A 72,089-nucleotide genomic window follows, 5' to 3' on the forward strand; every position below is an offset into this window, starting at 1 on the left:
AGAAAGCTTCTTTCTCTTTGTTATCGGAGGATATTTCCTTTGCCCCTATAGTCTTCAAAAGGATCAGAAATAACTGTTCTCAGATTCCACAGAAATAAGGCTAGCAAAGAGATCCACGAAATACAGATGTAACTCTGTGAGTGGAAGTGACACATGACAGAGCAGTGTCTCAGAAAGCTTCTTTCCAGATTTCAGCTGAGGATATTTCCTTTTTCACCATAGCCCTCTATGGGCGTCCAAATATCATTTTGCCAATTCTACAAGAACTGTCCTAGCGAAAGGCTTCTTGAGGGGAAAGCTGTACCTCTGTGAGATGATTTCACAGAACACAAAGAAGTTTCTCAGAAAGCTTCTTTCTCTTTGTTATCGGAGGATATTTCCTTTGGCCCTATAGTATTCAGGGGGATCCGAAATATCTGTTCTCAGATTCCACAGAAACAAGGCTAGCAAAGAGTTCCAGGAAATACGGATATATCTCTGTTAGTGGAAGTCACACATCACAGAGCAGTTTCTCAGAAAGCTTCTTTCCAGATTTCATCTGAGGATATTTCCTTTTTCACCGTAGCCCTCTATGGGCTTCCAAATATCACTTTGCCAATTCCACAAGAACTGTCTTCGCGAAAGGCTTCTTGAGGGGAAAGCTGTAACTCTGTGAGATGATTTCACAGAAAACAAAGAAGTTTCTCAGAAAGCTTCTTTCTCTTTGTTATCGGAGGATATTTCCTTTGGCCCTATAGTCTTCAAAGGGATCCGAAATATCTGTTCTCAGATTCCACAGAAAAAAGGCTAGCTAAGAGATCCAAGAAATACAGATGTAACTCTGTGAGATGAATTAACAGAACAATAAGCAGTTTCTCAGAAAGCTTATTTCCAGATTTCATCTGAGGATATTTCTTTGTCACCATATCCCTCGATGGGATTCCAAATATCACTTTACCAATTCCACAAGAACTGTCTTAGCGAAAGGCTTCTTGAGGGGAAAGCTCTAACTCTGTGAGATGATTTCACAGAACACAAAGACGTTTCTCAGAATGCTTCCTTCTCTTTGTAATCGGAGGATATTTCCTTGGGCCCTATAGCCATAAAAGGGTTCCGAAATATCTGTTGTCAGATTCGAAAAAAATAAGGCTAGCAAAGAGATCCACGAAATACAGATGTAACTATGTGAGTGGAAGTAACACATCACAGAGCAGTTTCTCAGAAAGCTTCTTTCCAGATTTCATCTGAGGATATTTCCTTTTTCACCATAGCCCTCTATGGGCTTCCAAATATCACTTTGCCAATTGCACAAGAACTGTCTTAGCGAAAGGCTTCTTGAAGGGAAAGCTGTAACTCTGTGAGATGATTTCACAGAACACAAAGAAGTTTCTCAGAAAGCTTCTTTCTCTTTGTTATCGGAGGATATATCCTTTGGCCCTATAGTCTTCAAAGGGATCCAAAATATCTGTTCTTAGATTCCACAGAAATAAGGCTAGCAAAGAGTTCCACGAAATAACGATATATCGCTGTGAGATGAATTAGCAGAACACTAAGCAATTTCTCAGAAAGCTTCTTTCCAGATTTCATCTCTGGATATTTCCTTTTCACCTTAGCCCTCTATGGGCTTCCAAATATCACTTTGCCAATTCCACAAGAACTGTCTTAGAGAAAGGCTTCTTGAGGTGAAAGCTGTACCTCTTTGAGATTATTTCAGAGAACACAAAGAAGTTTCTCAGAAAACTTCTATCTCTTTGTTATCGGAGGATATTTCCTTTGGCCCTATAGTCTTCAAAGGAATCCGAAATATCTGTTCTCAGATTCCACAGAAATAAGGCCAGCAAAGAGATCCACGAAATACAGATGTAACTCTGTGAGTGGAAGTCACACATCACAGAGCAGTTTCTCAGAAAGCTTCTTTCCAGATTTCATTGAGGATATTTCCTTTTTCACCACAGCCCTCTATGGGCTTCCAAATATCACTTTGACAATTCCACAAGAACTGTCTTAGCGAAAGGCTTCTTGAGGGGAAAGATGTAACTCTGTGAGATGATTTCACAGTACACAAAGAAATTTCTCAGAAAGCTTCTTTCTCTTTATTATCGGAGGATATTTCCTTTGGCCCTATAGTCTTCAAAGTGATCTGAAATATCTCTTCTCAGATTCCACAGAAATAAGGCTAGCAAAGAGATCCACGAAACACAGATATAACTCTGTGAGATGAATTAACAGAACACTAAGCAGTTTCTCAGAAAGCTTCTTTCCAGATTTCATCTGAGGATATTTCCTTTTTCACCAAAGCCCTCTTGGGGCTTTCAAATATCTCCTCGCCAATTGCACAAGTACTGTCTTAGCGAAAGGCTTCTTGAGGGGAAAGCTGTAACTCTGTGAGATGATTTCACAGAATTCAAAGAAGTTTCTCAGAAAGCTTCTTTCTCTTTGTTACCGTAGGATATTTCCTATGGCCCTATAGTCTCAATGGGATCGGAATATCTGTTCTCAGAATCCACAGATATAAGGCTAGCAAAGATTTCCACGAAATACGGATATATCTCTGAGAGATGAATTAACAGAACACTAAGCAGTTTCTCAGAAAACTTCTTTCCAGATTTCATCTCAGGATATTTCCTTTGTCACCATAGCCCTCGATGGGCTTCCAAATATCACTTTACCAATTCCACAAGAACTGTCTTAGCGAAAGGCTTCTTGAGGGGAAAGCTGTAACTCTGTGAGATGATTTCACAGAACACAAAGAAGTTTCTCAGAAAGCTTCTTTATCTTTGTTATCGGAGGATATTTTCTTTGGCCCTACAGTCTTCAATGGGATCCGAAATATCTGTTCTCAGATTCCACAGAAATAAGGCAAGCAAAGAGATCCACGAAACACAGATGTAACACTGTGAGTGGAAGTGACACATCACAGAGCAGTTTCTCAGAAAGCTTCTTTCCAGATTTCATCTGAGGTTATTTCCTTTTTCACCATAGCCGTCTATTGGATTCCAAATATCACTTTGCCAATTTAACAAGAACTGTCTTATCGAAAGGCTTCTTGAGGGGTCAGCTGTAACTCTGTGAGATGATTTCACAAAACGGAAAGATATTTCTCAGAAAGCTTCTTTCTCTTTGTTATCGGAGGGTATTTCCTTTGCCCCTATACTCTTCAAAAGGATCCGAAATAACTGTTCTCAGATTCCACAGAAATAAGGGTAGCAAAGAGATCCACGAAATACAGATGTAACTCTGTGAGTGGAAGTGACACATCACAGAGCAGTGTCTCAGAAAGCTTCTTTCCAGATTTCAGCTGAGGATATTTCCTTTTTCACCATAGCCCTCTATGGGCGTCCAAATATCATTTTGCCAATTCCACAAGAACTGTCTTAGCGAAAGGCTTCTTGAGGGGAAAGCTGTAACTCTGTGAGATGATTTCACAGAACAGAAAGAAGTTTCTCAGAAACCTTCTTTCTCTCTGTTATCGGAGGATATTTCCTTTGGCCCTATAGTATTCAGTGGGATCCGAAATACCTGTTCTCAGATTCCACAGAAATAAGGCTAGCAAAGAGTTCCAGGAAATACGGATATATCTCTGTTAGTGGAAGTCACACATCACAGAGCTGTTTCTCAGAAAGCTTCTTTCCAGATTTCATCTGAGGATATTTCCTTTTTCAGCATAGCCGTTTATGGGCTTCCAAATATCATTTTGCCAATTCCACAAGAACTGTCTTAGCGAAAGGCTTCTTAAGGGGACAGCTGTAACTTTGTGAGATAATTTCACAGAACACAAAGAAGTTTCTCGGAAAGCTTCTTTCTCTTTGTTATCGGAGGATATTTCCTTTTGGCCTATAGTCTTCAAAAGGATCCGAAATATCTGTTCTCAGATTCCACAGAAATAAGGCTAGCAAAGAGATCCACGAAACACAGATGTAACTCTGTGAGTGGAAGTGACACATCACAGAGGAGTTTCTCAGAAAGCTTCTTTCCAGATTTCATCTGAGGATATTTCCTTTTTCACCATAGCCCTCTATGGGCTTCCAAATATCACTTTGCCAATTCCACAAGAACTGTCTTAGTGAAAGGCTTCTTGAGGGGCCAGCTGTAACTCTGTGAGACGATTTCACAGTACACAAAGAAGTTTCTCAGAAAGCTTCTTTCTCTCTGTTTTCGGAGGATATTTCCTTTGGCCCTAGAGTCTTCAAAGGGATCCGAAATATCTCTTCTTAGATTCCACAGAAAGAAGGCTAGCAAAGAGATCCACGAAACACAGATATAAGTCTGTGAGAAGAATTAACAGAACACTAAGCAGTTTCTCAGAAAGCTTCTTTCCAGATTTCATCTGAGGATATTTCCTTTTTCACCATAGCCCTCTATGGGCTTCCAAATATCACTCTGCCAATTCCACAAGAACTGTCTTAGTGAAAGCCTTCTTGAGTGGAAAGCTGTAGCTCTGTGAGATGATTTCACAGAACACAAAGAAGTTTCTCAGAAAGCTTCTTTCTCTTTGTTATCGGAGGATATTTCCTTTGGCCCTATAGTCTTCATAGGGATCCGAAATATCTGTTCTCAGATTCCACAGAAATAAGGCTAGCTAAGAGATCCACGAAATACAGATGAAACTCTCTGAGATGAATTAACAGAACAATAAGCAGTTTCTCAGAAAGCTTCTTTCCAGATTTCATCTGAGTATATTTCCTTTGTCACCATAGCCCTCGATGGGCTTCCAAATATCACTTTACCAATTCCACAAGAACTGTCTTAGCGAAAGTGTTCTTGACGGGAAAGCTGTAACTCTGTGAGATGATTTCACAGAACACAAAGAAGTTTCTCAGAAAGCTTCCTTCTCTTTGTTATCGGAGGATATTTCCTTTGGCCCTATAGCCTTCAAAGGCTTCCGAAATATCTGTTGTCAGATTCCAAAGAAATAAGGCTAGCAAAGATATCCACGAAATACAGATGTAACTCTGTGAGTGGAAGTCCCACATCACAGAGCAGTGTCTCAGAAAGCTTCTTTCCAGAGTTCATTGAGGATATTTCCTTTTTCACCACAGCCCTCTATGGGCTTCCAAATATCACTTTACCAATAACACAAGAACTGTCTTAGCGGAAGGCTTCTTGAGGCGAAAGCTGTAACTCTGTGAGATGATTTCACAGAACACAAAGAAGTTTCTCAGAAAGTTTCTTTCTCTTTGTTATCGTAGGATATTTCCTTTGGCCCTATAGTCTTCAAAGGGATCCGAAATATCTGTTCTCAGAATCCACAGAAATAAGGCTAGCAAAGAGTTCCACGAAATACGGGTATATCTTTGTGAGATGAATTAACAGAACACTAAGCAGTTTCTCAGAAAGCTTCCTTCCAGATTTCATCTGAGGATATTTCCTTTGTCACCATAGCCCTCGATGGGCTTCCAAATATCACTTTACCAATTCCACAAGAACTGTCTTAGCGAAAGGCTTCTTGAGGGGAAAGCTGTAACTCTGTGAGATGATTTCACAGAACACAAAGAAGTTTCTCAGAAATCTTCTTTATCTTTGTTATCGGAGGATATTTTCTTTGGCCCTATAGTCTTAAATGGGATCCGAAATATCTGTTCTCAGATTTCACAGAAATAAGGCTAGCTAAGAGATCCACGAAATACAGATATAACTCTGTGAGATGAATTAACAGAACAATAAGCAGTTTCTCAGAAATCTTCTTTAAAGATTTCATCTGAGGATATTTCCTTTGTCACCATAGCCCTCGATGGGCTTCCAAATATCACTTTATAAATTCCACAAGAACTGTCTTAGCGAAAGGCTTCTTGAGGGGAGAGCTGTAACTCTGTGAGATGATTTCACAGAACACAAAAAAGTTTCTCAGAAAGCTGCCTTCTCCTTGTTATCGGAGGATATTTCCTTTGTCCCTATAGCCTTCAAAGGGTTCCGAAATATCTGTTGTCAGATTCCAAAGAAATAAGGCTAGCAAAGATATCCACGAAATAGAGATGTAACTCTGTGAGTGGAAGTAACACATCACAGAGCAGTTTCTCAGAAAGTTTCTTTCCAGATTTCATCTGAAGATATTTCCTTTTTCACCATAGCCCTCTATGGGCTTCCAAATATCACTTTGCCAATTCCACAAGAACTGTCTTAGCGAAAGGCTTCTTGAGGGGAAAGCTGTAACTCTGTGAGATGATTTCACAGTACACAAAGAAGTTTCTCAGAAAGCTTCTTTCTCTTTGTTATCGGAGGATATTTCCTTTGGCCCTAGAGTCTTCAAAGGGATCCGAAATATCTCTTCTCAGATTCCACAGAAATAAGGCTAGCAAAGAGATCCCCGAAACACAGATATAAGTCTGTGAGAAGAATTAACAGAACACTAAGCAGTTTCTCAGAAAGCTTCTTTCCAGATTTCATCTGAGTATATTTCCTTTGTCACCATAGCCCTCGATGGGCTTCCAAATATCACTTTATAAATTCCACAAGAACTGACTTAGCGAAAGGCTTCTTGAGGGGAGAGCTGTAACTCTGTGAGATGATTTCACAGAACACAAAAAAGTTTCTCAGAAAGCTGCCTTCTCTTTGTTATCGGAGGATATTTCCTTTGGCCCTATAGCCTTCAAAGGGTTCCGAAATATCTGTTGTCAGATTCCAAAGAAATAAGGCTAGCAAAGATATCCACGAAATACAGATGTAACTCTGTGAGTGGAAGTAACACATCACAGAGCAGTTTCTCAGAAAGCTTCTTTCCAGATTTCATCTGAAGATATTTCCTTTTTCACCATAGCCCTCTATGGGCTTCCTAATATCACTTTGCCAATTCCACAAGAACTGTCTTAGCGAAAGGCTTCTTTAGGGGAAAGCTGTAACTCTGTGAGATGATTTCACAGAACACAAAGAAGTTTTTCAGAAACCTTCTTTCTCTTTGTTATCGGAGGATATTTCCTTTGGCCCTATAGTCTTCTAAGGGATCCGAAATATCTGTTCTCAGATTCCACAGAAATAAGGCTAGCAAAGAGATCCACGAAATACGGATATATCTCTGTGAGTGGAAGTCACACATCACAGAGCAGTTTCCCAGAAAGCTTCTTTCCAGATTTCATCTGAGGATATTTCCTTTTTCACCATAGCCCTCTATGGGCTTCCATATATCACTTTGCCAATTCCACAAGAACTGTCTTAGCGAAAGGCTTCTTAGGGGGACAGCTGTAACTCTGTGAGATGATTTCACAGAACAAAAGATGTTTCTCGGAAAGCTTCTTTCTCTTTGTTATCGGAGGATATTTCCTCTGGCCCTATAGTCTTCAAAAGGATCCGAAATATCTGTTCTCAGATTCCACAGAAATAAGGCTAGCAAAGAGATCCACGAAATACAGATGTAACTCTCTCAGTGGAAGTGACACATCACTGAGCAGTTTCTCAGAAAGCTTCTTTCCAGATTTCATCTGAGGATATTTCCTTTTTCACCATAGCCCTCTTTTGGCTTCCAAATATCACTTTGCCAATTGCACAATAACTGTCTTAGTGAAAGGCTTCTTGAGGGGAAAGCTATAACTCTGTGAGATGATTTCGCAGTACACAAAGATGTTTCTAAGAAAGCTTCTTTCTCTTTGTTATCGTAGGATATTTCTTTGGCCCTATAGTCTTCAAAGGGATCCGAAATATCTCTTCTCAGTTTCCACAGAAATAAGGCTAGCAAAGAGATCCACGAAACACAGATATAACTCTGTGAGATGAATTAACAAAACACTAAGCAGTTTCTCAAAAAACTTCTTTCCAGATTTCATCTGAGGATATTTCCTTTTTCACCATAGCCCTCTATTGGCTTCCAAATATCAGTTTGCCAATTCCACAAGAACTGTTTTAGCGAAAGGCTTCTTGAGGGGAAAGCTGTAACTCCGTGAGATTATTTCACAGAACACAAAGACGTTTCTCAGAAATCTTCCTTCTCCTTGTTATCTTGTTAAAGAGATCCACGAAACACAGATATAACTCTGTGAGATGAATTAACAGAACACTAAGAAGTTTCTCTGAAAGCTTCTTTCCAGATTTCATCTGCGGATATTTCCTTTTTCAGCATAGCCGTCTATGGGCTTCCAAATATCACATTGCTAATTCCACAAGAACTGTCTTAGCGAAAGGCTTCTTGAGGGGAAAGCTGTAACTCTGTGAGATGATTTCACAGAACACAAAGAAGTTTCTCAGAAAGCTTCTTTCTCTTTTTTATCGGAGGATATTTCCTTTGGCCCTATAGTCTTCAATGGGATCCGAAATATCTGTTCTCAGATTCCACAGAAATAAGGCTAGCAAAGAGATCCACGAAATACAGATCTATCTCTGTGAATGGAAGTCCCACATCACAGAGCAGTTTCTCAGAAAGCTTCTCTCCAGATTTCATTGATGATATTTCCTTTTTCACCTGACCCTCTATGGGCTTCCAAATATCACTTTGCCAATTCCACAAGAACTGTCTTAGCGAAAGGCTTCTTGAGTGGAAAGCTGTAAGTCTGTGAGATGATTTCACAGTACACAAAGCAGTTTCTCAGAAAGGTTCTTTCTCTTTGTTATCGGAGGATATTTCCTTTGGCTCTATAGTCTTCTAAGGGATCCGAAATATCACTTCTGAGATTCCACAGAAATAAGGCTAGCAAAGAGATCCACGAAACACAGATATAACTCTGTGAGGTGAATTAACAGAACAATAAGCAGTTTCTCAGAAAGCTTCTTTCCAGATTTCATCTCAGGATATTTCCTTTTTCACCGTAGCCCTCTATGGGTTTCCAAATATCACTTTGCCAATTCCACAAGAACTGTCGTAGCGATAGGCTTCTTGAGGGGAGAGCTGAAACTCTGTGAGATGATTTCACAGAACACAAAGAAGTTTCTCGGAAAGCTTCTTTCTCTTTGTTATCGGAGGATATTTCCTTTGGCCCTATAGTCTTCAAAAGGATCCGAAATATCTGTTCTCAGATTCCACGGAAATAAGGCTAGCAAAGAGATCCACGAAACACAGTTGTAACTCTGTGAGTGGAAGTGACACATCACAGAGCAGTTTCTCAGAAAGCTTCTTTCCAGATTTCGTCTGAGGATATTTCCTTTTTCACCGTAGCCCTCTATGGGCTTCCAAATATCACTTTGCCAATTCCACAAGAACTGTCTTAGCGAAAGGCTTCTTGAGGGGAAAGCTGTAACTCTGTGAGATGATTTCACAGAACACAAAGAAGTTTCTCAGAAAGATTCTTTCTCTTTGTTATCGGAGGATATTTCCTTTGGCCCTATAGTCTTCAAACGGATCCGAAATATCTGTTCTCAGATTCCACAGAAATAAGGCTAGCAAAGATATCCACGAAATACAGATCTATCTCTGTGAGTGGAAGTCCCACATCACAGAGCAGTTTCTCAGAAAGCTTCTCTCCAGATTTCATTGAGGATATTTCCTTTTTCACCAGACCCTCTATGGGCTTCCATATATCACTTTGCCAATTCCGCAAGAACTGTCTTAGCGAAAGGTTTCTTGAGGGGAAAGCTGTAACTCTGTGAAATGATTTCACAGTACACAAAGAAGTTTCTCAGAAAGGTTCTTTCTCTTTGTTATCGGAGGATATTTCCTTTGGCCCTATAGTCTTCAAAGGGATCCGAAATATCACTTCTCAGATTCCACAGAAATAAGGCTAGCAAAGAGATCCACGAAACGCAGATATAACTTTTTGAGATGAATTAACAGAACAATAATCAGTTTCTCAGAAAGCTTCTTTCCAGATTTCATCTGAGGATATTTCCTTTGTCACCATAGCCCTCGAAGGGCTTCCAAATATCACTTTACCAATTCCACAAGAACTGTCTTAGCGAAAGGCTTTTTGAGGGGAAAGCTGTAACTCTGTGAGATGATTTCACAGAACACAAAGAAGTTCCTCAGAAAGCTTCCTTCTCTTTGTTATCGGCGGATGTTTCCTTTGACCATATAATCTTCAAAGGGATCCGAAATATCTGTTCTCAGATTCCACAGAAAAAAGGTTAGCAAAGAGATCCACGAAACACAGATAAAACTCTGTGAGATGAATTAACAGAACACGAAGCAGTTTCTCAGAAAGCTTCTTTCTAGATTTCATCTGAGGATATTTCCTTTTTCACCGTAGCCCTCTATGGGTTTCCAAATATCACTTTGCCAATTCCACAAGGACTGTCTTAGCGAAAGGCTTCTTGAGGGGAAGGCTGTAACTCTGTGAGATGATTTCACAGAACACAAAGAATTTTCTCAGAAAGCTTCTTTCTCTTTGTTGTCGGAGGATATTTCCTTTGGCCCTATAGTCTTCAAAGGGATCCGAAATATCTGTTCTCAGATTCCACAGAAATAAGGCTAGCAAGAGATGCACGAAATACAGATACAACTCTGTTTGTGGAAGTCACACATCACAGAGCAGTTTCTCCGAAAGTTTCTTTCCAGATTTCATCTGAGGATATTTCCTTTTACAGCATAGCCGTTTATGGGCTTCCAAATATCATTTTGCCAATTCCACAAGAACTGTCTTAGCGAAAGGCTTCTTAAGGGGACAGCTGTAACTTTGTGAGATGATTTCACAGAACACAAAGAAGTTTCTCAGAAAGCTTCTTTCTCTTTGTTATCGGAGGATATTTCCTTTTGGCCTATAGTCTTCAAAAGGATCCGAAATATCTGTTCTCAGATTCCACAGAAATAAGGCTAGCAAAGAGATCCACGAAACACAGATGTAACTCTGTGAGTGGAAGTCACACATCACAGAGGAGTTTCTCAGAAAGCTTCTTTCCAGATTTCATCTGAGGATATTTCCTTTTTCACCATAGCCCTCTATGGGCTTCCAAATATCACTTTGCCAATTCCACAAGAACTGTCTTAGTGAAAGGCTTCTTGAGGGGCCAGCTGTAACTCTGTGAGATGATTTCACAGTACACAAAGAAGTTTCTCAGAAAGCTTCTTTCTCTCTGTTATCGGAGGATATTTCCTTTGGCCCTAGAGTCTTCAAAGGGATCCGAAATATCTCTTCTCAGATTCCACAGAAATAAGGCTAGCAAAGAGATCCACGAAACACAGATATAAGTCTGTGAGAAGAATTAACAGAACACTAAGCAGTTTCTCAGAAATCTTCTTTCCAGATTTCATCTGAGGATATTTCCTTTTTCACCATAGCCCTCTATGGGCTTCCAAATATCACTCTGCCAATTCCACAAGAACTGTCTTAGTGAAAGACTTCTTGAGTGGAAAGCTGTAGCTCTGTGAGATGATTTCACAGAACACAAAGAAGTTTCTCAGAAAGCTTCTTTCTCTTTGTTATCGGAGGATATTTCCTTTGGCCCTATAGTCTTCAAAGGGATCCGAAATATCTGTTCTCAGATTCCACAGAAATAAGGCTAGCTAAGAGATCCACGAAATACAGATGAAACTCTGTGAGATGAATTAACAGCACAATAAGCAGTTTCTCAGAAAGCTTCTTTCCAGATTTCATCTGAGTATATTTCCTTTGTCACCATAGCCCTCGATGGGCTTCCAAATATCACTTTACCAATTCCACAAGAACTGTCTTAGCGAAAGTGTTCTTGACGGGAAAGCTGTAACTCTGTGAGATTATTTCACAGAACACAAAGAAGTTTCTCAGAAAGCTTCCTTCTCTTTGTTATCGGAGGATATTTCCTTTGGCCCTATAGCCTTCAAAGGCTTCCGAAATATCTGTTGTCAAATTCCAAAGAAATAAGGCTAGCAAAGATATCCACGAAATACAGATGTAACTCTGTGAGTGGAAGTCCCACATCGCAGAGCAGTGTCTCAGAAAGCTTCTTTCCAGAGTTCATTGAGGATATTTCCTTTTTCACCACAGCCCTCTATGGGCTTCCAAATATCACTTTACCAATAACACAAGAACTGTCTTAGCGAAAGGCTTCTTGAGGCGAAAGCTGTAACTCTGTGAGATGATTTCACAGAACACAAAGAAGTTTCTCAGAAAGTTTCTTTCTCTTTGTTATCGTAGGATATTTCCTTTGGCCCTATAGTCTTCAATGGGATCCGAAATATCTGTTCTCAGATTCCACAGAAATTAGGCTAGCTAAGAGATCCACGAAATACAGATGTAACTCTGTGAGATGAATTAACAGAACAATAAGCAGTATCTCAGAAAGCTTCTTTCCAGATTTCAACTGAGGATATTTCCTTTTTCACCATAGCCCTCTATGGGCTTCCAAATATCACTCTGCCAATTCCACAAGAACTGTCTTAGTGAAAGCCTTCTTGAGTGGAAAGCTGTAACTCTGTTAGATGATTTCACAGAACACAAAGAAGTTTCTCAGAAAGCTTCTTTCTCTTTGTTATCGGAGGATATTTCCTTTGGCCCTATAGTCTTCATAGGGATCCGAAATATCTGTTCTCAGATTCCACAGAAATAAGGCTAGCTAAGAGATCCACGAAATACAGATGAAACTCTGTGAGATGAATTAACAGAACAATAAGCAGTTTCTCAGAAATCTTCTTTCCATATTTCATCTGAGTATATTTCCTTTGTCACCATAGCCCTCGATGGGCTTCCAAATATCACTTTATAAATTCCACAAGAACTGTCTTAGCGAAAGGCTTCTTGAGGGGAGAGCTGTAACTCTGTGAGATGATTTCACAGAACACAAAAAAGTTTCTCAGAAAGCTGCCTTCTCCTTGTTATCGGAGGATATTTCCTTTGGCCCTATAGCCTTCAAAGGGTTCCGAAATATCTGTTGTCAGATTCCAAAGAAATAAGGCTAGCAAAGATATCCACGAAATACAGATATAACTCTGTAAGTGGAAGTAACACATCACAGAGCAGTTTCTCAGAAAGCTTCTTTCCAGATTTCATCTGAAGATATTTCCTTTTTCACCATAGCCCTCTATGGGCTTCCAAATATCACTTTGCCAATTCCACAAGAACTGTCTTAGCGAAAGGCTTCTTGAGGGGAAAGCTGTAACTCTGTGAGATGATTTCACAGAACACAAAGAAGTTTTTCAGAAACCTTCTTTCTCTTTGTTATCGGAGGATATTTCCTTTGGCCCTATAGTCTTCTAAGGGATCCGAAATATCTGTTCTCAGATTCCACAGAAATAAGGCTAGCAAAGAGATCCACGAAATACGGATATATCTCTGTGAGTGGAAGTCACACATCACAGAGCAGTTTCTCAGAAAGCTTCTTTCCAGATTTCATCTGAGGATATTTCCTTTTTCACCATAGCCCTCTATGGGCTTCCATATATCACTTTGCCAATTCCACAAGAACTGTCTTAGCGAAAGGCTTCTTAGGGGGACAGCTGTAACTCTGTGAGATGATTTCACAGAACAAAAGATGTTTCTCGGAAAGCTTCTTTCTCTTTGTTATCGGAGGATATTTCCTCTGGCCATATAGTCTTCAAAAGGATCCGAAATATCTGTTCTCAGATTCCACAGAAATAAGGCTAGCAAAGAGATCCACGAATTACAGATGTAACTCTGTCAGTGGAAGTGACACATCACTGAGCAGTTTCTCAGAAATCTTCTTTCCAGATTTCATCTGAGGATATTTCCTTTTTCACCATAGCCCTCTTTTGGCTTCCAAATATCACTTTGCCAATTGCACAATAACTGTCTTAGCGAAAGGCTTCTTGAGGGGAAAGCTATAACTCTGTGAGATGATTTCGCAGTACACAAAGATGTTTCTAAGAAAGCTTCTTTCTCTTTGTTATCGTAGGATATTTCTTTGGCCCTATAGTCTTCAAAGGGATCTGAAATATCTCTTCTCAGTTTCCACAGAAATAAGGCTAGCAAAGAGATCCACGAAACACAGATATAACTCTGTGAGATGAATTAACAAAACACTAAGCAGTTTCTCAGAAAACTTCTTTCCAGATTTCATCTGAGGATATTTCCTTTTTCACCATAGCCCTCTATTGGCTTCCAAATATCAGTTTGCCAATTCCACAAGAACTGTTTTAGCGAAAGGCTTCTTGAGGGGAAAGCTGTAACTCCGTGAGATGATTTCACAGAACACAAAGAAGTTTCTCAGAAATCTTCCTTCTCCTTGTTATCTTGTTAAAGAGATCCACGAAACACAGATATAACTCTGTGAGATGAATTAACAGAACACTAAGAAGTTTCTCTGAAAGCTTCTTTCCAGATTTCATCTGCGGATATTTTCTTTTTCAGCATAGCCGTCTATGGGCTTCCAAATATCACATTGCTAATTCCACAAGAACTGTCTTAGCGAAAGGCTTCTTGAGGGGAAAGCTGTAACTCTGTGAGATGATTTCACAGAACACAAAGAAGTTTCTCAGGAAGCTTCTTTCTCTTTTTTATCAGAGGATATTTCCTTTGGCCCTATAGTCTTCAATGGGATCCGAAATATCTGTTCTCAGATTCCACAGAAATAAGGCTAGCAAAGAGATCCACGAAATACAGATCTATCTCTGTGAATGGAAGTCCCACATCACAGAGCAGTTTCTCAGAAAGCTTCTCTCCAGATTTCATTGATGATATTTCCTTTTTCACCTGACCCTCTATGGGCTTCCAAATATCACTTTGCCAATTCCACAAGAACTGTCTTAGCGAAAGGCTTCTTGAGTGGAAAGCTGTAAGTCTGTGAGATGATTTCACAGTACACAAAGAAGTTTCTCAGAAAGGTTCTTTCTCTTTGTTATCGGAGGATATTTCCTTTGGCTCTATAGTCTTCTAAGGGATCCGAAATATCACTTCTTAGATTCCACAGAAATAAGGCTTGCAAAGAGATCCACGAAACACAGATATAACTCTGTGAGGTGAATTAACAGAACAATAAGCAGTTTCTCAGAAAGCTTCTTTCCAGATTTCATCTCAGGATATTTCCTTTTTCACCGTAGCCCTCTATGGGTTTCCAAATATCACTTTGCCCATTCCACAAGAACTGTCGTAGCGAAAGGCTTCTTGAGGGGAGAGCTGATACTCTGTGAGATGATTTCACAGAACACAAAGAAGTTTCTCGGAAAGCTTCTTTCTCTTTGTTATCGGAGGATATTTCCTTTGGCCCTATAGTCTTCAATGGGATCCGAAATATCTGTTCTCAGATTCCACAGAAATAAGGCTAGCAAAGAGATCCACGAAATACAGATCTATCTCTGTGAATGGAAGTCCCACATCACAGAGCAGTTTCTCAGAAAGCTTCTCTCCAGATTTCATTGATGATATTTCCTTTTTCACCTGACCCTCTATGGGCTTCCAAATATCACTTTGCCAATTCCACAAGAACTGTCTTAGCGAAAGGCTTCTTGAGTGGAAAGCTGTAAGTCTGTGAGATGATTTCACAGTACACAAAGAAGTTTCTCAGAAAGGTTCTTTCTCTTTGTTATCGGAGGATATTTCCTTTGGCTCTATAGTCTTCTAAGGGATCCGAAATATCACTTCTTAGATTCCACAGAAATAAGGCTTGCAAAGAGATCCACGAAACACAGATATAACTCTGTGAGGTGAATTAACAGAACAATAAGCAGTTTCTCAGAAAGCTTCTTTCCAGATTTCATCTCAGGATATTTCCTTTTTCACCGTAGCCCTCTATGGGTTTCCAAATATCACTTTGCCCATTCCACAAGAACTGTCGTAGCGAAAGGCTTCTTGAGGGGAGAGCTGAAACTCTGTGAGATGATTTCACAGAACACAAAGAAGTTTCTCGGAAAGCTTCTTTCTCTTTGTTATCGGAGGATATTTCCTTTGGCCCTATAGTCTTCAATGGGATCCGAAATATCTGTTCTCAGATTCCACAGAAATAAGGCTAGCAAAGAGATCCAGGAAATACAGATCTATTTCTGTGAGTGGAAGTCCCACATCACGGAGCAGTTTCTCAGAAAGCTTCTCTCCAGATTTCATTGAGGATATTTCCTTTTTGACCAGACCGTCTATGGGCTTCCAAATATCACTTTGCCAATTCCACAAGAACGGTCTTAGCGAAAGGCTTCTTGAGGGGAAAGCTGTAACTCTGTGAGATGATTTCACAGTACACAAAGTAGTTTCTCAGAAAGGTTCTTTCTCTTTGTTATCGGAGGATATTTCCCTTGGCCCTATAGTCTTCTAAGGGATCCGAAATATCACTTCTCACATTCCACAGAAATAAGGCTGGCAAAGAGATCCATGAAACGCAGTTATAACTTTGTGAGAAGAATTAACAGAAGAATAAGCAGTTTCTCAGAAAGCTTCTTTCCAGATTTCATCTGAGGATATTTCCTTTTTCACCATAGCCCTCGATGGGCTTCCAAATATCACTTTACCAATTCCACAAGAACTGTCTTAGCGAAAGGCTTCTTGAGGGGAATCCGGTAACTCTGTGAGATGATTTCACATAACACAAAGAAGTTCCTCAGAAAGCATCCTTCTCTTTGTTATCGGAGGATGTTTCCTTTGACCCTATAGCCTTCAAAGGGATCCGAAATATCTGTTCTCAGATTCCACAGAAAAAAGGTTGGCAAAGAGATCCACGAAACACAGATAAAACTCTGTGAGATGAATTAACAGAACACTAAGCAGTTTCTCAGAAAGCTTCTTTCTAGATTTCATCTGAGGATATTCCCTTTTACACCATAGCCCTCTATGGGCTTCCAAATATCACTTTGCCAATTCCACAAGGACGGTCTCAGCGAAAGGCTTCTTGAGGGGAAGGCTGAAACTCTGTGAGATGATTTCACAGAACACAAAGAAGTTTCTCAGAAAGCTTCTTTCTCTTTGTTATCGGAGGATATTTCCTTTGGCCCTATATTCTTCAAAGGGATCCGAAATATCTGTTCTCAGATGCCACAGAAATAAGGCTAGCAAGAGATCCACGAAATACAGATATATCTCTGTGAGTGTAAGTCACACATCACAAAGCAGTTTCTCCGAAAGTTTCTTTCCAGATTTCATCTGAGGATATTTCCTTTTTCACCATAGCCCTCTATGGGTTTCCAAATATCATTTTGCCAATTCCACAAGGACTGTCTTAGCGAAAGGCTTCTTGAGGGGAAGGCTGTAACTCTGTGAGATGATTTCACAGAACACAAAGAAGTTTCTCAGAAAGCTTCTTTCTCTTTGTTGTCGGAGGATATTTCCTTTGGCCCTATAGTCTTCAAAGGGATCCGAAATATCTGTTCTCAGATTCCATAGAAAGAAGGCGAACAAAGATATCCACGAAACACAGATGTAACTCTGTGAGTGGAAGTAAACATAACAGAGCAGTTTCTCAGAAAGCTTCTTTCCAGATTTCATCTGAGGATATTTCCTTTTTCACCATAGCCCTCTATGGGCTTCCAAATATCTCTTTGCCAATTCCACAAAAACTGTCTTAACGAAAGGCTTCCTGAGGGGAAAGCTGTAGCTCTGTGAGATGATTTCATAGAACACAAAGAAATTTCGCAGAAAGCTTCTTTCTCTTTGTTACAGGAGGATATTTCCTTTGGCCCTATAGTCTTCAAAGGGATCCGTAATATCTGTTCTCATATTACACAGAAATAAGGCTGGCAAAGAGATCCAGGAAATACAGATATATCTCTGTGAGTGGAAGTCCCACATCACAGAGCAGTTTCTCAGAAAGCTTCTTTCCAGATTTCATTGAGGATATTTTCTTTTTCACCACAGCCCTGCATGGGCTTCCAAATATCACTTTGCCAATTCCCCAAGAACTGTCTTAGCGAAAGGTTTCTTGAGGGGAAAGCTGTAACTCTGTGAGATGATTTCACAGAACACAAAGAAGTTTCTCAGAAAGCTTCTTTCTCTTTGTTATCGGAGGATATTTCCTTTGGCCCTATAGTCTTCAATGGGATCCGAAATATCTGTTCGCAGATTCCACAGAAATAAGGCTAGCAAAGAGATCCAGGAAATACAGATCTATCTCTGTGAGTGGAAGTCCCACATCACGGAGCAGTTTCTCAGAAAGCTTCTCTCCAGATTTCATTGAGGATATTTCCTTTTTCACCAGACCATCTATGGGCTTCCAAATATCACTTTGCCAATTCCACAAGAACGGTCTTAGCGAAAGGCTTCTTGAGGGGAAAGCTGTAACTCTGTGAGATGATTTCACAGTACACAAAGTAGTTTCTCAGAAAGGTTCTTTCTCTTTGTTATCTGAGGATATTTCCCTTGGCCCTATAGTCTTCTAAGGGATCCGAAATATCACTTCTCAGATTCCACAGAAATAAGGCTGGCAAAGAGATCCACGAAACGCAGATATAACTTTGTGAGAAGAATTAACAGAAGAATAAGCAGTTTCTCAGAAAGCTTCTTTCCATATTTCATCTGAGGATATTTCCTTTGTCACCATAGCCCTCGATGGGCTTCCAAATATCACTTTACCAATTCCACAAGAACTGTCTTAGCGAAAGGCTTCTTGAGGGGAATCCGGTAACTCTGTGAGATGATTTCACAGAACACAAAGAAGTTCCTCAGAAAGCATCCTTCTCTTTGTTATCGGAGGATGTTTCCTTTGACCCTATAGTCTTCAAAGGGATCCGAAATATCTGTTCTCAGATTCCACAGAAAAAAGGTTAGCAAAGAGATCCACGAAACTCAGATAAAACTCTGTGAGATGAATTAACAGAACACTAAGCAGTTTCTCAGAAAGCTTCTTTCTAGATTTCATCTGAGGATATTTCCTTTTTCACCATAGCCCTCTATGGGCTTCCAAATATCACTTTGCCAATTCCACAAGAACTGTCTTAGCGAAAGGCTTCTTGAGTGGAAAGCTGTAACTCTGTGAGATGATTTCACAGAACACAAAGAAGTTTCTCAGAAAGCTTCTTTCTCTTTGTTATCGGAGGATATTTCCTTTGGCCCTATAGTCTTCAATGGGTTCCGAAATATCTGTTCTCAGATTCCACAGAAATAAGGCTAGCAAAGAGATCCACGCAATAAGGATATATCTCTGTGAGTGGAAGTCACATATCACAGAGCAGTTTCTCAGAAAGCTTCTTTCCAGATTTCATCTGAGGATATTTCCTTTTTCACCATAGCCGTCTATGGGCTTCCAAATATCACTTTGCCAATTCCACAAGAACTGTCTTGGAGAAAGGCTTCTTGAGGGGACAGCTGTAACTCTGTGAGATGATTTCACAGAACACAAAGAAGTTTCTCAGAACGCTTCTTTCCCTTTTTTATCGGAGGATATTTCCTTTGGCCCTATATTCTTCAAAAGGATCCGAATTATCTGTTCTTAGATTCCACAGAAATAAGGCTAGCAAAGAGATCCACGAAATACAGATATATCTCTCTGAGTGGAAGTCCCACATCACAGAGTAGTTTCTCAGAAAGCTTCTTTCCACTTTTCATTGAGGATAATTCCTTTTTCACCACAGCCCTCTATGGGCTTCCAAATATCACTTTGCCAATTCCACAAGAACTGTCTTAGCGAAAGGCTTCTTGTGGGGAAAGCTGTAACTCTGTGAGATGATTTCACAGAAAACAAAGAAGTTTCTCAGAAAGCTTCTTTCTCTTTGGTATCAGAGGATATTTCCTTTGGCCCTATAGTCTTCAAAGGGATCAGAAATATCTCTTCTCAGATTCCACAGAAATTAGGGTAGCAAAGACATCCACGAAACACAGATATAACTCTGTGAGATGAATTAACAGAACGCTAAGCAGTTTCTCAGAAAGCTTCTTTCCAGATTTCATCTGAGGATATTTCCTTTGTCTCCATAGCCCTCGATGGGCTTCCAAGTATCACTTTGCCAATTACACAAGAACTGTCTTAGCGAAAGGCTTCTTGAGGGGAAAGCTGTAACTCTGTGAGATGATTTCACAGAACACAAAGAAGTTTTTCATAAAGCTTCTTTCTCTTTGTTATCGGAGGATATTTCCTTTTGGCCCTATAGTCTTCAATGGGATCCGAAATATCTGTCCTCAGATTCCACAGAAATAAGGCTAGCAAAGAGTTCCACGAAATACGGATATATCCCAGTGAGATGAATTAACAGAATACTAACCAGTTTCTCAGAAAGCTTCTTTCCAGATTTCATCTGAGGATATTTCCTTTTTCACCATAACCCTCTAAGGGCTTCGAAATATCACTTTTCCAATTCCACAAGAACTGTTTTAGCGAAAGGCTTCTTTAAGGCAAAGCTGTAACTCTGTGAAATGATTTCACAGAACACAAAGAAGTTTCTCAGAACGCTTCTTTCTCTTTTTTATCGGAAGATATTTCCTTTGGCCCTATATTCTACAAAGGGATACGAATTATCTGTTTTCAGATTCCACAGAAATAAGGCTAGCAAAGAGATCCACGAAATACAGATATATCTCTCTGAGTGGAAGTCCCACATCACAGAGCAGTTTCTCAGAAAACTTCTTTCCACATTTCATTGAGGATAATTCCTTTTTCACCACAGCCCTCTATGGGCTTCCAAATATCTCTTTGCCAATTCCACAAGAACTGGTTTAGCGAAAAGCTTCTTGTGGGGTAAGCTGTAGCTCTGTGAGATGATTTCATAGAACACAAAGAAATTTCTCAGAAAACTTCTTTCTCTTTGTCATCGGAGGATATTTCCTTTGGCCCTATACTCTTCAAAGGGATCCGGAATATCTGTTCTCATATTCCACCGAAATAATGCTAGCAAAGAGATCCACGAAATACAGATATATCTCAGTGAGTGGAAGTCCCACATCACAGAGCAGTCTCTCAGAAAGCTTCTTTCCAGATTTCATCTGAGGATATTTCCTTTTTCACCATAGCCCTCTATGGGCTTCCAAATATCACTTTACCAATAACACAAGAACTGTCTTAGCGAAAGGCTTCTTGAGGCGAAAGCTGTAACTCTGTGAGATGATTTCACAGAACACAAAGAAGTTTCTCAGAAAGTTTCTTTCTCTTTGTTATCGTAGGATATTTCCTTTGGCCCTATAGTCTTCAATGGGATCCGAAATATCTGTTCTCAGATTCCACAGAAATTAGGCTAGCTAAGAGATCCACGAAATACAGATGTAACTCTGTGAGATGAATTAACAGAACAATAAGCAGTATCTCAGAAAGCTTCTTTCCAGATTTCAACTGAGGATATTTCCTTTTTCACCATAGCCCTCTATGGGCTTCCAAATATCACTCTGCCAATTCCACAAGAACTGTCTTAGTGAAAGCCTTCTTGAGTGGAAAGCTGTAACTCTGTTAGATGATTTCACAGAACACAAAGAAGTTTCTCAGAAAGCTTCTTTCTCTTTGTTATCGGAGGATATTTCCTTTGGCCCTATAGTCTTCTAAGGGATCCGAAATATCTGTTCTCAGATTCCACAGAAATAAGGCTAGCAAAGAGATCCACGAAATACGGATATATCTCTGTGAGTGGAAGTCACACATCACAGAGCAGTTTCTCAGAAAGCTTCTTTCCAGATTTCATCTGAGGATATTTCCTTTTTCACCATAGCCCTCTATGGGCTTCCATATATCACTTTGCCAATTCCACAAGAACTGTCTTAGCGAAAGGCTTCTTAGGGGGACAGCTGTAACTCTGTGAGATGATTTCACAGAACAAAAGATGTTTCTCGGAAAGCTTCTTTCTCTTTGTTATCGGAGAATATTTCCTCTGGCCATATAGTCTTCAAAAGGATCCGAAATATCTGTTCTCAGATTCCACAGAAATAAGGCTAGCAAAGAGATCCACGAATTACAGATGTAACTCTGTCAGTGGAAGTGACACATCACTGAGCAGTTTCTCAGAAATCTTCTTTCCAGATTTCATCTGAGGATATTTCCTTTTTCACCATAGCCCTCTTTTGGCTTCCAAATATCACTTTGCCAATTCCAGAAGAACTGTCTTAGCGAAAGGCTTCTTGAGGGGAAAGCTGTAACTCTGTGAGACGATTTCACAGAACACAAAGAAGTTTCACAGAAAGCATCTTTCTCCTTGTTATCGGAGGATATTTCCTTTGGCCCTATAGTCTTCAAAGGGATCCGAAATATCTGTTCTCAGATTCCACAGAAATAAGGCTAGTAAAGAGATCCACGAAATACATATGTAACTCTGTGAGATGAATTAACAGAACACTAAGGAGTTTCTCAGAAAGCTTCTTTCCAGATTTCATCTGAGGATATTTCCTTTTTCACCATAGACCTCTATGGGCTTCCAAATATCACTTTGCCAATTCCAAAAGAACTGTCTTAGGGAAAGGCTTCTTCAGGGGAAAGCTGTAACTCTCTGAGAAGATTTCACAGAACACAAAGTAATTTCTCAGAAAGCTTCTTTCTCTTTGTTATCGGAGGATATTTCCTTTGCCCCTACTGTCTTCAACGGGATCTGAAATATCTGTTCTCAGATTCCACAGAAATAAGGCCAGCAAGGAGATCCACGAAATACAGATGTAACTCTATGAGTGGAAGTCACTCATCACAGCGAAGTTTCTCCGAAAGCTTCTTTCCAGATTTCATCTGAGGATATTTCCTTTTTCACCATAGCCCTCTATGGGCTTCCAAATATCACTTTGCCAATTCCACTAGAACTCTCTCAGCGAAAGGCTTCTTGAGGGGAAAGCTGTAACTCTGTGAGATGATTTCACAGAACACAAAGAAGTTTCTCAGAAAGCTTCCCTCTCTTTGTTATCGGAGGATATTTCCTTTGGACCTATAATCTTCAAAGGGATCCGAAATATCTGTTCTCAGATTCCACAGAAATAAAGCTAGCAAAGATATCCACGAAATACAGATGTAACTCTGTGAGATGAATTAACAGAACACTAAGCAGTTTCTCAGAAATCTTCTTTCCAGATTTCATCTGAGGATATTTCCTTTTCCACCGTATCCCTCGATGGGCTTCCAAATATCACTTTGCCAATTCCACAAGAACTGTCTTAGCGAAAGGCTTCCGGAGGGGAAAGCTGTAACTCTGTGAGATTGTTTCAGAGAACACAGAGAAGTTTCTCAGAAAGCTTCTTTCTCTTTGTTATCGGAGGATATTTCCTTTGGCCCTAGAGTCTTCAAATGGATCCGAAATACCTGTTCTCAGATTCCAAAGAAATAAGGCTAGCAAAGAGATCCACGAAACACAGATGTAACTCTGTGAGTGGAAGTCACACATCAGAGCAGTTTCTCAGAAAGCTTCTTTCCAGATTTCATCTGAGGATATTTCCTTTTTCACCCTAGCCCTCTATGGGCTTCCAAGTATCACTTTGCCAATTCCACAAGAACTGTCTTAGCGAAAGTCTTCTTGAGGGGAAAGCTGTAACTTTGTGAGATGATTTCACAGAATCCAAAGAAGTTTTTCAGAAAGCTTCTTTCTCTTTCTTATCGGAGGATATTTCCTTTGGCCCTGTAGTCGTCAAAGGGATCTGAAATATCTGTTCTCAAATTCCGCATAAATAAGGCTAGCAAAGAGACCAACGAAATATAGCTGTAACTCTGTGAGTGGAAGTCACACATCACAGAGCAGTGTCTCAGAAAGCTTCTTTCCAGATTTCATCTGGGGATATTTCCTTTTTCACCAAAGCCCTCTATGGGCTTCCAAATATCACTTTGCCAATTCCAGAAGAACTGTCTTAGCGAAAGGCTTCTTGAGGGGAAAGCTGTAACTCTGTGAGACGATTTCACAGAACACAAAGAAGTTTCACAGAAAGCATCTTTCTCCTTGTTATCAGAGGATATTTCCTTTGGCCCTATAGTCTTCAAAGGGATCCGAATTATCTGTTGTCAGATTCCACAGAAATAAGGCTAGTAAAGAGATCCACGAAATACATATGTAACTCTGTGAGATGAATTAACAGAACACTAAGCAGTTTCTCAGAAAGCTTCTTTCCAGATTTCATCTGAGGATATTTCCTTTTTCACCATAGACCTCTATGGGCTTCCAAATATCACTTTGCCAATTCCAAAAGAACTCTCTTAGCGAAAGGCTTCTTCAGGGGAAAGCTGTAACTCTCTGAGATGATTTCACAGAACACAAAGTAGTTTCTCAGAAAGCTTCTTTCTCTTTGTTATCGGAGGATATTTCCTTTGGCCCTATTGTCTTCAAAGGGATCTGAAATATCTGTTCTCAGATTCCACAGAAATAAGGCCAGCAAAGAGATCCACAAAATACAGATGTAACTCTGTGAGTGGAAGTCACACATCACAGAGCAGTTTCTCAGAAAGCTTCTTTACAGATTTCATCTGAGGATATTTTCTTTTTCACCATAGCCCTCTATGGGCTTCCAAATATCACTTTGCCAATTCCACAAGAACTGTCTTAGCGAAAGGCTTCTTGACGGGAATACTGTAACTCTGTGAGATGATTTCACAGAACACAAAAAAGTTTCTCAGAAATCTTCTTTCTCTTTGTTATCGGAGGACATTTCTTTTGGCCCCATAGCCTTCAAAGGGATCCGAAATATCTGTTCTCAGAATCCACAGAAATAAGGATAGCAAAGAGATCCAAGAAAAACAGATATAACTCTGTGAGATGAATTATCAGAACACTAAGCAGTTACTCAGAAAGCTTCTTTCCAGATTTCATCTGAGGATATTTCCTTTATCACCATAGCCCTCGATGGCCTTCCAAATATCACTTTGCCAATTCCACAAGAACTGTCTCAGTGAAAGGCTTCTTGAGTGGAAAACTGTAACTCTGAGATGATTTCACAGAACACAAAGAAGTTTCTCAGAAAGCTTCTTTCTCTTTTTTATCGGAGGATATTTCCTTTGGCGCTATAGACTTAAAAGGGATCCGAAATATCTGTTCTCAGATTCCACAGAAATAAAGCTAGCAAAGAGATCCAAGAAATAGAGATGTAACTCTGTGAGATGAGTTAACAGAACACAAAGCAGTTTCTCAGAAAGCTTCTTTCCAGATTTCATCTGAGGATATTTCCTTTTTCTCCATAGCATTCTATGGGCTTCCAAATGTCACTTTGCCAATTCCACAAGAACTGTCTTAATGAAAGGCTTCTTGAGGGGAAAGCTGTAACTCTGTGAGATTTTTTCAGAGAACACAAAGAAGTTTCTCAGAAAGATTCTTTCTCTTTGTTATCGGAGAATATTTCCTTTGGCCCTGTATTCGTCAAAGGGATCTGAAATATCTGTTCTCAAATTCCACATAAATAAGGCTAGCAAAGAGACCAACGAAATACAGATGTAACTCTGAGAGTGGAAGTCACACATCACAGAGCAGTGTCTCAGAAAGCTTCTTTCCAGATTTCATCTGAGGATATTTCCTTTTTCACCAAAGCCCTCTATGGGCTTCCAAATATCACTTTGCCAATTCCAGAAGAACTGTCTTAGCGAAAGGCTTCTTGAGGGGAAAGCTGTAACTCTGTGAGACGATTTCACAGAACACAAAGAAGTTTCACAGAAAGCATCTTTCTCCTTGTTATCGGAGGATATTTCCTTTGGACCTTTAGTCTTCAAAGGGATCCGAAATATCTGTTCTCAGATTCCACAGAAATAAGGCCAGCAAAGAGATCCACGAAATACAGATGTAACTCTGTGAGATGAGTTAACAGAACACAAAGCAGTTTCTCAGAAAGCTTCTTTCCAGATTTCATCTGAGGATATTTCCTTTTTCACCATAGACCTCTATGGGCTTCCAAATATCACTTTGCCAATTCCACAAGAACTGTCTTAGTGAAAGGCTTTTTGAGGGGAAAGCTGTAACTCTGTGAGATTGTTTCAGAGAACACAAAGAATTTTCTCAGAAAGCTTCTTTCTCTTTGTTATCGGAGGATATTTCCTTTGGCCCTAGAGTCTTCAAATGGATGCGAAATACCTGTTCTCAGATTCCACAGAAATAAGGCTAGCAAAGAGATCCACGAAACACAGATGTAACTCTGTGAGTGGAAGTCCCACATCACAGAGCAGTTTCTCAGAAAGCTTGTTTCCAGATTTTATCTGAGGATATTTCCTTTTTCACCCTAGCCCTCTATGGGCTTCCAAGTATCACTTTGCCAATTCCACAAGAACTGTCTTAGCGAAAGTCTTCTTGAGGGGAAAGCTGTAACTTTGTGAGATGATTTCACAGAACCCAAAGAAGTTTTTCAGAAAGCTTCTTTCTCTTTCTTATCGGAGGATATTTCCTTTGGCCCTATAGTCGTCAAAGGGTTCGGAACTATCTGTTCTCAGATTCCACATAAATAAGGCTAGCAAAGAGACCAACGAAGTATAGATGTAACTCTGTGAGTGGAAGTCACACATCACAGAGCAGTGTCTGAGAAAGCTTCTTTCCAGATTTCACCTGAGGATATTTCCTTTTTCACCAGGGCCCTCTACGGGCTTCCAAATATCACTTTGCCAATTCCACAAGAACTGTCTTAGCGAAAGGCTTCTTGAGGGGAAAGCTGTAACTCTGTGAGACGATTTCACAGAACACAAAGAAGTTTCACAGAAAGCATCTTTCTCCGTGTTATCGGAGGATATTTCCTTTGGCCCTATAGTCTTCAAAGGTTTCCGAATTATCTGTTCTCAGATTCCACAGAAATAAGGCTAGTAAAGAGATCCACGAAATACATATGTAACTCTGTGAGATGAATTAACAGAACACTAAGCAGTTTCTCAGAAAGCTTCTTTCCAGATTTCATCTGAGGATATTTCCTTTTTCACCATAGACCTCTATGGGCTTCCAAATATCACTTTGCCAATTCCACAAGAACTGTCTTAGCGAAAGGCTTCTTCAGGGGAAAGCTGTAACTCTCTGAGATGATTTCACAGAACACAAAGTAGTTTCTCAGAAAGCTTCTTTCTCTTTGTTATCGGAGGATATTTCCTTTGGCCCTATTGTATTCAAAGGGATCTGAAATATCTGTTCTCAGATTCCACAGAAATAAGGCCAGCAAAGAGATCCACGAAATACAGATGTAACTCTGTGAGTGTAAGTCACACATCACAGAGCAGTTTCTCCGAAAGCTTCTTTCCAGATTTCATCTGAGGATATTTCCTTTTTCACCATAGCCCTGTATGGGCTTCCAAATATCACTTTGCCAATTCCACAAGAAGTGTCTTAGCGAAAGGCTTCTTCAGGGGAAAGCTGTAACTCTCTGAGATGATTTCACAGAACACAAAGTAGTTTCTCAGAAAGCTTCTTTCTCTTTGTTATCGGAGGATATTTCCTTTGGCCCTATTGTATTCAAAGGGATCTGAAATATCTGTTCTCAGATTCCACAGAAATAAGGCCAGCAAAGAGATCCACGAAATACAGATGTAACTCTGTGAGTGTAAGTCACACATCACAGAGCAGTTTCTCCGAAAGCTTCTTTCCAGATTTCATCTGAGGATATTTCCTTTTTCACCATAGCTCTGTATGGGCTTCCAAATATCACTTTGCCAATTCCACAAGAACTGTATTAGCGATAGGCTTCTTGAGGGGAAAGCTGTAGCTCTGTGAGATGATTTCAAGGAACACAAAGAAGTTTCTCAGAAACCTTTTTTCTCTTTGTTATCGGAGAATATTTCCTTTGGCCCTATAGTCTTCAAGGGATCAGAAATTTCTATTCTCAGACTCCACAGAAATAAGGCCAGCAAAGAGATCCACGAAATCAGATGTAACTCTGTGAGTGTAAGTCAAAAATCACAGAGCAGTTTCTCAGAAAGCTTCTTTCCAGATTTCATCTGAGGATATTTCCTTTTTCACCGTAGCCCTCGATGGGCTTCCAAATATCACTTTGCCAATTCCACAAGAACTGTCTTAGCGATAGGATTCTTGAGGGGAAAGCTGTAACTCGGTGAGATGATTTCAGAGAACACAAAGAAGCTTTTCAGAAAGCTTCTTTCTCTTTGTTATCGGAGGATATTTCCTTTGGCACTATAGTCTTCAAAGATATCTGAAATACCTCTTCTCGGATTCCACAGAAAAAAGGTTAGGAAAGAGATCAACGAAATACAGATGTAACTCTGTGAGTGGAAGTCACACATGACAGAGCAGTTTCTCAGAAAGCTTCTTTCCAGATTTCATCTGAGGATATTTCCTTTTTCACCATAGCCCTCTAAGGGCTTCCAAATATCACTTTGTCAATTCCACAAGAACTGTCTTAGCGAAAGGCTTATTGAGGGGAAAGCTGTCACTCTGAGAGATGATTTCACAGAACACAAAGTAGTTTCTCAGAAAGCTTCTTTCTCTTTGTTATCGGAGGATATTTCCTTTGGCCCTATTGTATTCAAAGGGATCTGAAATATCTGTTCTCAGATTCCACAGAAATAAGGCCAGTAAAGAGATCCACGAAATACAGATGTAACTCTGTGAGTGTAAGTCACACATCACAGAGCAGTTTCTCAGAAAGCTTCTTTCCAGATTTCATCTGAGGATATTTCCTTTTTCACCATAGCCCTGTATGGGCTTCCAAATATCAGTTTGCCAATTGCACAAAAACTGTCTTAGCGAAAGGCTTCTTGAGGGGAAAGCTGTAACTCTGTGAGATGATTTCACAGAACACAAAGAAGTTTCTCAGAAACCTTCTTTCTCTTTGTTATCGGAGGTTATTTCCTTTGGCCCTATAGTCTTCAAGGGATCCGAAATATCTGTTCTCAGATTCCAGAGAAATAAGGCTAGCAAAGAGATCCACGAAATGCAGATGTAACTCTGTGAGATAAATTAACAGAACACTAAGCAGTTTCTCAGAAAGCTTCTTTCCAGATTTCATCTGAGGATATTTCCTTTTTCACCATAGCCCTCTATGGGCTTCCAAATATCACTTTGCCAATTGCACAAGAACTGTCTTTCGAAAAGCTTCTTGGGGGGAAAGCTGTAACTCTGTTGGATAATTTCACAGAACAAAAGAAATTTCTCAGAAAGCTTCTTTCTCTTTGTTATCGGAAGACATTTCCTTTGGTCCTACAGTCTTCATAGGGATCCGAAATATCTGTTCTCAGATTCCACAAATATAAACCTAGCAAAGAGATCCACGAAATACAGATGTAACTCTGTGAGATGAATTAACAGAACACTAAGCATTTTCTCAGAAAACTTCTTTCCAAATTTCATCTGAGGATATTTCCTTTTTCACCATAGCCCTCGATGGGCTTCCAAGTATCACTTTGCCAATTCCACAAGAACTGTCTTAGCGAAACGCTTCTTGAGGGGAAAGCTTTAACTCTGTGAGATTGTTTCAGAGAACACTGAGCAGTTTCTCAGAAAGCTTCTTTCTCTTTGTTATCGGAGGATACTTCCTTGGGCCCTATAGTCTTCAAATGGATCCGATATACCTGTTCTCAGATTCCACAGAAATAAGGCTAGCAAACAGATCCACGAAATACAGATGTAACTCTGTGAGTGGAAGTCACACATCACAGAGCAGTTTCTCAGAAAGCTTCTTTCCAGATTTCATCTGAGGATATTTCCTTTTTCACCGTAGCCCTCTAGGGGCTTCCAAATATCACTTTGACATTTCCATAGGAACTCTCTTAGCGAAAGGCTTCTTGAGTGGAAAGCTGCAACTCTGTGAGATGATTTCACAGAACACAAAGACGTTTCTCAGAAAGCTGCTTTCTCTTTGTATTCGGAGGATATTTCCTTTGTCCCTATAGTCTTCAAAGGGATCCGAAATATCTCTTCTCAGATTGCACAGAAATAAGGCTAGCAAAGAGATCCACGAAATACAGATGTAACTCTGTGAGATGAATTAACAGAATACTAAGCAGTTTCTCAGAAAGCTTCTTTCCAGATTTCATCTGAGGATACTTCCTTTTTCACCATAGCCCTCTAAGGGCTTCCAAATATCACTTTGCCAATTCCACGAGAACTGTCGTAGCGAAAGGCTTCTTGAGTGGAAAGCTGTAACTCTGTGAGATGATTTCACAGAACAAAAAGAAGTTTTTCAGAAAGCTTCTTTCTCTTTGTTATCGGAGGATATTTCCTTTGGCCCTATCGTCTTCAATGGGATCCGAAATATCTGATCTCAGATTCCACAGAAATAAGGCCAGCAAAGAGATCCACGGAATACAGATGTAACTCTGTGAGTGGAAGTCACACATCACAGAGCGGTTTCTCAGAAATCTTTCCAGATTTCATCTGAGGATATTTCCATTTTCACCATAGCCCTCTATGGGCTTCCAAATATCACTTTGCCAATTCCACAAGAAATGTCTTAGCGAAAGGCTTTCATGAGGGGAAAGCTGTAACTCTGTGACATGATTTCACAAAACACAAAGAAGTTTCTCAGAAACCTTCTTTCTCTTTGTTATCGGAGAATATTTCCTTTGGCCCTGTAGTCTTCAAGGGATCCGAAATATCTGTTCTCAGATTCCACAGAAAAAAGGCTAGCAAATAGATCCACGAAATACAGATGTAACTCTGTGAGATGAATTAACAGAACACTAAGCAGTTTCTCAGAAAGCTTCTCTCCAGATTTCATCTGAGGATATTTCCTTTTTCACCATAGCCCTCTATGGGCTTCCAAATATCACTTTGCCAATTCCCCAAGAACTGTCTTAGTGAAACGCTTCTTTAGGGGAAACCGTAACTCTGTAAGATGATTTCACAGAACAGAAAGAAGTTTCTTAGAAAGCTTCTTTCTCTTTGTTATCGGAGGATATTTCTTTTGGCCCTATAGTCTTCAAAGGGATCCGAAATATCTGTTCTCAGATTCCACAGAAATAAGGCTAGCAAAGAGATCCACGAAATACAGATGTAACTCTGTGAGTGGAAGTCACACATGACAGAGCAGTTTCTCAGAAAGCTTCTTTCCTGATTTCATCTGAGGATATTTCCTTTTTCACCATAGTCCTCTAAGGGCTTCCAAATATCACTTTGCCAATTCCACAAGAACTGTCTTAGCGAAAGGCTTCTTGAGGGGAAAGCTGTAACTTTGTGAGATGTTTTCACAGAACACAAAGAAGTTTCTCAGAAAGCTTCTTTCTCTTTGTTATCGGAGGATATTTCCTTTGGCCCTATTTTCTTCAATGGGATCCGAAATATCTGTTCTCAGATTCCACAGAAATAAGGTTAGCAAAGACATCCATGACATACAGATATATCTCTGTGAGTGGAAGTCACACATCACAGAGCAGTTTCTCAGAAAGCTTCTTTCCAGATTTCATCTGAGGATATTTCCTTTTTCACCATAGTCATCTATGGGCTTCCAAATATCACTTTGTGAATTCCACAAGAACTGTCTTAGCGAAAGGCTTCTTTTAAGGGAAAGCTGTAACTCTTTGAGATGATTTCACAAGACACAAAGAAGTTTCTCAGAGAGTTTCTTTCTCTTTGTTATCGGAAGATATTTCCTTTGGCCCTATAGTCTTCAAATGGATCCGACATACCTGTTCTCAGATTCCACAGAAATAAGGCTAGCAAAGAGATCCACTAAATACAGATGTAACTCTGTGATTGGAAGTCACACATCAGAGAGCAGATTCTCAGAGAGCTTCTTTCCAGATTTCATCTGAGGATATTTCCTTTTTCATTATAGACATTTATGGGCTTCCAAATATCACTTTGTCAATTCCACAAGAACTGTCTTAGCGAAAGGCTTCTTTTAAGGGAAAGCTGTAACTCTTTGAGATGATTTCACAGAACACAAAGAAGTTTCTCAGAAAGCTTCTTTCTCTTTGTTATCGAAGGATATTTCCTTTGGCCCCATAGTCTTCAAAGGGATCCGAAATATCTGTTCTCAGATTATACAGAAATAAGGCTAGCAAAGAGATTTACGAAAGAAAGATGTAACATTGTGAGACGAATTAACAGAACACTAAGCAGTTTCTCAGAAAGCTTCCTTCCAGATTTCAACTGAGGATATTTCCTTTTTCATCATAGCCCTCTAAGGGCTTCCAAATATCAGTTTGCCAATTGCCCAAGAACTGTCTTAGTGAAAGGCTTCTTGAGGGGAAAGCTGTAACTCTGTGAGATGATTTCACAGAACACCAAGACGTTTCTCAGAAAACTTCTTTCTCTTTGTTATCGAAGGATATTTCCTTTGGCTCTATAGTCTTCAAAGGGATCCGAAATATCAGTTCACAGACTCCACAGAAATAAAGCTAGCAAAGAGATCCAGGAAATACAGGTGTAACTCTGTGAGATGAATTAACAGAACACTAAGCAGTTTCTCAGAAAGCTTCTTTCCAGATTTCATCTGAGGATATTTCCTTTTTCACCGTAGCCCTCGATGGGCTTCCAAATATCACTTTGCCAATTCCACAAGAACTGTGTTAGCGATAGGATTCTTGAGGGGAAAGCTGTAACTCGGTGAGATGATTTCAGAGAACACAAAGAAGCTTTTCAGAAAGCTTCTTTCTCTTTGTTATCGGAGGATATTACCTTTGGCACTATAGTCTTCAAAGGGATCCGAAATACCTCTTCTCGGATTCCACAGAAATAAGGTTAGCAAAGAGATCAACGAAATACAGATGTAACTCTGTGAGTGGAAGTCACACATGACAGAGCAGTTTCTCAGAAAGCTTCTTTCCAGATTTCATCTGAGGATATTTCCTTTTTCACCATAGCCCTCTAAGGGCTTCCAAATATCACTTTGTCAATTCCACAAGAACTGTCTTAGCGAAAGGCTTATTGAGGGGAAAGCTGTAACTCTGAGAGATGATTTCACAGAACACAAAGTAGTTTCTCAGAAAGCTTCTTTCTCTTTGTTATCGGAGGATATTTCCTTTGGCCCTATTGTATTCAAGGGGATCTGAAATATCTGTTCTCAGATTCCACAGAAATAAGGCCAGCAAAGAGATCCACGAAATACAGATGTAACTCTGTGAGTGTAAGTCACACATCACAGAGCAGTTTCTCAGAAAGCTTCTTTCCAGATTTCATCTGAGGATATTTCCTTTTTCACCCTAGCCCTCTATGGGCTTCCAAGTATCACTTTGCCAATTCCACAAGAACTGTCTTAGCGAAAGTCTTCTTGAGGGGAAAGCTGTAACTTTGTGAGATGATTTCACAGAACCAAAAGAAGTTTTTCAGAAAGCTTCTTTCTCTTTCTTATCGGAGGATATTTCCTTTGGCCCTATAGTCGTCAAAGGGATCGGAACTATCTGTTCTCAGATTCCACATAAATAAGGCTAGCAAAGAGACCAACGAGGTATAGATGTAACTCTGTGAGTGGAAGTCACACATCACAGAGCAGTGTCTGAGAAAGCTTCTTTCCAGATTTCACCTGAGGATATTTCCTTTTTCACCAGGGCCCTCTATGGGCTTCCAAATATCACTTTGCCAATTCCACAAGAACTGTCTTAGCGAAAGGCTTCTTGAGGGGAAAGCTGTAACTCTGTGAGACGATTTCACAGAACACAAAGAAGTTTCACAGAAAGCATCTTTCTCCGTGTTATCGGAGGATATTTCCTTTGGCCCTATAGTCTTCAAAGGTTTCCGAATTATCTGTTCTCAGATTCCACAGAAATAAGGCTAGTAAAGAGATCCACGAAATACATATGTAACTCTGTGAGATTAATTAACAGAACACTAAGCAGTTTCTCAGAAAGCTTCTTTCCAGATTTCATCTGAGGATATTTCCTTTTTCACCATAGACCTCTATGGGCTTCCAAATATCACTTTGCCAATTCCACAAGAACTGTCTTAGCGAAAGGCTTCTTCAGGGGAAAGCTGTAACTCTCTGAGATGATTTCACAGAACACAAAGTAGTTTCTCAGAAAGCTTCTTTCTCTTTGTTATCGGAGGATATTTCCTTTGGCCCTATTGTATTCAAAGGGATCTGAAATATCTGTTCTCAGATTCCACAGAAATAAGGCCAGCAAAGAGATCCACGAAATACAGATGTAACTCTGTGAGTGTAAGTCACACATCACAGAGCAGTTTCTCCGAAAGCTTCTTTCCAGATTTCATCTGAGGATATTTCCTTTTTCACCATAGCCCTGTATGGGCTTCCAAATATCACTTTGCCAATTCCACAAGAACTGTATTAGCGATAGGCTTCTTGAGGGGAAAGCTGTAGCTCTGTGAGATGATTTCAAGGAACACAAAGAAGTTTCTCAGAAACCTTCTTTCTCTTTGTTATCGGAGAATATTTCCTTTGGCCCTATAGTCTTCAAGGGATCAGAAATTTCTATTCTCAGACTCCACAGAAATAAGGCCAGCAAAGAGATCCACGAAATCAGATGTAACTCTGTGAGTGTAAGTCAAAAATCACAGAGCAGTTTCTCAGAAAGCTTCTTTCCAGATTTCATCTGAGGATATTTTCTTGTTCACCATAGCCCTCTATGGGCTTCCAAATATCACTTTGCCAATTGCACAAGAACTGTCTTAGCGATAGGCTTCTTGAGGGTAAAGCTGTAACTCTGTGAGATGATTTCAGAGAACACAAAGAAGTTTTTCAGAAAGCTTCTTTCTCTTTGTTATCGGAGGATATTACCTTTGGCACTATAGTCTTCAAAGGGATCCGAAATACCCCTTTTCGGATTCCACAGAAATAAGGTTAGCAAAGAGATCAACGAAACACAGATGTAACTCTGTGAGTGGAAGTCACACATGACAGAGCAGTTTCTCAGAAAGCTTCTTTCCAGATTTCATCTGAGGATATTTCCTTTTTCACCATAGTCCTCTAAGGGCTTCCAAATATCACTTTGCCAATTCCACAAGAACTGTCTTAGCGAAAGGCTTCTTGAGGGGAAAGCTGTAACTTTGTGAGATGTTTTCACAGAACACAAAGAAGTTTCTCAGAAAGCTTCTTTCTCTTTGTTATCGGAGGATATTTCCTTTGACCCTATTTTCTTCAATGGGATCCGAAATATCTGTTCTCAGATTCCACAGAAATAAGGCTAGCAAAGACATCCATGACATACAGATATATCTCTGTGAGTGGAAGTCACACATCACAGAGCAGTTTCTCAGAAAGCTTCTTTCCAGATTTCATCTGAGGATATTTCCTTTTTCACCATAGACATCTATGGGCTTCCAAATATCACTTTGTGAATTCCACAAGAACTGTCTTAGCGAAAGGCTTCTTTTAAGGGAAAGCTGTAACTCTTTGAGATGATTTCACAAGACACAAAGAAGTTTCTCAGAGAGTTTCTTTCTCTTTGTTATCGGAAGATATTTCCTTTGGCCCTATAGTCTTCAAATGGATCCGACATACCTGTTCTCAGATTCCACAGAAATAAGGCTAGCAAAGAGATCCACTAAATACAGATGTAACTCTGTGATTGGAAGTCACATATCAGAGAGCAGATTCTCAGAGAGCTTCTTTCCAGATTTCATCTGAGGATATTTCCTTTTTCATTATAGACATTTATGGGCTTCCAAATATCACTTTGTCAATTCCACAAGAACTGTCTTAGCGAAAGGCTTCTTTTAAGGGAAAGCTGTAACTCTTTGAGATGATTTCACAGAACACAAAGAAGTTTCTCAGAAAGCTTCTTTCTCTTTGTTATCGAAGGATATTTCCTTTGGCCCCATAGTCTTCAAAGGGATCCGAAATATCTGTTCTCAGATTATACAGAAATAAGGCTAGCAAAGAGATTTACGAAAGAAAGATGTAACATTGTGAGACGAATTAACAGAACACTAAGCAGTTTCTCAGAAAGCTTCCTTCCAGATTTCAACTGAGGATATTTCCTTTTTCATCATAGCCCTCTAAGGTCTTCCAAATATCAGCTTGCCAATTGCACAAGAACTGTCTTAGTGAAAGGCTTCTTGAGGGGAAAGCTGTAACTCTGTGAGATGATTTCACAGAACACCAAGACGTTTCTCAGAAAACTTCTTTCTCTTTGTTATCGAAGGATATTTCCTTTGGCTCTATAGTCTTCAAAGGGATCCGAAATATCAGTTCACAGACTCCACAGAAATAAAGCTAGCAAAGAGATCCAGGAAATACAGGTGTAACTCTGTGAGATGAATTAACAGAACACTAAGCAGTTTCTCAGAAAGCTTCTTTCCAGATTTCATCTGAGGATATTTCCTTTTTCACCGTAGCCCTCGATGGGCTTCCAAATATCACTTTGCCAATTCCACAAGAACTGTGTTAGCGACAGGATTCTTGAGGGGAAAGCTGTAACTCGGTGAGATGATTTCAGAGAACACAAAGAAGCTTTTCAGAAAGCTTCTTTCTCTTTGTTATCGGAGGATATTTCCTTTGGCACTATAGTCTTCAAAGGGATCCGAAATACCTCTTCTCGGATTCCACAGAAATAAGGTTAGCAAAGAGATCAACGAAATACAGATGTAACTCTGTGAGTGGAAGTCACACATGACAGAGCAGTTTCTCAGAAAGCTTCTTTCCAGATTTCATCTGAGGATATTTCCTTTTTCACCATAGCCCTCTAAGGGCTTCCAAATATCACTTTGTCAATTCCACAAGAACTGTCTTAGCGAAAGGCTTATTGAGGGGAAAGCTGTAACTCTGAGAGATGATTTCACAGAACACAAAGTAGTTTCTCAGAAAGCTTCTTTCTCTTTGTTATCGGAGGATATTTCCTTTTGCCCTATTGTATTCAAGGGGATCTGAAATATCTGTTCTCAGATTCCACAGAAATAAGGCCAGCAAAGAGATCCACGAAATACAGATGTAACTCTGTGAGTGTAAGTCACACATCACAGAGCAGTTTCTCAGAAAGCTTCTTTCCAGATTTCATCTGAGGATATTTCCTTTTTCACCATAGCCCTGTATGGGCTTCCAAATATCAGTTTGCCAATTGCACAAGAACTCTCTTAGCGAAAGGCTTCTTGAGGGGAAAGCTGTAACTCTGTGAGATGATTTCACAGAACACAAAGAAGTTTCTCAGAAAGCGTCTTTCTCTTTGTTATCGGAGGATATTTCCTTTGGCCCTATAGTCTTCAAAGGGATCCGAAATATCTGTTCTCAGATTCCACAGAAATAAAGCTAGCAAAGAGATACAGGAAATACAGATGAAACTCTGTGAGATGAATTAAGAGAACACTAAGCAGTTTCTCAGAAAGCTTCTTTCCAGATTTCATCTGAGGATATTTCCTTTTTCACCATACCTCTCGATGGGCTTCCAAATATGACTTTGCCAATTGCACAAGAATTGTCTTAGCGAAAGGCTTCTTGAGGGTAAAGCTGTAACTCTGTGAGATGATTTCACAGAACACAAAGAAGTTTCTCAGAAACCTTCTTTCTCTTTGTTATCGGAGGTTATTTCCTTTGGACCTATAGTCTTCAAAGGGATCTGAAATATCTGTTCTCAGATTCCACAGAAATAAGGCCAGCAAAGAGATCCACGAAATACAGATGTAACTCTGTGATTGGAAGTCACACATCACAGAGCAGTTTCTCAGAAAGCGTCTTTTCATATTTCATCTGAGAATATTTCCTTTTTCACCATAGCCATCGATGGGCTTCCAAATATCACTTTGCGAATTCCACAAGAACTGTCTTAGCGAAAGGCTTCTTGAAGGGAAAGTTGTAACTCTGCGAGATGATTTCAGAGAACACAAAGAAGTTTCTCAGAATGCTTATTTCTCTTTGTTATCGGAGGATATTTCCTTTGGCCCTATAGTCTTCAATGGGATCCGAAATATCTGTTCACAGATTCCACAGAAATAAGGCTAGCAAAGAGATCCACGAAATACAGATATATCTCTGTGAGTGGAAGTCACACATCACAGAGCAGTTTCTCAGAAAGCTTCTTTCCAGATTTCATCTGAGGATATTTCCTTTTTCACCATAGCCCTCTATGGGATTCCAAATATCACTTTGCCAATTCCACAAGAACTGTCTTAGTTAAAGGCTTCTTGAGGGGAAAGCTGTAACTCTTTGAGATGATTTCACAGAACACAAAGAAGTTTCTAAGACAGCTTCTTTCTCTTTGTTATCGGAGGATATTTCCTTTGGCCCTATAGTCTTCAAAGGGATCTGAAATATCTGTTCTCAGAATCCACAGAAATAAGGCCACCAAAGAGATCCACGAAATACAGATGTAACTCTTTGAGTGCAAGTCACACATCACCGAGCAGTTTCTCAGAAAGCTTCTTTCCAGATTTCATCTGAGGATATTTCCTTTTTCACAATAGACCTCTGGGGGCTTCCAAATATCACTTTGCCAATTCCACAAGAACTGTCTTAGCGAAAGGCTTCTTGAGGGGAAAGCTGTAACTCTTTGAGATGATTTCACAGAACACAAAGAAGTTTCTCAGAAACCTTCTTTCTCTTTGTTATCGGAGGTTATTTCCTTTGGCCCTATAGTCTTCAAGGGATCCGAAATATCTGTTCTCAGATTCCAGAGAAATAAGGCTAGCAAAGAGATCCACGAAAAGCAGATGTAACTCTGTGAGATAAATGAACAGAACACTAAGCAGTTTCTCAGAAAGCTTCTTTCCAGATTTCATCTGAGGATATTTCCTTTTTCACCATAGCCCTCTATGGGCTTCCAAATATCACTTTGCCAATTGCACAAGAACTGTCTTTCGAAAAGCTTCTTGGGGGGAAAGCTGTAACTCTGTTGGATAATTTCACAGAACAAAAGAAATTTCTCAGAAAGCTTCTTTCTCTTTGTTATCAGAAGATATTTCCTTTGGTCCTACAGTCTTCATAGGGATCCAAAATATCTGTTCTCAGATTCCACAAATATAAAGCTAGCAAAGAGATCCACGAAATACAGATGTAACTCTGTGAGATGAATTAACAGAACACTAAGCATTTTCTCAGAAAGCTTCTTTCCAAATTTCATCTGAGGATATTTCCTTTTTCGCCATAGCCCTCGATGGGCTTCCAAGTATCACTTTGCCAATTCCACAAGAACTGTCTTAGCGAAACGCTTCTTGAGGGGAAAGCTTTAACTCTGTGAGATTGTTTCAGAGAACACTGAGCAGTTTCTCAGAAAGCTTCTTTCTCTTTGTTATCGGAGGATATTTCCTTTGGCCCTATCGTCTTCAAAGGGATCCGAAATATCTGTTCTCAGATTCCACAGAAATAAGGCTAGCAAAGATATCCACGAAATACAGATGTAAATAAATGAGATAAATTAACAGAACACTAAACAGTTTCTCAGAAAGCCTCTTTACAGATTTCATCTGAGGATATTTCCTTTTTCACCATAGAACTCTATGGGCTTCCAAATATCACTTTGCCAATTCCACAAGAACTGTCTTAGCGAAAGGCTTCTTGAGGGGAATACTGTAACTCTGTGAGATGATTTCACAGAACACAAAGAAGTTTCTTAGAAAGCTTCTTTCTCTTTGTTATCGGAAGTTATTTCCTTTGGACCTATACTCTTCAAAGGGATCCGAAATATCTGTTCTCAGATTCCACAGAAATAAGGCTAGCAAAGAGATCCACGAAATGCAGATATGTATCGGTGAGTGGAACTCACATATCACAGAGCAGATTCTCAGAAACCTTCTTTCCAGATTTCATCTGAGGATATTTCCTTTTTCACCATAGCCCTCTATGGGCTTCCAAATATCACTTTACCAATGCCACAAGAACTGTCTTAGCGAAAGGCTTCTTGAGGGGAAATCTGTAACTCTATGAGATGATTTCACAGAACACAAAGAAGTTTCTCAGAAAGCTTCTTACTCTTTGTTATCGGAGGATATTTCCTTTGGCCCTATAGTCTTCAAAGGGATCCGAAATATCTGTTCTCAGATTCCACAGAAATAAGGCTAGCAAAGAGATCCACGAAATACAGATGTAACTCTGTGAGATGAATTAACAGGACACTAAGCAATTTCTCAGAAAGCTTCTTTCCAGATTTCATCTGAGGATATTTCCTTTTTCACCATAGCCCTCGATGGGCTTCCAAATATCACTTTGCCAATTCCACAAGAAATGTCTTAGCGAAAGTTTTCTTGAGGGGGAAGCTGTAACTCTGTGAGATGATTTCAGAGAACACAAAGAAGATTCTCAGAAAGATTCTTTCTCTTTTTATCTGAGGATATTTCCTTTTTCATCTTAGACCTCAATGGGCTTCCAAATATCACTTTGTCAATTCCACAAGAACTGTCTTAGTGAAAGGCTTCTTTTAAGGGAACGCTGTAAATCTTTGAGAAGATTTCACAGAACACAGTGAAGTTTCTCAGAAAGCTTCTTTCTCTTTGTTATCGGAGGAAATTTCCTTTCGCCCTATAGTCTTCAATGGGATCCGAAATATCTGTTCTCTTTTCCACAGAAATAAGGCTAGCAAAGAGATCCACGAAATACAGATATATCTCTGTGAGTGGAAGTCACACACCACAGAGCAGTTTCTCAGAAAGCTTCTTTCCAGATTTCATCTGAGGATATATCCTTTTTCACCATAGCCCTCTAAGGGCTTCCAAATATCATTTTGCCAATTCCACAAGAACTGTTTTACCGAAAAGCTTCTTGAGTGAAAAGCTGTAACTCTGTGAGATGCTTTCACAGAACACAAATAAGTTTCTCAGAAAAATTCTTTCTCTTTGTTATCGGAGAATATATCCTTTTGCCCTATAGTCTTCAAGGGATCCGAAATATCTGTTCTCAGATTCCACAGAAATAAGGCCAGCAAAGAGATCCACGAAATACAGATGTAAATAAGTGAGATAAATTAACAGAACACTAACAGTTTCTCAGAAAGCCTCTTTCCAGATTTCATCTGAGGATATGTCCTTTTTCACCATAGAACTCTAGGGGCTTCCAAATTTCACCTTGCCAATTCCACAAGAACTGTCTTAGCGAAAGGCTTCTTGAGGAGAATACTGTAACTCTGTGAGACGATTTCAAAGAACACAAAGAAGTTTCTCAGAAAGCTTCTTTGTCTTTGCTATCGGAGGATATTTCCTTTGGCCTTATAGTCTTCAAAGGGATCCGAAATATCTGTTCTCAGATTCCACAGAAAAAAGGTTAGCAAAGAGATACACGAAACACAGATATAACCCAGTGAGATGAATTAACAGAACACTAAGCAGTTTCTCAGAAAGCGTCTTTCCAGATTTCATCTGAGGATATTTCCTTTGTCACCATAGCCCTCTATGGGCTTCCGAATATCACTTTGCCAATTCCACAAGAACTGTCTTAGCGAAAGGCTTCTTGAGGGGAAAGCTGCAACTCTGTGAGATGATTTCACAGAACACAAAGAAGTTTTTCAGAAAGCTTCTTTCTCTTTGTTATCGGAGGATATTTCCTTTGGCCCAATAGTCTTCAAAGGGATCCGAAATATCTGTTCTCAGATTCCACAGAAATAAGGCTAGCCAAGAGATCCACGAAATTCAGATGTAACTCTTTGAGATGAATTAACAGAACACTAAGCAGTTTCTCAGAAAGCTTCTTTCCAGATTTCATCTGAGGATATTTCCTTTTTCACCAAAGCCATCTATGGGCTTCCAAATATCACTTTGCCAATTCCACAAGAACTGTCTTAGCGAAAGGCTTCTTGAAGGGAAATCTGTAACTCTGTGACATGATTTCACAGAACATAAAGAAGTTTCTCAGAAACCTTCTTTCTCTTTGTTATCGGAGAATATTTCCTTTGGCCCTGTAGTCTTCAAGGGATCCGAAATATCTGTTCTCAGATTCCACAGAAATAAGGCTAGCAAAGAGATCCACGAACTACAGATGTAACTCTGTGAGATGAATTAACGGAACACTTAGCAGTTTCTCAGAAAGCTTCTTTCCAGATTTCATGTGAGGATATTTCCCTTTTCACCATAGCCCTCTATGTTCTACCAAATATCAATTTGCCAACTCTACAAGAACAGACTTAGCGAATGGCTTCTTCAGGGGAAAGCTGTAAGTCTGTGAGATGATTTCACAGAACACAAAGAAGTTTCTCAGAAAGCTTCTTTCTCTTTTTTATCAGAGGATATTTCCTTTGGCCCTATAGTCTTCAAAGGGATCCAAAATATCTGTTCTCAGATTCCAAGAGAAGTAAGTCTAGCAGAGAGATCCATGAAATGCAGATGTAACTCTGTGAGTGGAAGTCACACATCACATATCAATTTCTCAGAAAGCTTCTTTCCAGATTTCATCTTAGGATATTTCCTTTTTCACCATAGCCCTCTATGGCTTCCGAATATCACTTTCCAATTCCACAAGAACTGTCTTAGCGAAAGTCTTCTTTAGGGGAAATATGTAACTCTGTGACATGATTTCACAGAACACAAAGAAGTTTCTCAGAAAGCTTCTTTCTCTTTGTTATTGGAGGATATTTCCTTTGGCCCAATAGTCTTCAAGGGGATCTCAAATATCTGTTCCCAGATTCCACAGAAATAAGGCTAGTAAAGAGATCCACGCAATACAGATGTAACTCTGTAAGTGGAAGTCACACATCACAGAGCATTTTCTCAGAAAGCTTCTTTCCAGATTTCATCTGAGGATATTTCCTTTTTCACCATAGCCCTCTAAGGGCTTCCAAATATCACCTTGACAATTCCACAAGAACTGTCTTAGCAAAAGGCTTCTTGAGGGGAAAGCTGTAACTGGGCGAGATGATTTCACAGAACACAAACAGTTTCTCAGAAAGCTTCTTTCTTTTTGTTATCGGAGGATATTTCCTTTGGCCCTATAGTCTTCAAAGGGATCCGAAATATCTGTTATCAGATTCCAATGAAATAAGGCTAGCAAAGAGATCCGCGAAAAACAGATGTAACTCTGTTAGTGGAAGTCACACATCACAGAGTAGATTTTCAGAAAGCTTCTTTCCAGATTTCATCTGAGGATATTTCCTTTTTCACCTTAGCTCTCTATGGGCTTCCAAATATCACTTTGCCAATTCCACAGGAACTCTCTTAGCGAAAGGCTTCTTGAGGCGAAAGCTGTAACTCTGTGAGATGAATTCACAGAACACAAAGAAGTTTCTCAGAAAGCTTCTTTCTCTTTGTTATCGGAGGATATTTCATTTGGCCCTATAGTCTTCAATGAGATCCGAATTATCTGTTCTCAGATTCCAAAGAAATAAGGCTATCAAAGAGATCCGTGAAATACAGATGTAACTCTGTGAGTGGAAATCACACATCACAGAGTAGATTCTAAGAAAGCTTCTTTCCAGATTTCATCTGAGGATAATTCCTTTTTCACCGTAGCCCTCTATGGGCTTCCAAATATCACTTTGCAAATTTTACAAGAAGTGTCTTCGCGAAAGGCTTCTTGAGGGGAAAGCTGTAACTCCGTGGGATGATTTCACAGAACACAAAGAAGTTTCTCAGAAATCTTCTTTCTCTTTGTTATCGGAGGATATTTCCTTTGGCCCTATAGTCTTCAAAGGGATCCGAAATATCTGTTCTCAGATTCCACAGAAATAAGGCTAGCAAAGAGATCCACAAAATACAGATGTAACGCTGTGAGATGATTTAACAGAATACTAAGCAGTTTCTCAGAAACCTTCTTTCCAGATTTCATCTGAGGATATTTCCTTTTTCACCGTATCCCTCTATGGGCTGCCAAATATCACTTTGGAAATTCCACAAGAACTGTCCTAGCGAAAGGCTTCTTGAGCGGGAAGCTGTAATTCCGTGAGATGATTTCACAGAACACAGAGAAGTTTCTCAGAAAGCTTCTTTCTCTTTGTTATCGGAGGATATTTCCTTTGGACCTATAGTCTTCAAAGGGATCCGATATATCTGTTCTCGGATTCCACAGAAATAAAGCTAACAAAGAGATCCAAGAAATACAGATTAAACTCCGTGAGATGACTTAAGAAAACAGTAAGCAGTTTCTCAGAAAGCTTCTTTGCAGATTTCATCTGAGGATATTTCCTTTTTCACCATAGCCCTCTAAGGGCTTCCAAAAATCACTTTGCCAATTCACAAGAACTGTCTTAGCGAAAGGCTTCTTGAGGAGAAAGCCGTAACTCTGTGAGATGATTTCACAGAACACAAAGAAGTTTCTCAGAAAGATTCTTTCTCTTTGTTATCGGAGGATATTTCCTTTTGCCCTATACTCTTCAAAGGGATCCGAAATACCTGTTCTCAGATTCCAAAGAAATAAGGCCAGCAAAGAGATCCACGAAATACAGATGTACCACTGTGAGTGGAAATCACACATCCCAGAGCAGTTTCTCAGAAAGCTTCTTTCCAGATTTCATCTGAGCATATTTCCTTTTTCACCGCAGCCCTCTATTGGCTTCCAAATATCACTTTGCCAATTCCACAAGAACTGTCTTAGCGAAAGGCTTCTTGAGGGGAAAGCTGTAACTCTGTGAGGTGATTTCACAGAACGCAAAGAAGTTTCTCAGACAGCTTCTTTCTCTTTGTTATCGGAGGATATTTCCTTTTGCCCTATAATCTTCAAAGGGATCCGAGATATCTGTTCTCAGATTCCTCAGAAATAAGGCTAGCAAAGAGATCCACAAAATACAGATGTAACTCTGTGAGATTAATTAACAGAACACTAAGCAGTTTCTCAGAAAGCTTCTTTCCAGATTTCATCTGAGGATATTTCCATTTTCACCATAGCCCTCTATGGGCTTCCAAATATCACTTTGCCAATTTCACAAGAACTGTCTTAGCGAAAGGCTTCTTGAGCGGAAAGCTGTATCTCTGTGAGATGATTTCACAGAACACAAAGAAGTTTCTCAGAAAGCTTCTTTCTCTTTGTTATCGAAGGATATTTCCTTTGACCCTATAGTCTTCAAAGGGATCCGAAATATCTGTTCTCAGATTCCACAGAAATAAGGCTAGCAAAGAGATTCTCGAAATACAGATATATCTCTGTGAGGGGAAGTCACACATCATAGAGCAGTTTCTCAGAAAGCTTCTTTCCAGTTTCATCTGAGGATATTACCTTTTTCACTATAGCCCTCTATGGCTTCCGAATATCACTTTGCCAATTCCACAAGAATTGTCTTAGTGAAAGGCTTCTTGAGGGGAAATCTGTAACTCTGTGAGATGCTTTCACAGAACACAAAGAAGTTTCTCAGAAAGCTTCTTTCTCTTTGTTATCGGAGGATATTTCCTTTGGCCCTATACTCTTCAAAGGGCTCTGAAATATCTGTTCTCAGATACCAACAGAAATAAGGCTAGCAAGGAGATCCACGAAATACAGATCTAACTCTGTGAGTGGAAGTCACACATCACAGAGCAGTTTCTCAGAAAGCTTCTTTCCAGATTTCATCTGAGGATATTTCCTTTTTCACCATAGCCCTCTAAGGGCTTCCAAATATCACTTTGCCAATTCCACAAGAACTGTCTTAGCGAAAGGCGTCTTGAGGGGAAAGCTGTAACTCTATGAAATGATTTCACAAAACACAAAGAAGAATCTCAGAAAGCTTCTTTCTCTTTGTTATCGGAGGATATTTCCTTTGGCCCCATAGTCTTCAAAAGGATCCGAAATAATTGTTATCAGATTCCGCAGACATAAGGCTAGCAAAGAGATACACGAATCCCAGATGTAACTCTGTGAGATGAATTAACAGAACACTAAGCATTTTCTCAGAGAGCTTCTTTCCAGATTTCATCTGAGGATATTTCCTTTTTCACCATAGCCCTCTAAGGGCTTCCAAATATCACTTTGCCAATTCCACAAAAACTGTCTTAGCGAAAGGTTACTTGAAGGGAATGCTGTAACTCGGTGAGATGATTTCACAGAACTCAAAGAAGTTTCTCCGAAAGCTTCTTTCTCTTTGTTATCGGAGGATATTTCCTTTGACCCTATAGTCTTCAATGGGATCCGAAATATCTGTTCTCAGATTCCACAGAAATAAGGCTAGCAAAGAGATTCTCGAAATACAGATATATCTCTGTGAGGGGAAGTCACACATCACAGAGCAGTTTCTCAGAAGGCTTCTTTCCAGTTTCATCTGACGATATTTCCTTTTTCACCATAGCCCTGAAAGGCTTCCGAATATCACTTTGCCAATTCCACAAGTACTGTCTTAGTGAAAGGCTTTTTGAGGGGAAAGCTGTAACTCTGTGAGATGATTTCACAGAAAACAAAGAAGTTTCTCAGAAAGCTTCTTTCTCTTTGTTATCGGAGGATATATCCTTTGGCCCTATAGTCTTCAAAGGGATCTGAAATATCTGTTCTCAGATTCCAACAGAAATAAGGCTAGCAAAGAGATCCACGAAATACAGATGTAAATCTGTGAGTGGAAGTCACACATCACAGAGCAGTTTTTCAGAAAACTTCTTTCCAGATTTCATCTGAGGATATTTCCTTTCTCACCATAGCCCTCTATGGGCTTCCAAATATCACTTTGCCAATTCCACAAGAACTGTCCTAGCGAAAGTCTTCTTGAGGGGAAAGCTGTAACTCTTTGAGATGATTTCACAGAACACAAAGAAGTTTCTCAGAAAGCTTCTTTCACTTTGTCATCGGAGGATATTTCCTTTGGCCCTATAGACTTCAAAGGTATCCGAAATATCTTTTCTCAGATTCCACAGGAATAAAACTAGCAAAGAGATTCACGAAATACAGATGTAACTCTGTGAGTGGAAATCACACATCACAGAGCAGTTTCTCAGAAAGCTTCTTTCCAGATTTCATCTGAGTATATTTCCTTTTTCACCATAGCCCTCTATGGGCTTCCAAATATAACTTTGCCAATTCCACAAGAACTGACTTAGCGTAAGGCTTCCTGAGGGGAAAGTTGTAACTCTGTGAGATGATTTCACAGAACAGAAAGAAGTTTCTCAGAAAGCTTCTTTCTCTTTGTTATCAGAGAATACTTCCTTTGCCCTACTGTCTTCAAAGGATCCGAAATGTCTGTTCTCAGATTCCACAGAAATAAGGCTAGCAAACAGATCCACGAAATACAGATGTAACACTGTGAGTTGAATTAACAGAACACTAAGCAGTTTCTCAGAAAGCTTCTTTCCAGATTTCATCTGAGGATATTTCCTTTTTCACCATAGCCCTCTCTGGGGTTCCAAAAATCACTTTGCCAATTCAAAAGAACTGTCTTAGCGAAAGGCTTCTTGAGGGGAAAGCTGTAACTCTGTGAGATGATTTCACAGAACACAAAGAAGTTTCTCAGACAGCTTCTTACTCTTTGTTATCGGAGGATATTTCCTTTGGCCCTATAGTCTTCAAAGGGATCCGAAATATCTGTTCTCGATTCCACAGAAATAAGGCTAGCAAAGAGATTCTCGAAATACAGATATATCTCTGTGAGTGGAAGTCACACATCACAGAGAAGTTTCTCAGAAAGCTTCTTTCCAGATTTCATCTGAGGATATTTCCTTTCTTACCATAGCCCTCTATGGCTTCCGAATATCACTTTGCCAATTCCACAAGAACTGTCTTAGGGAAAGGCTTCATGAGGGGAAGGCTGTAACTCTGTGAGATGATTTCACAGAACACAAAGAAGTTTCTCAGAAAGCTTCTTTCTCTTTGTTATCGCAGGATATTTCCTTTTGCCCTATAGTCTTCAAAGGGATCCGAAATGTCTGTTCTCAGATTCCACAGAAATAAGGCTAGCAAAGAGATCCACGAACTACTAATGTAACTCTGTGAGATGAATTAACACAACACTTAGCAGTTTCTCAGAAAGCTTCTTTCCAGATTTCATCTGAGGATATTTCCTTTTGCACCATAGCCCTCTATGGGCTTCCAAATATCAGTTTGCCAATTCCACAAGAACTGCTTTAGCGAAAGGCTTCTTGAGGGGACAGCTCTAACTCTGTGAGATGATTTCACAGAACACAAAGAAGTTTCTCCGAAAGCTTCTTTTTCTTTGTTATTGGTGGATATTTCCTTTGGCCCTACAGTCTTCAAAAGGATCCGAATTATCTGTTCTCAGATTCCACAGAAATAAGGCAAGCAAAGAGATCCACGAAGCACAGATGTAACTCTGTGAGTGGAAGACACACATCACAGAGCAGTTTCTCAGAAAGCTTCTTTCCAGAATTTATCTGAGGATAATTCCTTTTTCACCACAGCCCTCTATGGGCTTCCAAATATCACTTTGCCAATTCCACAAGAACCGTCTTAGCGAAAGGCTTCTTGAGGGTAAAGCTGTAACTCTGTGAGATGATTTCACAGTACGAAAAGAAGTTTCTCAGAAAGCTTCTTTCTCTTTGTTATCGGAGGATATTTCCTTTGGCCCTATAGTCTTCAAAGGGATCCAAAATATCTCTTCTCAGATTCCACAGAAATAAGGGTAGCAAAGAGATCCATGAAACACAGATATAACCCTGTGAGATGAATTTCAGAACGCTAAGCAGTTTCTCATAAAGCTTCTTTCCAGATTTCATCTGAGGATATTTCCTTTGTCAACATAGCCCTCGATGGGCTTCCAAATATCACTTTGCCAATTCCACAAGAACTGTCTTAGCGAAAGTCTTCTTGAGGGGAAAGCTGTAACTCTGTTAGATGATTTCACAGAACACAAAGAAGTTTCTCAGAAAGCTTCTTTATCTTTCTAATCGGAGGATATTTCCTTTGGCCCTATAGTCTTCAAAGGGATACGAAATATCTGTTCTCAGATTCCACAGAAATAAGGCTAGCAAAGAGATCCACGAAATTCAGATATAACTCTGTGAGATGAATTAACAGAACACTAAGCAGTTTCTCATAAACCTTCCTTCCAGATTTCATCTGAGGATATTTCCTTTGTCACCATAGCCCTCGATGGGCTTCCAAATATCACTTTACCAATTCCACAAGAACTGTCTTAGCGAAAGGCTTCTTGAGGGGAAAGCTGTAAATCTGTGAGATGATTTCACAGAACACAAAGAAGTTTCTCAGAAAGCTTCTTTCTCTTTGTTATCGGAGGATATTTCCTTTGGCCCTATAGTATTCAAAGGGATCCGAAATATCTGTTCTCAGATTACACAGAAATAAGGTTAGCAAAAAGATCCACGAAAACAGATGTAACTCTGTGATTGGAAGTCACACATCACAGAGCAGTTTCCCAGAAAGCTTCCTTCCAGATTTCATCTGAGGATGTTTCCTTTTTCACCACAGCCCTCTAAGGGCTTCCTAATATCACTTTGCCAATTCCACAAGAACTGTCTTAGCGAACGGCTTCTTGAGGGGAAAGTTGTAACTCTGTGAGATGATTTCACAGAACACAAAGAAGTTTCTCAGAAAGCTTCTTTCTCTTTGTTATCAGAGGATATTTTCTTTGGCCCTATAGTCTTCAATGGGTTCCGAAATATTTGTTCTCAGATTCCACAGAAATAAGGCTAGCAAAGAGATACACGACATACGGATATATCTCTGTGAGTGGAAGTCACACATCACAGAGCAGTTTCTCGGAAAGCTTCTTTCCAGATTTCATCTGAGCATATTTCCTTTTTCACCGCAGCCCTCTATTGGCTTCCAAATATCACTTTGCCAATTCCACAAGAACTGTCTAAGCGAAAGTCTTTTTGAGGGGAATGCTGTAACTCTGTGAGATGATTTCACAGAACACAAAGAAGTTTCTCAGAAAGCTTCTTTCTCTTTGTTATCGGAGGATATTTCCTTTGGCCCTATAGTCTTCAAAGGGATCCGAAATATCTGTTCTCAGATTCCACAGAAATAAGGCTAGCAAGAAGATCCACGAAATACAGAAATAACTCTGTGAGATGAATTAACAGAAAACTAAGCAGTTTCTCATAAAGCTTCCTTCCAGATTTTATCTGAGGATATTTCCTATGTCACCACAGCCCTCGATGGGCTTTCACATATCTCTTTACCAATTCCACAAGAACTCTCTTAGCGAAAGGCTTTCTAGAGGGGAAAGCTGTAACTCTGTGACTTGATTTCACAAAACACAAAGAAGTTTCTCAGAAACCTTCTTTCTCTTTGTTATCAGAGAATATTTCCTTTGGCCCTGTAGTCTTCAAGGGATCCGAAATATCTGTTCTCAGATTCCACAGAAAAAAGGGTAGCAAAGAGATCCACGAAATACAGATGTAACTCTGTGAGATGAATTAACAGAACACTAAGCAGTTTCTCAGAAAGCTTCTCTCCAGATTTCATCTGAGGATATTTCCTTTTTCACCATAGCCCTCTATGGGCTTCCAAATATCACTTTACCAATTCCACAAGAACTATCTTAGTGAAACGCTTCTTTAGGGGAAAGCCGTAACTCTGTAAGATGATTTCACAGAACACAAAGTAGTTTCTTAGAAAGCTTCTTTATCTTTGTTATCGGAGGATATTTCTTTTGGCCCTATAGTCTTCAAAGGGATCCGAAATATCTGTTCTCAGATTCCACAGAAATAAGACTAGCAATGATATCCACGAAATACAGATGTAAATAAGTGAGATACATTAACAGAACACTAAACTGTTTCTCAGAAAGCCTCTTTACAGATTTCATCTGAGGATATTTCCTTTTTCACCATAGAACTCTAGGGGCTTCCAAATTTCACTTTGCCAATTCCACAAGAACCGTCTTAGCGAAAGGCTTCTTGAGGGGAATACTGTAACTCTGTGAGATTATTTCACAGAACACAAAGAAGTTTCTCAGAAAGCTTCTTTCTCTTTGTTATCGGAGGTTATTTCCTTTGGCCCTATAGTCTTCAAAGGGATCCGAAATATCTCTTCTCAGATTCCACAGAAATAAGGCTAGCAAAGAGATCCACGAAATACAGATATATATCGGTGAGTGGAACTCACATATCACAGAGCAGATTCTCAGAAAGCTTCTTTCCAGATTTCATCTGAGGATATTTCCTTTTTCACCATAGCCCTCTATGGGCTTCTAAATATCATTTTGCCAATTCCACAAGAACTGTCTTAGCGAAAGGCTTCTTGAGGGGAAATCTGTAACTCTATGAGATGATTTAACAGAACACAAAGAAGTTTCTCCGAAAGCTTCTTACTCTTTGTTATCGGAGGATATTTCCTTTGGCCCTATAGTCTTCAAAGGGATCCGAAATATCTGTTCTCTGATTCCACAGAAATAAGGGTAGCAAAGAGATCCACGAAATACAGATGTAACTCTGTGAGATGAATTAACAGAACTCTAAGCAATTTTCAGAAAGCTTCTTTCCATTTTTCATCTGAGGATATTTCCTTTTCAACATAGCCCTCTATGGGCTTCCAAATATCACTTTGCCAATTCCACAAGAAGTGTCTTAGCGAAAGGCTTCTTGAGGGGAAAGCTGTAACTCTGAGAGATGATTTCACAGAACAGAAAGAAGTTTCTCAGAAAGCTTCTTTATCTTTGTTATCGGAGGATATTTCCTTTGGCCCTATAGTCTTCAAAGGGATCCAAAATATCTGTTCTGAGATCCCACAGAAATAAGGCTAGCAAAGAGATACACGAAATACAGATGTAACTTTGTGAGTGGAAGTCGCACATCACAGAGCAGTTTCTCAGAAAGCTTCTTTCCAGATTTCATCTGAGGATATTTCCTTTTTCACCATCGCCCTCTATGGGCTTCCAAGTATCACTTTGCCAATTGCACAAGAACTGTCTTAGCGAAAGACTTCTTGAGGGGAAAGCTGTAACTCTGTGAGATGATTTCACAGAACACAAAGAAGTTTCTCAGAAAGCTTCTTTCTCTTTGTTATCGGAGGAGATTTCCTTTGGCCCTGTAGTCTTCAAAGGGATCCGAAATATCTGTTCTCAGATTCCACAGAAATAAAGCTAGCAATGAGATCCACGAAATACAGATGTAACTCTGTGAGATGAATTAACAGAACACTAAGCAGTTTCTCAGAAAGCTTCTTTCCAGATTTCATCTGAGGATATATGCTTTTTCACCATAGCCCTCGATGGGCTTCCAAATATCTCTTTGCCAATTGCACAAGAACTGTCTTAGCGAAAGCCTTCTTGAGGGGAAAGCTGTATCTCTGTGAGATAATTTCACAGAACACAAAGAGGTTTCTCAGAAAGCTTCTTTATCTTTGTTATCGGAGGATATTTCCTTTGGCCCTATAGTCTTCAAAGGGATCTGAAATATCTGTTCTCAGATTCCACAGAAATAAAGCTAGCAAAGAGATCCACGAAATACAGATGTAATTCTTTGAGATGAATTAACAGAACACTAAGCAGTTTCTCAGAAAGCTTCTTTCCAGATTTCATCTGAGGATATTTCCTTTTTCACCATAGCCCTCGATGGGCTTCCGAATATCACTTTGCCAATTCCACAAGAACTGTCTTGGCGAAAGGTTTCTTGAGGGGGAAGCTGTAACTCTGTGAGCTGATTTCAGAGATCACAAACAAGTTTATCAGAAAGATTCTTTCTCTTTGTTATCTGAGGATATTTCCTTTTTCATCATAGACCTCTATGGGCTTCGAAATATCACTTTGTCAATTCCCAGGAACTGTCTTAGTGAAAGGCTTCTTTTAAGGGAAAGCTGTAACTCTTTGAGAAGATTTCACAGAACACAAAGAAGTTTCTCAGAAAGCTTCTTTCTTTTTGTTATCGGAGGATATTCCCTTTGGCCCTATAGTCTTCAAATGGATCTGAAATATCTGTTCTCAGATTCCACAGAAATAAGGCCGGCAAAGAGATCAACGAAATACAGATATAACTCAGTGAGTGGAAGTCAAACATCACAGAGCAGTTTCTAAGCAAGCTTCTTTCCAGATTTCATCTGAGGATATTTCCTTTTTCACCATAGCCCTCTATGGGTTTCCAAATATCACTTTGCCAATTCCACAAGAACTGTCTTAGCGAAAGGCATCTTGAGGGGAAAGCTGTAAATCTATGAGATGATTTCACAGAACACAAAGAAGTTTCTCAGAAAGCTTCTTCCTCTTTATTATAGGAGGATATTTCCTTTGGCCCTGTAGTCTTCAAATGGATCCAAAGTATCTGTTCTCAGATTCCACAAAAATAAAGCTAGCAAAGAAATCCACGAAATACAGATGTAAATAAGTGAGATGAATTAAGAGAACACTAAACAGTTTCTCAGAAAGCCTCTTTACAGATTTCATCTGAGGATATTTCCTTTTTCACCATAGAACTCTAGGGGCTTCCAAATTTCACTTTGCCAATTCCACAAGAACTGTCTTAGCGAAAGGCTTCTTGAGGGGACTACTGTAATTCTGTGAGATGATGTCACAGAACCCAAAGAAGTTTCTCAGAAAGCTTCTTTCTCTTTGTTATCGGAGGATATTTCCTTTGGCCCTATAGTCTTCAAAGGGATCCGAAATATCTGTTCTCAGATTCCACAGAAATAAGGTTAGCAAAGAGATCCAGGAAACACAGATAAAACCCAGTGAGATGAATTAAAAGAACACTAAGCAGTTTCTCAGAAAGCTTCTTTCCAGATTTCATCTGAGGATATTTCCTTTTTCTCCATAGCCCTCTATGGGTTTCCAAATATCACTTTGCCACTTCCACAAGAACTGTCTTGGCGAAAGGTTTCTTGAGGGGAAGACTGTAACTCTGTGAGATGATTTCACAGAACACAAAGAAGTTTCTCAGAAACCTTCTTTCTCTTTGATATCGGAGGATATTTCCTTTGGCCCTATAGTCTTCAAAGGGATCTGAAATATCTGTTCTCAGATTCCAGAGAAATAAGGCTAGCAAAGAGATCCACGAAATACAGATGTAACTCTGTGAGATGAATTAACAGAACACTAAGCAGTTTCTCAGAAAGCTTCTTTCCAGATTTCATCTGAGGATATTTCCTATTTCACCTTAGCCCTCTAAGGGTTTCCAAATATCACTTTGCCAATTCCACAAGAACTTTCTTAGCGAAAGGCTTCTTGAGGGGAAAGCTGTAATTCTGTGCAATGAATTCACAGAACAGAAAGAAGTTTCTCAGAAAGCTTCTTTTTCTTTGTTATTGCAGGATATTTCCTTTGGCCCTATAGTCTTCAATGGGATCCGAAATATCTGTTCTCAGATTCCACAGAAATAAGGCTAGCAAAGAGATCCACGAAATACAGATATATATCTGTGAGTGGAACTCACATATCACAGAGCAGTTTCTCAGAAAGCTTCTTTCCAGATTTCATCTGAGGATATTTCCTTTTCCACCATAGCTCTCTAAGAGCTTCCAAATATCACTTTGCCAATTCCACAAGAAGTGTCTTAGCGAAAGTCTTCTTGAGGGGAAAGCTGTAACTCTATGAGATGATTTCACAGAACACAAAGAAGTTTCTCAGAAAGCTTCTTTCTCTTTGTTATTGGAGGATATTTCCTTTGGCCCAAGAGTTTTCAAAGGGATCCGAAGTATCTCTTCTCAGATTCCACAGAAATAAGGCTAGCAAAGAGATCCACGAAATAGAGATGTATCTCTGTGAGATGAATTAACAGAACACTAAGCAATTTCTCAGAAAGCTTCTTTCCATTTTTCATCTGAGGATATTTCCTTTTTCAACCTAGACCTCTATGGGCTTCCAAATATCACTTTGCCAATTCCAAAAGAACTGTCTTAGCGAAAGGCTTCTTGAGGGGAAAGCTGTAACTCTTTGAGATGATTTCACAGAACAGAAAGAAGTTTCTCAGAAAGCTTCTTTATCTTTGTTATCGGAGGATATTTCCTTTGGCCCTGTAGTCTTCAAAGGGATCCGAAATATCTGCTCTCAGATTCCACAGAAATAAAGCTAGCAAAGAGATCCACGAAATAAAGATATAACTCTGTGAGATTAATTAACAGAACACTAAGCATTTTCTCAGAAAGCTTCTTTCCAGATTTCATCTGAGGATATTTCCTTTTTCACCATAGCCCTCGATGGGCTTCCAAATATCACTTTGCCAATTCCACAAGAACTGTCTTAGCGAAAGGTTTCTTGAGGGGGAAGCTGTAACTCTGTGAGATGATTTCAGAGAACACAAAGAAGTTTCTCAGAAAGATTCTTTCTCTTTGTTATCTGAGGATATTTCCTTTTTCATCATAGACCTCAATGGGCTTCCAAATATCACTTTTTCAATTCCACAAGAACTGTCTTAGTGAAAGGCTTCTTTTAAGGGAACGCTGTAAATCTTAGAGAAGATTTCACAGAACACAGTGAAGTTTCTCAGAAAGCTTCTTTCTTTTTGTTATCGGAGGATATTTCCTTTGGCCCTATAGTCTTCAAATGGATCCGAAATATCTGTTCTCAGATTCCACAAAAATAAAGCTAGCAAAGAGATCCACGAAATACAGATGTAACTCTGTGAGATGAATTAACAGAACACTAAGCAGTTTCTCAGAAAGCTTCTTTCCAGATTCCATCTGAGAATACTTCCTTTTTCACCATAGCCCTCTATGGGCCTCCAAATATCACTTTGCCAATTCCAGAAGAACTGTCTTAGCGAAAGGCTTCTTGAGGGGAAAGCTGTAACTCTGTGAGATCATTTCACAGAACACAAAGAAGTTTCTCAGAAAGCTTCTTCTCTTTGCTATCGGAGCATATTTCCATTGGCCCTATAATCTTCAAAGGGATCTGAAATATCAGTTCTCAGATTCCACAGAAATAAGGCCTGCAAAGAGATCCACGAAATACAGATGTAAATAAGTGAGACAAATTAACAGAACACTAAGAAGTTTCTCAGAAAGCCTCTTTCCAGATTTCATCTGAGGATATTTCCTTTTTCACCATAGAATTCTAGGGGATTCCAAATTTCACCTTGCCAATTCCACAAGAACTGTCTTAGCGAAAGGCTTCTTGAGGAGAATACTGTAACTTTGTGAGATGATTTCACAGAACACAAAGAAGTTTCTCAGAAAGCTTCTTTGTCTTTGTTATCGGAGGATATTTCCTTTGGCCCTATAGTCTTCAAAGGGATCCGAAATATCTGTTCTCAGATTCCACAGAAATAAGGTTAGCAAAGAGATACACGAAACACAGATATAACCCAGTGAGATGAATTAACAGAACACTAAGCAGTTTCTCAGAAAGCTTCTTTCCAGATTTCCTCTGAGGATATTTCCTTTGTCACCATAGCCCTCTATGGGCTTCCAAATATCACTTTGCCAATTCCACAAGAACTGTCTTAGCGTAAGGCTTCTTGAGGGGAAAGCTGTAACTCTTTGAGATGAATTCACAGAACACAAAGAAATTTCTCAGAAAGCTTCTTTCTCTTTGTTATCGGAGGATATTTCCTTTCGCCCTATAGTCTTCAAAGGGATCCGAAATATCTGTTCTCAGATTCCACAGAAATAAGGCCAGCAAAGAGATCCACGAAATACAGACGTAACTCTGTGAGTGGAAGTCACACATCACAGAGCAGATTCTCAGAAAGCTTCTTTCCAGATTTCATCTGAGGATATTTCCTTTTTCACCATAGCCCTCTAAGGGCTTCCAAATATCATTTTGCCAATTCCACAAGAACTGTCTTAGCGAAAAGCTTCTTGAGTGAAAAGCTGTAACTCTGTGAGATGCTTTCACAGAACACAAAGAAGTTTCTCAGAAAAATTCTTTCTCTTTGTTATCGGAGAATATATCCTTTTGCCATATAGTCTTCAAGGGATCCAAAATATCTCTTCTCAGATTCCACAGAAATAAGGCCAGCAAAGAGATCCACGAAATACAGATGTAAATAAGTGAGATAAATTAACAGAACACTAAGAAGTTTCTCAGAAAGCCTCTTTCCAGATTTCATCTGAGGATATTTCCTTTTTCACCATAGAATTCTAGGGGCTTCCAAAATTCACCTTGCCAATTCCACAAGAACTGTCTTAGCGAAAGGCTTCTTGAGGAGAATACTGTAACTCTGTGAGATGATTTCACAGAACACAAAGAAGTTTCTCAGAAAGCTTCTTTCCCTTTGCTATCGGAGGATATTTCCTTTGGCCCTATAATCTTCAAAGGGATCTGAAATATCTGTTCTCAGATTCCACAGAAATAAGGCCAGCAAAGAGATCCACGAAATACAGATGTAACTCTGTGAGTGGAAGTCACACATCACAGAGCAGTTTCTGAGAAAGCTTCTTTCCAGATTTCATCTGAGGATATTTCCTTTTTCACCATAGCCCTCTAAGGGCTTCCAAATATCATTTTGCCAATTCCACAAAAACTGTCTTAGCGAAAAGCTTCTTGAGTGAAAAGCTGTAACTCTGTGAGATGCTTTCACAGAACACAAACAAGTTTCTCAGAAAAATTCTTTCTCTTTGTTATCGGAGAATATATCCTTTTGCCCTATGGTCTTCAAGGGATCCGAAATATCTGTTCTCAGATTCCATAGAAATAAGGCCAGCAAAGAGATCCACGAAACAAAGATATAACCCAGTGAGATGAATTAACAGAACACTAAGCAGTTTCTCAGAAAACTTCTTTCCAGATTTCATTTGAGGATATTTCCTTTGTCACCATAGCCCTCGATAGGCTTCCAAATATCACTTTGCCAATTCCACAAGAACTGTCTTAGCGAAAGGCTTCTCGAGGGGAAAGCTGTAACTCTGCGACATGATTTCACAGAACACAAAGAAGTTTTTCAGAAAGCTTCTTTCTCTTTTTTATCGGAGGATATTTCCTTTGGCCCAATAATCTTCAAAGGGATCCGAAATATCTGTTCTCAGATTCCACAGAAATAAGGCTAGCAAAGAGATCCACGAAATTCAGATGTAACTCTGTGAGATGAATTAACAGAACATTAAGCAGTTTCTCAGAAAGCTTCTTTCCAGATTTCATCTCAGGATATTTCCTTTTTCACCATAGCCCTCGAAGGGCTTCCAAATATCACTTTGCCAATTCCACAAGAACTGTCTTAGCGAAAGGCTTCTTGAGGGGAAAGCTGTATCTCTTTGAGATGATTTCCCAGAACACAAAGAAGTTTCTCAGAAAGCTTCTTTCTCTTTTTTATCGGAGGATATTTCCTTTCACCCTATAATCTTCAAAGGGATCTGAAATATCTGTTCTCAGATTCCACAGAAATAAGGCCAGCAAAGAGATCCACGAAATACAGATGTAACTCTGTGAGTGGAAGTCACACATCACAGAGCATTTTCTCAGAAAGCTTCTTTCCAGATTTCATCTGAGGATATTTCCTTTTTCACCATAGCCCTCTAAGGGCTTCCAAATATCATTTTGCCAATTCCACATGAACTGTCTTAGCGAAAAGCTTCTTGAGTGAAAAGCTGTAACTCTTTGAGATGCTTTCACAGAACACAAAGAAGTTTCTCAGAAAGCTGTTTTCTCTTTGTTATCGGAGGATATTTCCTTTGGCCCTATAGTCTTCAAAGGGATCCGAAATATCTGTTCTCAGATTGCACAGAAATGAGGCTAGCACAGAGATCCCCGAAATACAGATGTAACTCTGTGAGATGAATTAACAGAACACTAAGCAGTTTCTCAGAAAGCTTCTTTCCAGATTTCATCTCAGGATATTTCCTTTTTCACCATAGCCCTCTATGGGCTTCCAAATATCACTTTGCCAATTCCACAAGAACTGTCTTAGCGAAAGGCTTCTTGAGGGGAAAGCTGTATCTCTTTGAGATGATTTCCCAGAACACAAAGAAGTTTCTCAGAAAGCTTCTTTCTCTTTTTTATCGGAGGATATTTCCTTTCACCCTATAATCTTCAAAGGGATCTGAAATATCTGTTCTCAGATTCCACAGAAATAAGGTCAGCAAAGAGATCCACGAAATACAGATGTAACTCTGTGAGGGGAAGTCACACATCACAGAGCAGTTTCTCAGAAAGCTTCTTTCCAACTTTCATCTGAGGATATTTCCTTTTTTACCATAGCCCTCTAAGGGCTTCCAAATATCATTTTGCCAATTCCACATGAACTGTCTTAGCGAAAAGCTTCTTGAGTGAAAAGCTGTAACTCTGTGAGATGCTTTCACAGAACACAAAGAAGTTTCTCAGAAAGCTGCTTTCTCTTTGTTATCGGAGGATATTTCCTTTGGCCCTATAGTCTTCAAAGGGATCCGACATATCTGTTCTGAGATTGCACAGAAATAAGGCTAGCATAGACATCCACGAAATACAGATGTAACTCTGTGAGATGAATTAACAGAACACTAAGCAGTTTCTCAGAAAGCTTCTTTCCAGATTTCATCTCAGGATATTTCCTTTTTCACCATAGCCCTCTATGGGCTTCAAAATATCACTTTGCCAATTCCACAAGAACTGTCTTAGCGAAAGGCTTCTTGAGGAGAAAGCTGTAACTCTTTGAGATGATTTCACGGAACACAAAGAAGTTTCTCAGAAAGCTTCTTTCTCTTTGTTATAGGAGGATATTTCCTTTCGCCCTATAGTCTTCAATGGGATCCGAAACATCTGTTCTCAGATTCCACAGAAATAAGGCTAGCAAAGAGATCCACGATATACAGATATATCTCTGTGAGTGGAAGTCACACAACACAGAGCAGTTTCTCTGAAAGCTTCTTTCCAGATTTCATCTGAGGATATTTCCTTTTTCACCGTAGCCCTCTATGGGCTTCCAAATATCACTTTGCTAATTCCACAAGAACTGTCTTAGCGAAAGGCTTCTTGAGGGAAATCTGTAATTCTTTGAGATGATTTTACAGACACAAAGAAGTTTCTCAGAAAGCTTCTTTCTCTTTGTTATCGGAGGATATTTCCTTTGGCCCTATAGTCTTCAATGGGATCCGAAATATCTGTTCTCAGATTCCACAGAAATAAGGCTAGCAAAGAGATCCACGAAATACAGATATATCTCTGTGAGTGGAAGTCATACATCACAGAGCAGTTTCTCAGAAGTTTCTTTCCAGATTTCATCTGAGGATATTTCCTTATTCACCGTAGCCCTCTAAGGGCTTCCAAATATCACTTTGCCAATTCCACAAGAACTGTCTTAGCGAACGGCTTCTTGAGGGGAAAGTTGTAACTCTGTGAGATGATTTCACAGAACACAAAGAAGTTTCTCAGAAAGCTTCTTTCTCTTTGTTATCAGAGGATATTTTCTTTGGCCCTATAGTCTTCAATGGGTTCCGAAATATTTGTTCTCAGATTCCACAGAAATAAGGCTAGCAAAGAGATACACGACATACGGATATATCTCTGTGAGTGGAAGTCACACATCACAGAGCAGTTTCTCGGAAAGCTTCTTTCCAGATTTCATCTGAGGACATTTCCTTTGTCACCATTGCCCTCGATGGGCTTCCAAATATCACTTTGCCAATTCCACAAGAACTGTCTAAGCGAAAGTCTTTTTGAGGGGAAAGCTGTAACTCTGTGAGATGATTTCACAGAACACAAAGAAGTTTCTCAGAAAGCTTCTTTCTCTTTGTTATCGGAGGATATTTCCTTTGGCCCTATAGTCTTCAAAGGGATCCGAAATATCTGTTCTCAGATTCCACAGAAATAAGGCTAGCAAGAAGATCCACGAAATACAGAAATAACTCTGTGAGATGAATTAACAGAAAACTAAGCAGTTTCTCATAAAGCTTCCTTCCAGATTTTATCTGAGGATATTTCCTATATCACCATAGCCCTCGATGGGCTTTCAAATATCTCTTTACCAATTCCACAAGAACTCTCTTAGCGAAAGGCTTTCTTGAGGGGAAAGCTGTAACTCTGTGACTTGATTTCACAAAACACAAAGAAGTTTCTCAGAAACCTTCTTTCTCTTTGTTATCGGAGAATATTTCCTTTGGCCCTGTAGTCTTCAAGGGATCCGAAATATCTGTTCTCAGATTCCACAGAAAAAAGGGTAGCAAAGAGATCCACGAAATACAGATGTAACTCTGTGAGATGAATTAACAGAACACTAAGCAGTTTCTCAGAAAGCTTCTTTCCAGATTTCATCTGAGGATATTTCCTTTTTCACCATAGCCCTCTATGGGCTTCCAAATATCACTTTACCAATTCCAAAAGAACTGTCTTAGTGAAACGCTTCTTTAGGGGAAAGCCGTAACTCTGTAAGATGATTTCACAGAACACAAAGTAGTTTCTTAGAAAGCTTCTTTATCTTTGTTATCGGAGGATATTTCTTTTGGCCCTATAGTCTTCAAAGGGATCCGAAATATCTGTTCTCAGATTCCACAGAAATAAGACTAGCAAAGATATCCACGAAATACAGATGTAAATAAGTGAGATACATTAACAGAACACTAAACTGTTCTCAGAAAGCCTCTTTACAGATTTCATCTGAGGATATTTCCTTTTTCACCATAGAACTCTAGGGGCTTCCAAATTTCACTTTGCCAATTCCACAAGAACTGTCTTAGCGAAAGGCTTCTTGAGGGGAATACTGTAACTCTGTGAGATTATTTCACAGAACACAAAGAAGTTTCTCAGAAAGCTTCTTTCTCTTTGTTATCGGAGGTTATTTCCTTTGGCCCTATAGTCTTCAAAGGGATCCGAAATATCTCTTCTCAGATTCCACAGAAATAAGGCTAGCAAAGAGATCCACGAAATACAGATATATATCGGTGAGTGGAACTCACATATCACAAAGCAGATTCTCAGAAAGCTTCTTTCCAGATTTCATCTGAGGATATTTCCTTTTTCACCATAGCCCTCTATGGGCTTCTAAATATCACTTTGCCAATTCCACAAGAACTGTCTTAGCGAAAGGCTTCTTGAGGGGAAATCTGTAACTCTATGAGATGATTTAACAGAACACAAAGAAGTTTCTCAGAAAGCTTCTTACTCTTTGTTATCGGAGGATATTTCCTTTGGCCCTATAGTCTTCAAAGGGATCCGAAATATCTGTTCTCTGATTCCACAGAAACAAGGGTAGCAAAGAGATCCACGAAATACAGATGTAACTCTGTGAGATGAATTAACAGAACACTAAGCAATTTTCAGAAAGCTTCTTTCCATTTTTCATCTGAGGATATTTCCTTTTCAACATAGCCCTCTATGGGCTTCCAAATATCACTTTGCCAATTCCACAAGAAGTGTCTTAGCGAAAGGCTTCTTGAGGGGAAAGCTGTAACTCTGAGAGATGATTTCACAGAACAGAAAGAAGTTTCTCAGAAAGCTTCTTTATCTTTGTTATCGGAGGATATTTCCTTTGGCCCTATAGTCTTCAATAGGATCCAAAATATCTTTTCTGAAATCCCACAGAAATAAGGCTAGCAAAGAGATACACGAAATACAGATGTAACTTTGTGAGTGGAAGTCGCACATCACAGAGCAGTTTCTCAGAAAGCTTCTTTCCAGATTTCATCTGAGGATATATGCTTTTTCACCATAGCCCTCGATGGGCTTCCAAATATCTCTTTGCCAATTGCACAAGAACTGTCTTAGCGAAAGCCTTCTTGAGGGGAAAGCTGTATCTCTGTGAGATAATTTCACAGAACACAAAGAAGTTTCTCAGAAAGCTTCTTTATCTTTGTTATCGGAGGATATTTCCTTTGGCCCTATAGTCTTCAAGGGGATCTGAAATATCTGTTCTCAGATTCCACAGAAATAAAGCTAGCAAAGAGATCCACGAAATACAGATGTAATTCTTTGAGATGAATTAACAGAACCCTAAGCAGTTTCTCAGAAAGCTTCTTTCCAGATTTCATCTGAGGATATTTCCTTTTTCACCATAGCCCTCGATGGGCTTCCGAATATCACTTTGCCAATTCCACAAGAACTGTCTTGGCGAAAGGTTTCTTGAGGGGGAAGCTGTAACTCTGTGAGCTGATTTCAGAGATCACAAACAAGTTTATCAGAAAGATTCTTTCTCTTTGTTATCTGAGGATATTTCCTTTTTCATCATAGACCTCTATGGGCTTCGAAATATCACTTTGTCAATTCCCAGGAACTGTCTTAGTGAAAGGCTTCTTTTAAGGGAAAGCTGTAACTCTTTGAGAAGATTTCACAGAACACAAAGAAGTTTCTCAGAAAGCTTCTTTCTTTTTGTTATCGGAGGATATTCCCTTTGGCCCTATAGTCTTCAAATGGATCTGAAATATCTGTTCTCAGATTCCACAGAAATAAGGCCGGCAAAGAGATCAACGAAATACAGATATAACTCAGTGAGTGGAAGTCACACATCACAGAGCAGTTTCTAAGCAAGCTTCTTTCCAGATTTCATCTGAGGATATTTCCTTTTTCACCATAGCCCTCTATGGGTTTCCAAATATCACTTTGCCAATTCCACAAGAACTGTCTTAGCGAAAGGCATCTTGAGGGGAAAGCTGTAAATCTATGAGATGATTTCACAGAACACAAAGAAGTTTCTCAGAAAGCTTCTTCCTCTTTATTATAGGAGGATATTTCCTTTGGCCCTATAGTCTTCAAATGGATCCAAAATATCTGTTCTCAGATTCCACAAAAATAAAGCTAGCAAAGAAATCCACGAAATACAGATGTAAATAAGTGAGATGAATTAAGAGAACACTAAACAGTTTCTCAGAAAGCCTCTTTACAGATTTCATCTGAGGATATTTCCTTTTTCACCATAGAACTCTAGGGGCTTCCAAATTTCACTTTGCCAATTCCACAAGAACTGTCTTAGCGAAAGGCTTCTTGAGGGGACTACTGTAATTCTGTGAGATGATTTCACAGAACCCAAAGAAGTTTCTCAGAAAGCGTCTTTCTCTTTGTTATCGGAGGATATTTCCTTTGGCCCTATAGTCTTCAAAGGGATCCGAAATATCTGTTCTCAGATTCCACAGAAATAAGGTTAGCAAAGAGATCCAGGAAACACAGATAAAACCCAGTGAGATGAATTAAAAGAACACTAAGCAGTTTCTCAGAAAGCTTCTTTCCAGATTTCATCTGAGGATATTTCCTTTTTCTCCATAGCCCTCTATGGGTTTCCAAATATCACTTTGCCACTTCCACAAGAACTGTCTTGGCGAAAGGCTTCTTGAGGGGAAGTCTGTAACTCTGTGAGATGATTTCACAGAACACAAAGAAGTTTCTCAGAAAGCTTCTTTCTCTTTGATATCGGAGGATATTTCCTTTGGCCCTATAGTCTTCAAAGGGATCTGAAATATCTGTTCTCAGATTCCAGAGAAATAAGGCTAGCAAAGAGATCCACGAAATACAGATGTAACTCTGTGAGATGAATTAACAGAACACTAAGCAGTTTCTCAGAAAGCTTCTTTCCAGATTTCATCTGAGGATATTTCCTTTTTCACCTTAGCCCTCTAAGGGTTTCCCAATATCACTTTGCCAATTCCACAAGAACTTTCTTAGCGAAAGGCTTCTTGAGGGGAAAGCTGTAATTCTGTGCAATGTATTCACAGAACAGAAAGAAGTTTCTCAGAAAGCTTCTTTTTCTTTGTTATTGCAGGATATTTCCTTTGGCCCTATAGTCTTCAATGGGATCCGAAATATCCGTTCTCAGATTCCACAGAAATAAGGCTAGGAAAGAGATCCACGAAATACAGATATATATCTGTGAGTGGAACTCACATATCACAGAGCAGTTTCTCAGAAAGCTTCTTTCCAGATTTCATCTGAGGATATTTCCTTTTCCACCATAGCTCTCTAAGAGCTTCCAAATATCACTTTGCCAATTCCACAAGAAGTGTCTTAGCGAAAGTCTTCTTGAGGGGAAAGCTGTAACTCTATGAGATGATTTCACAGAACACAAAGAAGTTTCTCAGAAAGCCTCTTTCTCTTTGTTATTGGAGGATATTTCCTTTGGCCCAAGAGTTTTCAAAGGGATCCGAAATATCTCTTCTCAGATTCCACAGAAATAAGGCTAGCAAAGAGATCCACGAAATAGAGATGTATCTCTGTGAGATGAATTAACAGAACACTAAGCAATTTCTCAGAAAGCTTCTTTCCATTTTTCATCTGAGGATATTTCCTTTTTCAACCTAGACCTCTATGGGCTTCCAAATACCACTTTGCCAATTCCAAAAGAACTGTCTTAGCGAAAGGCTTCTTGAGGGGAAAGCTGTAACTCTGTGAGATGATTTCACAGAACACAAAGAAGTTTCTCAGAAAGCTTCTTTATCTTTGTTATCGGAGGATATTTCCTTTGGCCCTGTAGTCTTCAAAGGGATCCGAAATATCTGCTCTCAGATTCCACAGAAATAAAGCTAGCAAAGAGATCCACGAAATAAAGATATAACTCTGTGAGATTAATTAACAGAACACTAAGCATTTTCTCAGAAAGCTTCTTTCCAGATTTCATCTGAGGATATTTCCTTTTTCACCATAGCCCTCGATGGGCTTCCAAATATCACTTTGCCAATTCCACAAGAACTGTCTTAGCGAAAGGTTTCTTGAGGGGGAAGCTGTAACTCTGTGAGATGATTTCAGAGAACACAAAGAAGTTTCTCAGAAAGATTCTTTCTCTTTGTTATCTGAGGATATTTCCTTTTTCATCATAGACCTCAATGGGCTTCCAAATATCACTTTTTCAATTCCACAAGAACTGTCTTAGTGAAAGGCTTCTTTTAAGGGAACGCTGTAAATCTTAGAGAAGATTTCACAGAACACAGTGAAGTTTCTCAGAAAGCTTCTTTCTTTTTGTTATCGGAGGATATTTCCTTTGGCCCTATAGTCTTCAAATGGATCCGAAATATCTGTTCTCAGATTCCACAAAAATAAAGCTAGCAAAGAGATCCACGAAATTCAGATGTAACTCTGTGAGATGAATTAACAGAACACTAAGCAGTTTCTCAGAAAGCTTCTTTCCAGATTCCATCTGAGGATACTTCCTTTTTCACCATAGCCCTCTATGGGCTTCCAAATATCACTTTGCCAATTCCAGAAGAACTGTCTTAGCGAAAGGCTTCTTGAGGGGAAAGCTGCAACTCTGTGAGATGATTTCACAGAACACAAAGAAGTTTCTCAGAAAGTTTCTTCTCTTTGCTATCGGAGCATATTTCCATTGGCCCTATAATCTTCAAAGGGATCTGAAATATCAGTTCTCAGATTCCACAGAAATAAGGCCTGCAAAGAGATCCACGAAATACAGATGTAAATAAGTGAGATAAATTAACAGAACACTAAGAAGTTTCTCAGAAAGCCTCTTTCCAGATTTCATCTGAGGATATTTCCTTTTTCACCATAGAACTCTAGGGGCTTCCAAATTTCACCTTGCCAATTCCACAAGAACTGTCTTAGCGAAAGGCTTCTTGAGGAGAATACTGTAACTCTGTGAGATGATTTCACAGAACACAAAGAAGTTTCTCAGAAAGCTTCTTTGTCTTTGTTATCGGAGGATATATCCTTTGGCCCTATAGTCTTCAAAGGGATCCGAAATATCTGTTCTCAGATTCCACAGAAATAAGGTTAGCAAAGAGATACACGAAACACAGATATAACCCAGTGAGATGAATTAACAGAACACTAAGCAGTTTCTCAGAAAGCTTCTTTCCAGATTTCATCTGAGGATATTTCCTTTGTCACCATAGCCCTCTATGGGCTTCCAAATATCACTTTGCCAATTCCACAAGAACTGTCTTAGCGTAAGGCTTCTTGAGGGGAAAGCTGTAACTCTTTGAGATGAATTCACAGAACACAAAGAAGTTTCTCAGAAAGCTTCTTTCTCTTTGTTATCGGAGGATATTTCCTTTCGCCCTATAGTCTTCAATGGGATCCGAAATATCTGTTCTCAGATTCCACAGAAATAAGGCCAGCAAAGAGATCCACGAAATACAGACGTAACTCTGTGAGTGGAAGTCACACATCACAGAGCAGATTCTCAGAAAGCTTCTTTCCAGATTTTATCTGAGGATATTTCCTTTTTCACCATAGCCCTCTAAGGGCTTCCAAATATCATTTTGCCAATTCCACAAGAACTGTCTTAGCGAAAAGCTTCTTGAGTGAAAAGCTGTAACTCTGTGAGATGCTTTCACAGAACACAAAGAAGTTTCTCAGAAAGATTCTTTCTCTTTGTTATCGGAGAATATATCCTTTTGCCATATAGTCTTCAAGGGATCCAAAATGTCTGTTCTCAGATTCCACAGAAATAAGGCCAGCAAAGAGATCCACGAAATACAGATGTAAATAAGTGAGATAAATTAACAGAACACTAAGAAGTTTCTCAGAAAGCCTCTTTCCAGATTTCATCTGAGGATATTTCCTTTTTCACCATAGAATTCTAGGGGCTTCCAAATTTCACCTTGCCAATTCCACAAGAACTGTCTTAGCGAAAGGCTTCTTGAGGAGAATACTGTAACTCTGTGAGATGATTTCACAGAACACAAAGAAGTTTCTCAGAAAGCTTCTTTCTCTTTATTATCGGAGGATATTTCCTTGGCCCTATAGTCTTCAAAGGGTTCTGAAATTTCTGTTCTCAGATTCCACAGAAATAAGAACAGCAAGGAGACCCACGAAATACAGATGTAACTCTGTGAGATGAATTAACAGAACACTAAGCAGTTTCTCAGAAAGCTTCTTTCCAGATTTCATCTGAGGATATTTCCTTTTTCACCATAGCCCTCTATGGGCTTCAAAATATCACTTTGCCAATTCCACAAGAACTGTCTTAGCGAAAGGCTTCTTGAGGGGAAAGCCGTAACTCTGTGAGATGATTTCAAAGAACACAAAGAAGTTTCTCAGAAAGCTTCTTTCCCTTTGCTATCGGAGGATATTTCCTTTGGCCCTATAATCTTCAAAGGGATCTGAAATATCTGTTCTCAGATTCCACAGAAATAAGGCCAGCAAAGAGATCCACGAAATACAGATGTAACTCTGTGAGTGGAAGTCACACATCACAGAGCAGTTTCTGAGAAAGCTTCTTTCCAGATTTCATCTGAGGATATTTCCTTTTTCACCATAGCCCTCTAAGGGCTTCCAAATATCATTTTGCCAATTCCACAAAAACTGTCTTAGCGAAAAGCTTCTTGAGTGAAAAGCTGTAACTCTGTGAGATGCTTTCACAGAACACAAAGAAGTTTCTCAGAAAAATTCTTTCTCTTTGTTATCGGAGAATATATCCTTTTGCCCTATGGTCTTCAAGGGATCCGAAATATCTGTTCTCAGATTCCATAGAAATAAGGCCAGCAAAGAGATCCACGAAACAAAGATATAACCCAGTGAGATGAATTAACAGAACACTAAGCAGTTTCTCAGAAAACTTCTTTCCAGATTTCATCTCAGGATATTTCCTTTGTCACCATAGCCCTCGATGGGCTTCCAAATATCACTTTGCCAATTCCACAAGAACTGTCTTAGCGAAAGGCTTCTCGAGGGGAAAGCTGTAACTCTGTGACATGATTTCACAGAACACAAAGAAGTTTTTCAGAAAGCTTCTTTCTCTTTTTTATCGGAGGATATTTCCTTTGGCCCAATAATCTTCAAAGGGATCCGAAATATCTGTTCTCAGATTCCACAGAAATAAGGCTAGCAAAGAGATCCACGAAATTCAGACGTAACTCTGTGAGATGAATTAACAGAACATTAAGCAGTTTCTCAGAAAGCTTCTTTCCAGATTTCATCTCAGGATATTTCCTTTTTCACCATAGCCCTCTATGGGCTTCCAAATATCACTTTGCCAATTCCACAAGAACTGTCTTAGCGAAAGGCTTCTTGAGGGGAAAGCTGTATCTCTTTGAGATGATTTCCCAGAACACAAAGAAGTTTCTCAGAAAGCTTCTTTCTCTTTTTTATCGGAGGATATTTCCTTTCACCCTATAATCTTCAAAGGGATCTGAAATATCTGTTCTCAGATTCCACAGAAATAAGGCCAGCAAAGAGATCCACGAAATACAGATGTAACTCTGTGAGTGGAAGTCACACATCACAGAGCATTTTCTCAGAAAGCTTCTTTCCAACTTTCATCTGAGGATATTTCCTTTTTTACCATAGCCCTCTAAGGGCTTCCAAATATCATTTTGCCAATTCCACATGAACTGTCTTAGCGAAAAGCTTCTTGAGTGAAAAGCTGTAACTCTGTGAGATGCTTTCACAGAACACAAAGAAGTTTCTCAGAAAGCTGCTTTCTCTTTGTTATCGGAGGATATTTCCTTTGGCCCTATAGTCTTCAAAGGGATCCGACATATCTGTTCTGAGATTGCACAGAAATAACGCTAGCATAGAGATCCACGAAATACAGATGTAACTCTGTGAGATGAATTAACAGAACACTAAGCAGTTTCTCAGAAAGCTTCTTTCCAGATTTCATCTCAGGATATTTCCTTTTTCACCATAGCCCTCTATGGGCTTCAAAATATCACTTTGCCAATTCCACAAGAACTGTCTTAGCGAAAGGCTTCTTGAGGAGAAAGCTGTAACTCTTTGAGATGATTTCACGGAACACAAAGAAGTTTCTCAGAAAGCTTCTTTCTCTTTGTTATAGGAGGATATTTCCTTTCGCCCTATAGTCTTCAATGGGATCCGAAACATCTGTTCTCAGATTCCACAGAAATAAGGCTAGCAAAGAGATCCACGATATACAGATATATCTCTGTGAGTGGAAGTCACACAACACAGAGCAGTTTCTCTGAAAGCTTCTTTCCAGATTTCATCTGAGGATATTTCCTTTTTCACCGTAGCCCTCTATGGGCTTCCAAATATCACTTTGCTAATTCCACAAGAACTGTCTTAGCGAAAGGCTTCTTGAGAGAAATCTGTAATTCTTTGAGATGATTTTACAGACACAAAGAAGTTTCTCAGAAAGCTTCTTTCTCTTTGTTATCGGAGGATATTTCCTTTGGCCCTATAGTCTTCAATGGGATCCGAAATATCTGTTCTCAGATTCCACAGAAATAAGGCTAGCAAAGAGATCCACGAAATACAGATATATCTCTGTGAGTGGAAGTCATACATCACAGAGCAGTTTCTCATAAGTTTCTTTCCAGATTTCATCTGAGGATATTTCCTTATCACCGTAGCCCTCTAAGGGCTTCCAAATATCACTTTGCCAATTCCACAAGAACTGTCTTAGCAAACGGCTTCTTGAGGGGAAAGCTATAGCTCTGTGAGATGATTTCACAGAACACAAAGAAGTTTCTCAGAAAGCTTCTTTCTCTTTGTTATCGGAGGATATTCCCTTTGGCCCTATAGTTTTCAAAGGGATCTGATATATCTGTTCTCAGATTCCACAGAAATAAGGCAGGCAAAGAGATCCACGAAATACAGATGTAACTCTGTGAGTGGAAGTCACACATCACAGAGAAGTTTCTCAGAAAGCTTCTGTCCAGATTTCATCTGAGGATATTTCCTTTTTCACCATAGCCCTCTATGGGCTTCCAAATATCACTTTGCCAGTTCCACAAGAAATGTCTTAGCGAAAGGCTTCTTGAGGGGAAAGCTGTAACACTTTGAGATGATTTCACGGAACACAAAGAAGTTTCTCAGAAAGCTTCTTTCTCTTTGTTATCGGAGGATATTTCCTTTGCCCTATAGTCTTCCAAGGGATCTGAAATATCTGTTCTCAGGTTCCACACAAATAAGGACAGCAAAGAGATCCACGAAATACAGATGTAACTCTGTGAGTGGAAGTCACACATCACTGAGCAGTTTCTCAGAAAGCTTCTTTCCAGATTTCATGTGAGGATATTTCCTTTTTCACCATAGCCCTCTATGTTCATCCAAATATCACATTGCCAACTCTACAAGAACAGACTTAGCGAATGGCTTCTTGAGGGGAAAGCTGTAACTCTGTGAGATGATTTCACAGAACACAAAGAAGTTTCTCAGAAAGCTTCTTTCTCTTTTTTATCAGAGGATATTTCCTTTGGCCCTATAGTCTTCAAAGGGATCCAAAATATCTGTTCTCAGATTCCACAGAAATAAGTCTAGCAGAGAGATCCACGAAATGCAGATGTAACTCTGTGAGTGGAAATCACACATCAAATATCAATTTCTCAGAAAGCTTATTTCCAGATTTCATCTTAGGATATTACCTTTTTCACCATAGCCCTCTATGGCTTCCGAATATCACTTTCCAATTCCACAAGAACTGTCTTAGCGAAAGTCTTATTTAGGGGGACTATGTAACTCTGTGAGATGATTTCACAGAACCCAAAGAAGTTTTTCAGAAAGCTTCTTTCTCTTTGTTATTGGAGGATATTTCCTTTGGCCCAATAGTCTTCAAGGGGATCTCAAATATCTGTTCTCAGATTCCAAAGGAATAAGGCTAGTAAAGAGATCCACGAAATACAGATGTAACTCTGTGAGTGGAAGTCACACATCACAGAGCATTTTCTCAGAAAGCTTCTTTCCAGATTTCATCTGAGGATATTTCCTTTTTCACCATAGCCCTCTATGGGCTTCTAAATATCACCTTGACAATTCCAGAAGAACTGTCTTAGCGAAAGGCTTCTTGAGGGGAAAGCTGTAACTGGGCGAGATGATTTCACAGAACACAAACAGTTTCTCAGAAAGCTTCTTTCTTTTTGTTATCGGAGGATATTTCCTTTGGCCCTATAGTCTTCAAAGGGATCCGAAATATCTGTTCTCAGATTCCAAAGAAATAAGGCTAGCAAAGAGATCCGCGAAAAGCAGATGTAACTCTGTTAGTGGAAGTCACACATCACAGAGTAGATTCTCAGAAAGCTTCTTTCCAGATTTCATCTGAGGATATTTCCTTTTTCACCATAGCCCTCTATGGGCTTCCAAATATCACTTTGCCAATTCCACAGGAACTCTCTTAGCGAAAGGCTTCTTGAGGCGAAACCTGTAACTCTGTGAGATGAATTCACAGAACACAAAGAAGTTTCTCTGATAGCTTCTTTCCCTTTGTTATCGGAGGATATTTCATTTGGCCCTATAGTCTTCAAAGGGATCCGAATTATCTGTTCTCAGATTCCAAAGAAATAAGACTATCAAAGAGATCCGTGAAATACAGATGTAACTCTGTGAGTGGAAATCACACATCACAGAGTAGATTCTAAGAAAGCTTCTTTCCAGATTTCATCTGAGGATATTTCCTTTTTCACCGTAGCCCTCTATGGGCTTCCAAATATCACTTTGCAAATTTTACATGAACTGTCTTAGCGAAAGGCTTTTTGAGGGGAAAGCTGTAACTCCGTGGGATGATTTCACAGAACACAAAGAAGTTTCTCCGAAAGCTTCTTTCTCTTTGTTATCGGAGGATATTTCCTTTGGCCCTATAGTCTTCAAAGGGATCCGAAATATCTGTTCTCAGATTCCACAGAAATAAGGCTAGCAAAGAGATCCACAAAATACAGATGTAACGCTGTGAGATGATTTAACAGAATACTAAGCAGTTTCTCAGAAACCTTCTTTCCAGATTTCGTCTGAGGATATTTCCTTTTTCACCGTATCCCTCTATGGGCTGCCAAATATCACTTTGGAAATTCCACAAGAACTGTCCTAGCGAAAGGCTTCTTGAGTGGGAAACTGTAACTCCGTGAGATGATTTCACAGAAGACAGAGAAGTTTCTCAGAAAGCTTGTTTCTCTTTGTTATCGGAGGATATTTCCTTTGGACCTATAGTCTTCAAAGGGATCCGAAATATCTGTTCTCAGATTCCACAGAAATAAGGCTAGCAAAGAGATCCAAGAAATACATATGTAACTCTGTGAGTGGAAGTCACACATCACAGAGCGGTTTCTCAGAAATTATCTTTCCAGACTTCATCTGAGGATATTTCCTTTTTCACCATTGCCCTCTATGGGCTTCCAAATATCACTTTGCGAATTCCACAGGAACTCTCTTAGCGAAAGGCTTCTTGAGGGGAAAGCTGTAACTCTGTGAGATGATTTCACAGAACACAAAGAAGTTTCTCAGAAAGCTTCTTTCTCTTTGTTATCGGAGGATATTTCCTTTGGACCTATAGTCTTCAAAGGGATCTGAAATATCTGTTCTCAGATTCCACAGAAATAAGGCTAGCAAAGAGATCC

The sequence above is a fragment of the Macaca nemestrina genome, chromosome 10 (genome assembly GCF_043159975.1).
Source record: "Macaca nemestrina isolate mMacNem1 chromosome 10, mMacNem.hap1, whole genome shotgun sequence".
NCBI classification, from domain to species: Eukaryota; Metazoa; Chordata; class Mammalia; order Primates; family Cercopithecidae; genus Macaca; species Macaca nemestrina.